The following is a 72,089-nucleotide window of genomic DNA, read 5'->3' as shown; positions in this document are numbered from 1 at the left end:
TAATGCAGAAGCAGACATAGAGAGTAGACCTGTGGACACAGTGAAGGAAGGAGAGGGTGGGATGAATTGAGAGAATAGCATGGAAACATATACATTACCATACGCAAAATAGATAGCAAGTGGGACTTGGCCATATGACACAGGGAGCTCACCCCAGTGCTCTGTGAACAACCTAGAGGGGTGGGATGGGGTGGGGGATGGGAGGGGTTCAGAAGGGAGGGGACATATGTATACCTGTAGCGGATTCACGCTGATGTATGGCAGAAACCAACACAATATTGTAAAGCAATTATTCTCCAATTTTAAAAAATGAAAAAAGAAGATAAACTTTGAAATATTTTAAAGTATTTTAGTAAAGAAAAATATCAATATTTGACAAATCTGGTGTAATAGTAAGAACTTAATTGTAATCCTCTCTCCAAATATAAAATTAAGTTGTATTGTTAGAGTCAGGTTACTGGTCACTGGGTGGGGTAACAAATGAATCTGGGGGGTTGCTGACTTTAGATAATGCTTTATGAAATTTAATTGAGCTATAGAGTAGTGATTTCTACTGATGACAAGTTATAATAATAATGGAGTAATCACACTTCAGGCATACAAAATGGAGTCGAGTGGTCAGTGAGGTTCTGGTCTCAGAAACAAATATCTCTGCTCTACTAAGAACTTGAACTTTCTTTGAACTGTACCAGACCCAAGTACACCATTAGCTTTATTCAGAGCAAATTCTGCCAGCTGCAACCTTATGGTCTCAAGGTCTTCTGTTGTAACTATGCAACCATTTCAGACCCCAGCCAATCCTTAGTTAACAAGCACCCTTACTTCCTGCCAGGTCCAATTATAATTCTTGATAAATAACTCATGTAACTAACTGTAACCTTGTGGTTTTTTGACTTAGAAGCCTCCCCCATTTTGTCATCCCATGGAATGCAATTCAAGTGTTTCTTGAATCTGTGTTTCCTGGGTTACAGTCTTAACAAATCCCAAATAAACACCTTTTTATTTGAATCAGGTCTCCATTTGTAAAGCTTTGGTTAGCCGTACAATATTTTCTATTTTTCAACAAAAGTTTCATGCAACATAAAATATAGGGTAGACAGTATCTTGTGTTCTTTTCAATACATGATTTTTTAGTTGTAGGAAGTACAAATATTATATCATCAAAGTTAACCCTATTTAAACATGATACATGTGACCTTTGACAAATAATTTAATTGTCCTAGTAAAATAATAATTGGAATAGTTCATCCTTAAATTTCTTTCCATTCTATATATCGATGATTGCAAACTCATTTGTAAAAACCTATTTACTAGATGTTTAGTAGCTTGTTAGTTCTCCAAATTTCATCAGCAAGGATTGTGAAACAAGACATGTTTTAGTTTCCTATTAAAAGGGATTTTCAACTGATTAAAACATGTTTTCTAAATTTTAATATTTTTTATTTAACATGGAATATTTGCTTATTTTTAATCCTGCAAATTTTCAGAGTAGGCATTTTAAAACCTCATTAACAAATACTTTAGGGACAATGTTTGTTTTTGTTTATTTTTATAAATGGCACACATGATTCTGGAGGGTTTTAGAAATATCCTGTTGTTGGCTCTAGATATTAGTGGTGGCTGACATGATAAAACTTCCTCATAGGTATCTCCTTTTTAAGGATAGGCTTGTGCATGAGGGGAAAGGGATATAGAGGAAGAAGCAAATGATAGAAAAATTGGAGGAATGCTTTATGAATTACTTCAAATCTAACAAGAGTGAGTCTACAAATATTTGAAAAGATTGCATCTTTCAATGTTTGAGAGTTCACGAGAACAAGCAAGATCATACTGCATGTTGCTGATGGCCTGGTGGAATTCTTCAGATCGTTGTTGTTGTAATCTTGTCTGACTCTTTGTGATCCTATGCACTACAGTCTGCCAGGCTCCTCTGTCCATGAGATTTACCAGGCAAGAATACTGGAGTAGGTTGCCATTTCCTTCTCCAGGGGATCTTTTCCACCCAGAGATTAAACCCATGTCTCCTTCATTGGCAGGTGGATACTTTATCAGTGAGCCACCTGGGAAGCCTACTCATATACTATGGAGACAATGAATAGAGTCAGTATGGTGTGAGAAGTAATTTGAGAGACAGAATGACTTAAGGTTTGAATCAGACTTTTACTTTGTACATCTGTGGAGTCAGATGCCTTATGAGAGGTAGAAATACTTTCTACTTAAAGGCAGAAATTCCTTAGATGCTATAAGAATTAAAGCACACAAGGTTTAGCATACAAGGTAAGCATTAGCATACAAGGTTAGCATTAGCATACAAGGTTCCTAGAGCACATCTGATTCACAGTAGATATTCAGTAAATACTATTTCATTTCTTCTGTTTCTTTGTGGAAATAAGCAGATTGGGGATTCTACATAAAATATTGGTTAATATTGATGCTTTTCTAATTTGATTTGAAAAATAAAACTAATATAAATCAATGAAAACAGATATGACCCATCAGGAATATTTTAAATTTTCAAGGAAAAACTGAGAACCTTTAGTCTAAAAGAGTTCTACTGTGAACAAAATCTCACATTAATAAAGGCTAAAGAAAGATCCTGTGTATGTGTGTTTTGGTCACTCTGTCATGTCTGACTATTTTTGACTGTACACTCTAGCCTGCTAGGCTCCTCTATCCATGGAATTCTCCAGGCAAGAATCCTGGAGTGGGTTGCCATTCTTTCTCCAGGGGATCTTCCAGACCCAGGGATTGAACCCAAGTCTCCTGCATTGTAGGCAAATTCTTTACCATCTGAGTCACCAGGGAAAGAAAGATCCTTCAGTTCAGTTCAGTCGTTCGGTTGTGTCTGACTCTTTGTGACCCCATGGACTGTTTGTAGTATGCCAGACTTCCCTGTCCATCACCAAATCCCAGGGCTTTCTCAAACCCATATCCATTGAGTCAGTGATGCCATCCAACCATCTCATCCTCTGTCATCCCTTTCTCCTCCTGCCTTCAATCTTTCCCAGGATCAGGGTCTCTTCCAATGAGGAAGGAAGACCCTCAGTTCAGATCAGTTCAGTCGATCAATCTTGTCTGACTTTTTGCGACCCCATGAACTGCAGCACGCCAGGCCTCCCTGTCCATCACCAATTCCCGGAGTTTACCCAAACTCGTGTCCATTGAGTCGGGGATGCTATCCAACCATCTCATCCTCTGTCGCCCCCTTCTCCTCCTGCCTTCACTCTTTCCCAACATCAGGGTCTTTCAAATGAGTCAGTTCTTCACATCAGGTGGCCAAAGTTTAGGAGTTTCAGCTTCAGCATCAGTCCTTCCAATGAATATTCAGGACTGATTTCCTTTAGGATGGACTGGTTGGTTCTCCTTGCAGTCCAAGGGACTCTCAAGAGTCTTCTCCAACACCACACTTCAAAAGCATCAATTCTTCGGCACTCAGCTGGCATTCGAGTCTAACTCTCACATCCACACCTGACTACTCGAAAAACCATAACCTTGGCTAGATGGACCTTTGTTGGCAAAATAATGTCTCTGCTTTTTAATATGTTGTCTATGTTGGTCATGACTTTTCTTCCAAGGAGTAAGTGTCTTTTAATTTCATGGCTGAAGTCACCATCTGCAGTGATTTTGGAGCCCCCCAAAATAAAGTCTGTCACTGTTTCCACTGTTTCCCTGTCTATTTGCCATGAAGTGATGGGACCAAATGCCATGATCTTAGTTTTCTGAATGTTGAATTTTAAGCCATCTTTTTCACTCTCCACTTTCACTTTCATCAAGAGGCTCTTTAGTTTTCCTCATAGTAAGATTCATTAGTTTTATAGCTCACATCTACTGAAGAGAACTAGACAAGCACTTTAAAAAGTATTTGCACCATAATCTCAAGTATGTAAAAGAAATTGTCAAATACAAGCTTATGTGCATGATGATCAGATTGTTATGCATAACTCTTGAGGAGGAATCAAGACTCTGCCCGCATTCCTGCACTATTGCTTCTTGACTGCCTTTCCTTTGTTTCTGCCTTCCTTGATGCTTCAAATTAGTAACAAAATCTGCCCTTCCAATCTCAGGGAAGGTCTAGGAAGCTGAAAACCTTGTTCTTACAAACAAGACATGGGGGACACAGAAAAGCTTTTGTACCTGGTAGTGACCCACAGGGTCTTACTCAGTTTCACATTTTCATACACACATGTATACCTACACACATACACAAGCTCATATGAAAAGTCTGAAAAGATATACAAGAAATATAAATTGTAGTTTTCTCTGGGAGGTGGACATTAGAGAACTTTTATTTTCTTTAATAATCAGCCTCATTTAATAAATATCATGCATTGGCTTCCCTGGTTGCTCAGACACTAAAGAATGTGTGCATTGCAGAAGACCCCGGTTCTATCCCTGGGTCAAGAAGATTCCTGGAGAAGGAAATAGCTACCCACTTCAGTATTGCTGCTTGGAACATTCCATGAACAGTAGAACCTGGCAGGCTACAATCAATGGGGTCATGAAAGGTCGGACACAACTGAGCAACTAACACATTCACACTTCCACTTTTCATGCACTTTTTTTTTTTTCTACACCAATCAGCATATGGGATCTTAGTTCCCTGACTAGGGATTGAACCTGTGCCCCCTGCATTGGGAGGCACACTGATACTGGAATGGAAGTAGAGCAGACACAGGAGCACATCAGGAAAAAATAATACAAAGATACAAGAGGTCAGTGTGGGAAATAGCTGGCTTAGTATTCAAACCACCACATCAGCAAAACTCATAAAGCCAGGGAAATTCTTAAGAGTAGAAAATGAGGACAGCCAGTGACTATTCAGCTTACTGACCCTGAGCCCTACATTTCCCAAGACTGAAGCGATGATTCACTAAGAGAAAGCTCATCTGTGAATACAAGTGAACAACGCAGTGCAAGGGAGGAAATAAAAGCTTAGGACTGGGCAAAGCAACCGAGAAATTTTTGAAAGCCAAGAAAAAATTCAACAGTAGAATTCACAGAAGTCATAAAAACAGCAATAGATTATAAAACACGTATTTGTGAATAAGGTATAGACTTGGTATTTATATTGTGCAATTACAAAGAAAAAAATTTACTCAATTCCACCACTCTGGAATACAGTAATTGATTTCTTCCCTTCATTCTTTGTGTGTGGGTATGTGTGGAAAATCTTATTTTTTGATTTAATTTGTCTCATTGTCAAGGCCTTTAAAACTCAGTGACTAATGTGAGTTTCTGGTTTGTTTTCCATTTCAGATTGCTTGCTCATTTCTGGGAGCTATGTTTCACCATCAGTGGAATCATTTTGTAGTTTCCTGTGTGTTCCCTGGAACCAGGAGGTAACTGCCCTCCCAGAGACTGTGCTCCAGGCTGGATTTTTAAAAGTGGCTTTGTGGATCTTGGTGGGATCACAGACGGGGATGCCTCTTTTATGGTATTGGTGTTTAATCACTAAATTGTGGTGTCCTACTCTTTGCACTTCTGTGGACTGTAGCCTGCCAGGCTCCTCTGTCCATGGGATTTCCCAAGCAAGAATACTGGAAAGTGAAATTTGCTCAGTTGTGTCTGACTCTTTGGGACCTTATGGAATTCTCAGTCCATGGAATTCTCCAGGCCAGAATATTGGATTGGATAGCCTTTCCCTTCTTCAAGGGATCTTCCTGACCCAGGAATTGAACCAAGGTCTCCTGTATTGCAGGTGGATTCTTAACCAACTGGGCTATCAGGGAAGCCCTAAGAATACTGGAGTAGGCTGCAATTTCCTTCTCCAGGGGATCTTTCCCACCCAAGGATTGAACCCGCATCTCCTGCATTGCATGGGGATTCTTTACTACCTGAGCCACCAGGGAAGCCAAATATGAAAGTCTCTTTTATATTTGTATTTAGATATTGAGCTTATCATAATTCCCAGCAGCCCAAAAAAACTGCCTTGTAGGCAAACACACAAGCCTGACATGGTGTTGGGGAAACTTGATCCTTCTACTGGTCAGACCAAGGACATCAGCCCAAACTGTACTGTTGCTAAGTGTAGAGTGAGGGGTCAATAAGCCTGCACTCTGGTCTGACCTCTTGGGAGTTTCTTTTTCCCATCTGTGAAGGAAGAGATTGGATTCGAGGAAATGAAAGCTCATGCCAACACAAGTGCTAAAATTTCCCTTGGATCCCTTGGTCTAGACAAGAGTAAGATCCATATATCTTGTCTGCTTCTTACTGTTACATCAAGAACCACTTTTAATATGCTGAATTGAAATCAAAATACTATCAGGAAATAGGGAAAGTGAAAGTGAAGTCGTGTCCAATTCTTTGCAACCCTATGGACTGTAGCCTACTGGGGTCATCTGTCCATGGGAGGCACCAATCTGTACTGACTCTAGGACAATGATGTCAACAGAAACAAAACAGAGTACTAACATGTTAGGGTTTTCTTTGTTTTTAGAGCTAGGCATTATGAGACAGACATGACACCATGACACACTTTAGCCGTGCTGCTACTGCTAAGTCACTTCAGTCGTGTCGACTCTGTGCAACCCCAGAGACAGCAGCCCACCAGGTTCCCCCATCCCTGGGATTCTCCAGGCAAGAACACTGAAGTGGGTTGTCATTTCCTTCTCCAGTGCATGAAAGAGAAAAGTGAAAGTGAATTTGCTCAGTCGTGTCTGACTCCTAGCAACACCATGGACTGCAGCCCACCAGGCTCCTCCATCCATGGGATTTTCCAGGCAAGAGTACTGGAGTGGGGTGCCATTGCCTTCTCTAACTTTAGCTGTATATTACTATAATAATGATAAACCACATAAGATAGTCTAATAAAATTAAACTATCTAAAAAACATTCTAATAAGAAAAATAGAGCATATATAATCCAGTAGAAATCTGTGGAGTATTATATGACTAATTTAGTCTGAAATAAAAACAGCTACAAGGTACTTATGTGTACACAGGAAATTAATGTGAACTTTATAAACTGTGTTGAATTTAAGATAAATCAGTAATTATTTTTTATTGAAGCATAAGTGACATATAACATCACATGAGTTTCAGGTGTACAACATAATGATTCCATATTTGTATATATTTTGAAAAAGTGAAAGAGAAGTCACTCAGTTGTGTCTAACTCATTGCAACCCCTAGGACTGTAACCTGCCAGGCTCTTCTGTCCATGGGATTTTCCAGGCAAGAATACAAGAGTGGGTTGCCAATTCCTTCTCCAGGGGATCTTCCCAACCTCAACCTAGGAATCAAACCCAGGTCTCCCTGCATTGCAGACAAACTCCTTACCATCTGAGCCACCAGGGAATCCCATATTTTGAAATGATCACCACAATGAGTGTAGTTTACATCCATCACCACATAGTTACAAAAACTCTTTTCTTCTTACATTGAGAAATTTTAAGATTTATTCTTAGCAGCTTTTGAGTTAAGCAATGTAATATTATTAATATAATCATCATGCTGTATATTATAATCCCCATGACTTACTCATTGTATAACTAAAAATTTATACCTTTTTACCCCCTTGCCTCATTTTGCCTATCCCCCTAGTCCCTGCTCCAGGCAACCATCAATCTGTTTTCTATATTCATGAGCTCATTTTTTTTTTCTGGGGGAGGGGGATTTTTAGTTTAAAATCCCATATATCATATAGTATTTATCTTTTTCTTTCTGACTTATTTCACTTACTGTAATATCTTCAAGCTCCATGCCTGCTGTCCAAACATTTCTTTTTTTATCACTAAATAATATTCTATTTCTCAGGCTGATTAATATACCACATTTTATTTTTCTATTCACCCATTGGTTGACATTAGGTTGTTTCCATGCCTTGGTTTTGGTAAATAATGCTGCACTGAACATGGACTTACACATATCTTTTAAATTAGTGTTTCATTTTCTTTGCATAAGTACCCAGAAGTAGAATTTCCAGATCACATGTTACTTCTATATTTAATTTTTTGAGGAACATCCATAATGTTTTCCATAGAGGATCCACTAGTTGACTTTCCCACCAACAATGTACAAGTGTTTCTTTTTTGCCACATCTTTGCCAACACTTGTAATTTCTAGTCTTTTGGATAATAGCTATTCTAACAGGTGTGAGGTAATATCTCATTGTGGTTTTGAAATATACTTGCCAAGTTAATATTGATGTTGAGCATCTTTACATGTATCTTTGAACATTTGAATTTTTTTAAAAATAATGTCTACTCAGGCCCTCTGGCCATTTTTAAACTAGATTACTTTTTGCTATTAAGTTGTATGGGTTCCTTATAGATTTTGGATATTAGCCCCTTATCAGATATATGATTTGCAAATATTTTCTCAGATTCAGAAGATTGCTGGTTTTGTTGCAGTTTTCTCTTGGTGTGCATTTACAATATAAAGACAATTACAGAGGGGAAAAAATCCAATTTCACCACTCTGAAATAACAGATTTATTTTTTTCCCACCCTTTTAATTTGCAGTTATAAAATAAATAAGACATGGGGATGTAATGTACAGCATGACTATAGTGACTGTAGTTAATAACGCTGTATTGTATAAAGTTGCTAAGAGTAGATCTTAAAAGTTTCCATCAGAAGAAAAAAAATTTATTACTATGTGTGGTGATGGATGCTAACTAGATCTATTGCGCTGATCATTTCTCAATGTATACAAATGTTAGTCACATTGTACCTTAAAACTAATATAATGTTATATGTCAGTTATATCTCAATTATAAAAACACAGAATATGTAATTTATATTTCAATGCAATGGAAATATATAGATATAAAATTACACACATAATAAATTTATGCATGTATATCATTTTTTTCAAACTTGAAATCATAATGCAGATTCCACTTTGTCTTATAATTTTCAGTTAGCATTTTATCATAAGTATTTCCCTAAGCCATTAAATTCTTCTTGAAGATATGTTTTGTATCAATTCACTATTAATTCTATTATAAATATATTAAAATTTAATTATTTTCTTTTAATAAAAATATGACCAACATTCTTGTACATAAATTTTGTGTCCTTTTTCATTTTCCCTGGAATTCATTGAGTTAAAGATGTTTACAGTCTCACCAAATGTTTGTCCAGAATGCTGTGACAATTTCCATATCCATCAAGGCATCATAATATTTAACATATCTTTTTCAATTATCAATTTTATGAGTCTAAAATAAAAATGTCTCACTGATTTTAATTTTAAATTATGAGGCTGGACATTTTTCATAATTATTTGTGATTTATTTTTATCCTGAGAATTGCTTGGCATAGTTTTAATTGATAATGTCTTTATGTTTTTGACAATTTATGTAAATGCTTTAACAATTTATTTTTAATTAAAGTAACTTGGAATGCACCAGATAATTAACGGAGTGTAGTAAGTACAGTTGGGAAGGTAGCAGTCCTAATGTGTGTGTGTGTATGATAAGTTACTTCAATCATGTCTGACCTGCTGCTGATTATTAAAAACATTCTTTTATATTCTCTAGAAGGATCAAGGAGTAGCAGTGTCTTAGATTTAATGATATGCAATGACATTGTAAGAATAACAAATGCAATTGAAAAAATAAAAATGATAAGAAAGACTTTAAAATATAAAATATCTCCCTGACTCCCAGTACCAATCACCAAAGATTTCATAAATTATATATAAACACATACAGCTATTTTCTTTGTCTTTATGCATATATATGTGTGATGTAGATATATACTAATATATATATTAATATCTGAGTGACAGAGATCTGAAACAATAAAAGTACATTCTGCTTCATATAATATAACAAAACTGGAGATACTTGTTACCTTTAAAAGGTAGCATTGTCAGCTACTACAATTCAAAATGGTTTGGGGAAAAATATAAATGATTGTCTTAAATGGCTTCTGAGAGAAACTGGGTTTTACTCAATCTTTGAAGATGGATTTGGGAAAGACAATTTGACATTCCTTAATGTATACTTCCACAGGTCTGTATAGGGAACAGAATATTGTTTTGCACACTTGTTATTAATTTTAGATCTTTGGTGTACTGAATGGTTAATTATACCATCCACCAAGATAACTAGTACATTTTAAGTGATTTTTATTTTGTCAAAAGAAGCAATATAATATGAAACCACAACACTGAAATTCACACTGTTGACATGGCTGACAAATGGAAAACAGGTTTAAAACTAATGTTTACTAACTTATCCTAAAACTAATGTTTACTGATTTATTCTAGTCCCTCACTTTTGTTTTTTCCAAAGCAAATATGACAATTCTGAGACTAAGGAATTCCACTTTCCATAACTGATGATTCATCAGAGATCACCTTTCCTCAAGTTCTTCCCTTTGATACAAATCCTTGCTACTTTAATGTGAGGCCTTCTTTTCATTTTTTTGAATCCATTTCGACTAACCAGTTAAAATCACTTAGCGTCAGCTCCCTGGTTCCTTTTTCCCTCAAGGATGGAATGATCAGGGTCGTCACAGTAATGTACAGGGATAACTTTAGGGTCAAAACACCATTTTCCCCTAAAATTTAAATCCAGCACCACTAATCAGACAGTAGGCAATCCCCACAGTCTGACCTCATAATGCCAAAGAAGTGAATTGAAAAAGGAAGAGCGATGGTCGCGCTCAGAGCCCCTCAGCGCAGGCAGCGGAGGTGGAGGCTGTGGTGGAGGGATGGTTGACACCGACAAGCCCGAGGTGATTATGGGCCCTGGCGATGACAGCCTGCGTGGGCACCTCTTGGAGCCACTGGGTGAGCCTTGGGCAAGAACCTCATCCGCCCAGGCAGGAGAAGCAGCCTCCGCAGCACAGCAGCAGCTTCAACGGCATTAAAATGAAGAATGATGAATCAGTTCATCAGTTAATTCAGAGAAATCTGAATTAAAAGAAAAATCTACAGGAAATAAGAAGGCTAGTAGGTTTCATCCTTACTCAAAAGATAAGAATTCAGGCAGTGGAGAAAAGAAGGGTCCAAATCCTAACAGAGTTTTTATTAGCAACATCCCATATTGTAAAAAAAAAAAAAAAAAAAAAAAAAAAAAAAAAAATTAGTGGAAAGAAATCATAAAGATCCAAGAAGAAATAAATGAAAAAGAAATGAAGAAACAATAGTAAAGGTAAATAAAACTAAAAGCTGTTTCCTTGAGAAGATAAACATAATTGACAAAACTTTAGCCAGACTCATCAAGAAAAAAAGAGAGAAGAATCAGATCAACAAAATTAGAAATGAAATAGGAGAGGTTACAACAGACAATGCAGAAATGCAAAGGATTATAAGAGACTATTATGAACACTACATGACAATAAAATGGATAACCTGGAAGAAATGGACAAATTCCTAGAAAAGTTCAATCTTCCAAGACTGAACCAGTAAGAAATAGAAATCATGAACAACCCAACTACAAGCACTGAAATTGAAGCTGTGAGCAAAAATGTCCCCAAAAACCAAAAACCCAGGACCAGATGGCTTCACAGGAGAATTCTATCAAATATTTAGAGAAGAGCTTATCCTTCTAAAACTCTTTCAAAAAATTGCAGAGGAAGGAATACTTCCAAACTCATTCTACAAGACCACCATCATTCTGATACCAAAACCAGATAAAGGCAACACACAAAGAAAACTACAGGCCAATATCATTGATGAACATAGATGCAAAAATCCTCCACAAAATTTTAGCAAACAGAATTCAACAACACATCAAAAAGCTCATACACCATGATCACGTTGGGTCTATTCAAGGGATACAAGGATTCTTCAATATACACAAATCAATGTGATATACCATGTTAACAAATTGAAAGATTAAAAAAATATGATAATCTCAATAGATACAGAAAAAGCCTTTGACAAAATTAAGCACTCATTTATGATTAAAACTCTTCAAAAAATGGATATAGAAGGAGCTTACCTCAACATAGTAAAGGCCGTATATGATAGTTCAGTTCAGTTCAGTTCAGTTCAGTCGCTCAGTTATGTCCGACTCTTTGTGACCCCATGAATTGCAGCACGCCAGGCCTCCCTGTTCATCACCAACTCCTAAGCCTACATTATTCTCAATGGTAAAAAACTGAAAGCATTTTCCCTAAGATCAGGAAAAGACAAGGGTGTCCACTTTCACCATTATTATTCAGCATAGTTCTGGAAGTCCTAGCTATAGCAATCAGAGAAGAAAAAGAAAAGGAATCCAGAATGGAAAAGAAGAATTAAAGCTCTCACTGTTTGTAGATGACATGACTGTACATAGAAAACCCTAAAGATAGTATCAGAAAATTACTAGAGCTAATCAGTGAATTTAGCAAAGTTGCAGGATACAAAATCAGTACACAGAAATCACTTGCATTTCTATATAGTAACAATGAAAAATCAGAAAGAGAAATAAAGGAATCAATCCCATTCACCATTGCAACAAAAAGAATTAAATATCCAGGAATAAACTTACCTAAGGAGACAAAAGACCTGTACTCAGAAAATTATAAGACACTAATGAAATAAATCGAAGATGACATAAAGAGATGGAGAGATAGTCCATGTTCTACTACCAAACGCAATCTACAGATTCAATGCGATCCCTATCAAATTACCAATGGCATTTTTCACAGAACTAGAACAAAATATTTCATAATTCATATGGAAACTCAAAAGATCCTGAATAGCCAAAGCAGTCTTGAGAAAGAAGAATGGAGCTGGAGGAATCAACCTTCTTGACTTCAGATTACACTACAATGCTACAATCATCAGGACAGTATAGTACTGGCACAAAAATAGAAATATAGACCAATGGAACAAGATAGAAAGCCCAGAAACAAACCCAAGCACCTATGGGTACCTTATTTTTAACAAAGGAGGCAAAAATATACAATGTGGCAAAGACAGCCTCTTCAATAAATGGGGCTGGGAAAACTGGACAGCTACATGTAAAAGAATGAAATTAGAACACTTCGTAACACCATACACAAAGAGAAACTCAAAGTGAATGAAAAACCTAAGTATAAAACCAGAAATTATAAAACTCTTAGAGGAAAACATAGGCAGAATACTCAATGACATAAATCAAAGCAAGATCCTCTATGACCCACCTCTTTAGAGTATTGGAAATAAAAGCAAAAGTAAACAAGTGGGACCTTATTAAACTTAACAAGCTTTTGTACAGCAAAGGAAACTATAAGCAAGGTGAAAAGACAACCCTCAGAATTGGAGAAAATAATAGCAAATGAAACAACTGACAAAGGATTAATTTCCAGAATATATAGGCAGGTCATACAACTCAATGCCAGAAAACAATCAACCCAATCAAAAAGTGGGAAAAAGACCTAAACAGACATTTCTCCAAAGAAGACATATAGATGGCTAACAAACATGAAAAGATGCTCAACACCACTCATTATTAGATAAATGCAAATCAAAACTACAATGAGATATTACCTCATACTGGGCAGAATGGGCACCATCAAAAAGTCTACAAACAATAAATGCTGGAGAAGAAAAGGGAATACTCTTGTGCTGTTGGTGGAAATGTAAATTGATACAGCCACTATGGAAGATGGTATGGAGATTCCTTAAAAACCTAGGAATAAAACCACCATATAATCCAGCAATCCCACTCTTAGGCATATACTCTGAGGAAACAAAAATTGAAAAATACACATGTATCCCATTTTTTTGCAGCACTATTTACAATAGCTAGAACATAGAAGCAACCTAGATGTCCATCAACAGATGAATGGATAAAGAAATTGTGGTACATATACACAGTGGAATATTACTCAGCCATAAAAAGGAACACATTTGAGTCAGTTCTAATGAGGTGGATGAAATGAGAACCTATTATACAGAGTGAAGTAAATCAGAAAGAGAAAGATAAATATCATATTCTAATACATATATACAGAATCTAGAAGAATGGTACTGAAGAACTAATTTACAGGCAGCAGTGGAAAAACAGACATAGAGAATAGACTTTTGGACATGGGGATAGGGGAGGAGAGGGTGATATGTATGGAAAGAGTAACATGGAAACTTACATTACCATATGTAATGTAAAATACATATGTAATGTAAAATAGAAAGCCAATGAGAATTTGCTGTATGGCTCAGGAACTCAAACAGGGGCTCTGTATCAACCTAGAGGGGTTGAATGGGAAGGGAGATGAGAGGGAGGTTCAAAAGGGAGGGGCTATATGTACACTTATGGCTGATTCACGTTGAGGTTTGACAGAAAACAACAAAATTCTGTAAAGCAATTATCCTTCAGTAAAAAATTAATTAAAATTTTAAAATGGAAAAAAAAAAAAAAAAGGAGGAGCTGGTGATTACCTGAGTAGAGACTAATTTCCAGGCTGGTTCTGTTTCACTCCTCTTATAGACTGTGTAAAAGAAATGAAAGTGTTAGTCATGTCCAACTCTTGAAACCCCATGGACTGTAGCCTGCCCGGTTCCTTTGTCCATGGAATTCTCCAGGCAAGAATATTGGAGTGGGTAGCCATTCCCTTCTCCAGGGGTTTTCTTATCCAGAAATTGTACCTGAGTTCTTCTGCATTGCAAGCAAATTCTTTACCATCTGAGCTATCAGGGAAGCCCTGAGCGTATGTAAAGAACTCACTCATTTCCCTCTGATTTAGTAGTCCAGAACTCAAATGTGGAACAGAATAACTTTTACATTCCAGAAAATTTGCTCATATGAGATGATGAAGAAAGAGCAGATGAGTGAAATTTATGATATTGATAGATATATTAAAAAATCTAAAGTCAATCATCTAAAACTTTCAACTTAAGAAACTAAAAGAAGAACAAACTAAATCAAAAGAAAGAATAAAAAAGAGAGAACAAAAAAGGAGAAATAATAAGAATTATATAGCAAAATCAATGAAATTGCAAACAAGAAATCAATGGAGAATGATCAATGAAATCAAAAGCTAATTGTTTAAAAAATCAACAAAATCAATAAGCCTCTAGCCAATCTAAGAAAAAAGAAAAAGTACCCAAATTACTGATATCAGAAATGAATGAAGACACACCACTACAGATCACAAAAACATTAAAGGTGGGGAAAAGGGAGTATCATGAACAGCTCTGTGCTTACAAATTTGATAACCTGGAAGAAATAGACCAATTCTTCGTAAGACACAATTTGCTAAAACTCACAAAAGGAGAAATGAACAATATGAAAAGGACTGTGTCAATTAAATAATTGAATCCATAATTAATAATCTTCCAAAATAGAAAACATCAAGTGCAGATGGATTCACTGGTGAATGCAACCAAATATGTAAGAAAAAAATTATACAAATTTTCCACAATTTTTTTCTAGAAGAAAAAAGCAGGAGGAATATTTCATAAACCATTCTGTGAAGCCAGCATTACTTTAATACCAAAGACATTACAAGAAATACAGAACAATACTTTTAATGAACATAGATGCCAAATTCCTTAATAAAATATTATCAAATAGAATCCAAAAATGAGTAAAAAGAATTATACAACAGAACCATGTAGGATTTATTCCAAGTATGCAAAATTATTTCAACATTTAAAAATCAATTATTGCAATCCATCACATCAACAGACAAAATAAATCACATGATTATATCAATATATGCAGAAAAAGCCTTTGACATAATCTAACACCTATTCAGACAACTCTCAGAAGCTAGGGATAGAGGGAGACTTCCTTAACTTGATAATTGACATCTACAGAAATCCCCACAGATAACATTGAATTTGATAAGGAGAAACTCAAAACTATCCCACCCAGAGGAGGAACAAGGCAAGAATGTCCTATCTTATCACTGCTATAAGTCAGCTAATACAACAAGACAAGAAAATTAACAACATACATAATGATAAGAAAAAAATGGAACTAATAAATAATCATAACAAGGCTCCAGAAGAAAAGTTTAATATAAAAAGGAAAATAGCTTTCTTATATAACAGCAATGAATAAGTAGAATTTGAAGTTAAACACATTGCTATTTATATTAGCATCAGAAAATGAAATTCCTATGTATAAATGTAACAAAATACATACAAAATATATGTAAAGAAAACTACAAAACTCTGATGAAAGTAATTAAAAAAATAATTAAATGGAAAGGTATTCCATGTTCATGGGTGGAAAGACTCAAGATTGTCATGTCAATTCTTTCCAACTTGATCTATAAACTCAATACAATCTTAATCAAAATCAAGTTATTTTGTAGATACATAGAGAGGCAAAAGGTCCTGCTGATATTTAGTCAAAGAAGTTAGGAACTGATATCCACACAAAACCCTTCGCATGTTTATTTATAGAGGTTTTATTCATAATTGTCAAAACTTGGAATCAAGCAAGATATCTTATGGATATTGTAAAAATGACCAGGGTCTGCTGAGGAATAAAGGTTATAAGAGATGGACAGACAGATCACTGAGAAATTTTAGGGCAGTGAACTACTTATAAGACTACAATGGTGAAAACATGTCATTATACATTAGTTAAAACCCACTGAATGGACAACAGGAAGAATATGTTCTCATGTAAACTACGGATTTGGGGTGGTAATGATGTGTCAGGGTAGGTGCATCAGTTATAACTACTTCTCTGGTGGGGAAATGTTGATAGTGGAGGAGGTTGTGCATGTGTTGGGGCAGCAGTTGTACAGAAATCTAATTTTTATTCAATTTTACTGTGAACCTAAAATTTCTCTTTTAAAAAGTCTATTTAAAAAAATGTAAAAAAAAACTAAAGAAAGGATAATGTGTTATTATCATTCCTATAGCACTATTTGGATAACATTTTAATTTTGCACCCAGATCTTTTCATTCCAGCTGTGGGATCTCAGTGCCAAATCACCAAAATAAACAAAGTAAAACAAAAATAATCTAAAAGTCAACACACACACACAACATATGCTACCATTATCACTATTAAAGTAACAAAATAACAAAATGATAGAATATTTAAGTGGAAAAGTTAAGAAGTTCAATTGTTTGAAACAACAAAAAATGTTCATGACAACGTTACTTTGTAAGAATCTTGAAATGACGGTTATTTTTACCAAAATTATATTTTCATATAAGTTTATTATTTTCATCTAAAATTTCTGGGGTCAGCTTCAATTGAGTTAATAGTTTTTAATTGGGATATGACAATTTATTTGGTAAAGGACCAATATTTAATATTCTTGGATTTGCAGGCAAGAAGATCTCTGTCACACTCTAGTTCTCACCACAATAATTTTGTCTGAATTATTGATAAGACCCTGTTTCATTGCAAGGTTGCTGAGAAGCAGATGAAATGTTTAGTGAGCACTACTACCTCTGACACAGTGCCTCACCAGTATCCTTCCCTTTACAGTATTGTAACAGTTTAATATGATGAACTGTGCACTCTGCTAAAGCATCCATTGAGCCTAAAATACATTACCTAATTTATGATACCAAGACTTCAATTCCAGTATGTGTTAGTTCCAAAGTGAGAACTCAAAACATATAGTGAGCATCTGACCAATCAACCAATATAGTACAGATGATGTACTCTTTGAAATTTTTTATATCTGACTTTAAGCATCACACATTTTAAACATTAAGAAAAATACCATGCTGCAATAATAATATTACTATGCATTAAAAATGTATCACTATAGTGTTTCAAGCATTGTAGGAATCTACTATCACATTTAATACTATTTTAGCAGTGACTCTTATAACATAGATATTATTATCATCCTTTGGCCAAAGAGGAAATTAAAGTTCCAAGAGGTTAAGTAATTCACTAGCTCAAAGTCATACAGCTAATAGCTTTCAGAGCTATTCTAACCAAATCTGGCTGATTCCAAAGCCCAATGCCTTCAACTACTACACTGAAAACTGAAATATTCACAGGGCATATCCTATGGTTTGGGGGCCAACTAGGGTGATTTTACATATATAAGTAACAATTTAATATCAATATTTATTCAATAATCTCAAAAATTCAAATTAAATGACTTCTCCAGGTTTCTCACCAAAAATTATTAGCCCAATGAAGTAAGATACCCCATTCTTTAATGCAATGTAAAATAAAACTCCCTCACTTACCAAACTCTAAATTAGCCAACAAGATAAATTTTGAGAAACAAGATAAGGATCTAACGTTATACTTGCCCCTTGTGCAGGATTAGTTCAACTTCCTCCATTAATTAAATTCTAAAGCTATGGTTTTATATAGCTTTTATTATGTTGAGGTATGTTCCTTCTATTCCTGCTTTCTGGAGAATTTTTATCATAAATGGATGTTGAATTTTGTCAAAGGCTTTCTCTGCATCTATTGAGATAATCATATGGCTTTTATTTTTCAATTTGTTAATGTGGTGAATTACCTTGATTGATTTGTGGATATTGAAGAATCCTTGCATCCTGGTATAAACCCCACTTGCTCATGGTGTATGATCTTTTTAATGTGTTATTGGATTCTGATTGCTAGAATTTTGTTAAGGATTTTTGCATCTATGTTCATCAGTGATATTGGCCTGTAGTTTTCTTTTTTTGTGTCATCATTGTCAGGTTTTGGTATTAGGGTGATGGTGGCCTCGTAGAATAAGTTTGGAAGTTTACCTTCCTCCGCAATTTTCTGGAAGAGTTTGAGTAGGATAGGTGTTAGCTCTTTTCTAAATTTTTGGTAGAATTCAGCTGTGAAGCCATCTGGACCTGGGCTTTTGTTTGCTGGAAGATTTCTGATTACAGTTTCAATTTCCATGCATGTGATGGGTCTGTTAAGATTTTCTATTTCTTCCTGGTTCAGTTTTGGAAAGTTGTACTTTTCTAAGAATTTGTCCATTTCTTCCAAGTTGTCCATTTTATTGGCATATAATTACTGATAGTAGTCTCTTATGATCCTTTGTATTTCTGTGTTGTCTGTTGTGATCTCTCCATTTTCATTTCTAATTTTATTGATTTGATTTTTCTCCTTTTGTCTTGATGAGTGTGGCTAATGGTTTGTCAATTTTATTTATCCTTTCAAAGAACCAGCTTTTTGCTTTGTTGATTTTTGCTTGGCCACTACATAATGATCAAAGGATCAATCCAAGAAGAAGATATAACAATTATAAATATATATGCACCCAACATAGGAGCACCGCAATATGTAAGACAAATGCTAACAAGTATGAAAGGGGAAATTAACAATAACACAATAATAATGGGAGATTTTAATACCCCACTCACACCTATGGACAGATCAACTAAACAGAAAATTAACAAAGAAACACAAACTTTAAATGATACAATAGACCAGTTAGACCTAAGTGATATCTATAGGATATTTCACCCTAAAACAATGAATTTCACCTTTTTCTCAAGTGCTCACGGAAACTTCTCCAGGATAGATCACATCCTGGGCCATAAATCTAGCCTTGATAAATTCAAAAAAATTGAAATCATTTCAAGCATCTTTTCTGACCATAATGCATTAAGATTAGATCTCAGTTACAGGAGAAGTACTATTAAAATTCCAACATATGGAGGCTGAAGAACACGCTTCTGAATAACCAACAAATCACAGAAGAAATCAAAAGAGAAATCAAAATATGCATAGAAATGAATGAAAATGAAAACACAACAACCCAAAACCTGTGGGACACTATAAAAGCAGTGCTAAGGGGAAAGCAAAAAGCTGGTTATTTGAAAGGATAAATAAAATTGACAAACCATTAGCCACACTCATCAAGAAACAAAGGGAGAAACATCAAATCAATAAAATTAGAAATGAGAATGGAGAGATCACAACAGACAACAAAGAAATACAAAGGATCATAACAGACTACTATCAGCAATTATATGCCAATAAAATGGACAACGTGGAAGAAATGGACAAATTCTTAGAAAAGTACAACTTTCCAAAACTGAACCAGGAAGAAATAGAAAATCTTAACAGACCATCACAAGCACGGAAATTGAAACTGTAAAGACTCCACCAGAAAATTACTAGAGCTCATCAATGAATATAGTCAAATTGTGGGATATAAAATCAACACACAGAAATCCCTTGCATTCCTATACATTTATAATGAGAAAGTAGAAAAAGAAATTAAGGAAACAATTCCATTCACCATTGCAAAGAAAAGAATAAAATACTTGGGAATATATCTACCTAAAGAAACTAAAGACCTATATATAGAAAACTATAAAACACTGATGAAAGAAATTGAAGAGGACACTAATAGATGGAGAAATATACCATGTCCATGGATTGGAAGAATCAATATAGTAAATATGAGTATACTACCCAAAGCAATCTACAGATTCAATGCAATCCCTATCAAGCTACCAGCGGTATTTTTCACAGAGCTAGAACAAATAATTTCACAATTTGTATAGAAATACAAAAAACCTCGAATAGCCAAAGCAATCTTGAGAAAGAAGAATGGAACTGGAGGAATCAACCTGCCTGACTTCAGGCTCTACTACAAAGCCACAGTCATCAAGACAGTATGGTACTGGCACAAAGACAGAAATATAGATCAATGGAACAAAATAGAAAGCCCAGAGATAAATCCACACACCTATGGACACCTTTTCTTCGACAAAGGAGGCAAGAATATACAATGGATTAAAGAGGATCTCTTTAAAAAGTGGTGCTTGGAAAACTGGTCAACCACTTGTAAAAGAATGAAACTAGAACACTTTCTAACACCATTCACAAAAATAAACTGAAAATGGATTAAAGATCTAAACGTAAGACCAGAAACTATAAAACTCCTAGAGGAGAACATAGGCAAAACACTCTCCGACATAAATCACAGCAGGATCCTCTATGATCCACCTCCCAGAATACTGGAAATAAAAGCAAAAATAAACAAATGGGATCTAATTAAAATCAAAAGCTTCTGCACAACAAAGGAAACTATAAACAAGGTAAAAAGACAGCCTTCGGAATGGGAGAAAATAATAGCAAATGAAGCAACTGACAAACAACTAATCTCAAAAATATACAAGCAACACCTGCAGCTCAATTCCAGAAAAATAAATGACCCAACCAAAAAATGGGCCAAAGAACTAAATAGACATTTCTCCAGAGAAGACATATGGATGGCTAACAAACACATGAAAAGATGCTCAACACCACTCATTATCAAAGAAATGCAAATCAAGACCACAATGAGGTACCATTTCACACCAGTCAGAATGGCTGCGATCCAAAAGTTTACAAGCAATATATGCTGGAGAGAGTGTGGAGAAAAGGGAACCCTCTTACACTGTTGGTGGGAATGGAAACTAGTACAGCCACTGTGGAGAACAGTGTGGAGATTCCTTAAAAAATTGCAAATAGAACTGCCTTATGACCCAGCAATCCCACTGCTGGGCATACACATGGAGGAAACCAGAATTGAAAGAGACACATGTACCACAGTGTTCATCGCCACACTGTTTATAATAGCCAGGACATGGAAGCAACCTAGATGTCCATCACCAGACGAATGGATAAGAAAGCTGTGGTACATATACACAATGGAGTATTACTCAGCCATTAAAAAGAATACATTTGAATCAGTTTTAATGAGGTGGATGAAACTGGAGCCGATTATACAGAGTGAAGTAAGCCAGAAAGAAAAACACCAATACTGTATACTAACACATATATATGGAATTTAGAAAGATGGTAATGATAACCCTGTATGCAAGACAGCAAAAGAGACACAGATGTAAAGAACAGACTTTTGGACTCTGTGGGAGAGGGAGAGGGTGGGATGATTTGGGAGAATGGTATTGAAACATGTATACTATCATGTAAAAAATGAATTGCTAGTCTAGGTTCAATACAGGATACAGGATGCTTGGGGCTGGTGCACTAGGATGACCCAGAGAGATGATATGGGGAGGGTGGTGGGAAGGGGGTTCAGGGTTGGGAACTCATGTACGCCTGTGGCAGATTCATGCCAATGTATGGCAAAACCAATATAGTATTGTAAAGTAAAAAAATTAAAAAATTAAAAAATCTCACATCAAAAAAAATGTGCTAAAATGAATAAAATTTACCATTTTAAAGTGTAAAAAATAAATAAATAAACAAAGCTATGGTTTTTCCAGTAGTCATGTAGGGATGTGAGATTTGGACTGTGAAGAAGGCTGAGCGCTGAAGAATTGATGCTTTTGAACTGTGGTGTTGGAGAAGACTCTTGAGAGTCCCTTGGACTGCAAGGAGATCCAACCAGTCCATTCTGAAGGAGATCAACCCTGGGATTTCTTTGGAAGAAATGATGCTAAAGCTGAAGCTCCAGTACTTTGGCCACCTCATTCGAAGAGTTAACTCATTGGAAAAGACTCTGATGCTGGGAGGGACTGGGGGCAGGAGGAGAAGGGAACGCCAGAGGATGAGATGGCTGGATGGCATCACTGACTCGATGGACGTGAGTCTGAGTGAACTCCGGGAGTTGGTGATGGACAGGGAGGCCTGGCGTGCTGCAATTCATGGGGTCGCAAAGAGTCAGACACGACTGAGCGACTGAACTGAACTGAACTGAACCTACTCTACAATTTCCTTCTACTATAAAAAATCCTCCATTCAAGGGCGCCTGCTCAATCTGCATTTTCTAATTCTGGCTGAAATATAACCAATTCCCTAGGGCACAACTTTCTGGAGTTAAGCAAGAAATATAATAGCACTCATCTAAATATGTTTCTACTCCCTTATGTGGTCTACAGCCCTCTTAGATGTCTTTCCTTACTACACCAGAGAATCCCTCCAGTGATTACACCCTAGTACCACTTCTTGTCCAGCCTTTTTCTCTCTTTCTGATATGTTTTTAGCAGAGATACTGCTATCAAGCCTCAGAGGCCTATTCAAAGTTAGGAATGATCTTGATTTGAGATACTGAAGGCTATTTTCCCCTAATAGCTCCACCTTGAAGATGTATAGGTGGTTTGCCCTCCAATGTGCCTTAATTATGGTCCAGCAATACCCAAAATTCCTTGTGGAACACCTCCTATTGTGAGCTCTGTTTTTTATTTTTCTTTGATTTATCTCCATCAATTTCCAACCATTGCTGCATAAATATTATTCTGTTCTGCCTAAATTTTTTATATGGATAGTGTGATATTGCTTTCTCTTTGGCCCTTGGAGGCTGTCCTGGAAGAATCCTTGTTTTAAGCTACTTCAACCCTCTGACAAGCTCTCACTCTTCTTCACGTACAATCTGATCCTAAAACAAACACAATTCAACTCATCATGCTGGATCCTGCTCTTCTAATCTTTGCTTGAGGAGAACAGGGGGCAGGGAGATGGTAGGGAGGGAATTACTTATAAAACTCCAGGTACATAAACCCAAAGCTGTGAATGTTGCTGCTAAGTCTCCAAGGCTGAGCCACAGTCAACTTCCTCCCCAAAGAGTAGCTTCAAATTGTTTGCTTATGGATTAAATCCAGGCCAAAAATATGTTGGTCGTGATGTTATTTTATTTCTGTTGTTGAACATATTTTTAAATGGTTGAACTTGAATGTTTTTGTATGAAAAAAATGCATTTTCTATGTGTTTGTCTCATTGTCATTTCAGATATTTGAGTTTGTAAATCTTGCTCTAAAGTTTGTTGGTACTCTGTTGCTGAACCCACTGGTGGCATCCTGTAATTTCCAAGGTCTTCTTCCTCTCCTCTATGTCGCTCAGTCGTGTCCAACTCTTTGCGACCCCATGGACTGTAGCCTACCAGGCTCCTCCGTCCATGGGATTTTCCAGGCAAGAGTGCTGGAGTGGATTGCCATTTCCTTCTCCAGGTGATCTTCCCAACCCAGGAATCGAACCCTGGTCTCCCGCATTGCAGGCAGACGCTTTACCGTCTGAGCCACCAGAAAGTCCAAGGTCTTAGGTCCATGCTAATTAAACTTAGCTTTCTTTTAGTACCTAGACTTGTAATGTAGCCTCTCTTGACCATAAGACCAGGGAAGCTAGGTTAAAGGATGACCTTGAAAATAGTACTCTTGTTGTTCCTGTTGTTGTTTAATTGCTCAGTCATGTCTGACTCTGCAACCCCGTGGGCTGCAACACGCCATTCTTCCCTATCCTTCACCATCTCCCGGAGCTTACTCAAACTCATGTCCATTGAGTCCATGATGCCATCCAACAATCTCGTCTTCTGTCATCCCCTTCTCTTCCTGCCTTCTATGTTTCCTAGCATCAGTTTTTTTTTCATGAGTCGGCTCTTTGCATCAGGTGGCCAAAGTATTGGAGCTTCAGCTTCAGCCTCAGTCCTTCCAATGTATATTCAGGGTTGATTTCCTTTAGGATTGACTTGTTTGCTTCTCTTGCAGTCTAAGGGACTCTCAAGAGTCTTCTCTTGACTTCTCAAAAGTCATTCTTGAATGTTAAATATAGTTAAATATAGTTCCTGTTAAATATAGTTCCTCAATTCCTCTTACCATTTCTTTATATTTATTCTCTTTTTTCTTTCACACCATTATTTAGGAGAGGTGTTTTTCTTGCTTTCGTTAGGTTTGCTGTAGCTGCTAAGTTGCTTCAGTCGTGTCCAACTGTGCGACCCCAGAGACGGCAGCCCACCAGGCTCCCCGATCCCTGGGATTCTCCAGGCAAGAACACTGGAGTGGGTTGCCAATTCCTTCTCCAATGCATGAAAGTGAAGAGTCAAAGTGAAGTCGCTCAGTCTGCCCAACTCTTAGCAACCCCATGGACTGCAGCCTACCAGGCTCCTCTGTCCATGGGATTTTCCAGGCAAGAGTACTGGAGTGGGCTGCCATTGCCCTGTTTTGTTTTTATTCCATCTTCATCTTTTTTGGAACTTGCTATTGCTTCAATTCTTCTATTGCCCATGGCTTCTTCTTTTCTGTTTACTGTAGGGGAGGGGAAAATTTCCCCCTCCCTTGTAGGTTCTTTTTGCTAGTCTAAGAATCAAACTGACATAAAATAGATTAACATTAGAAAAACAAATTAAATTTCACACTTAAAGAGGCCTCATGGATATAGGACCTATAAATGACCAAAGCAGGCTGTTTATATACCTTTCAAGAAAAAGAATCAATTGCGACGATTTGACAAAATAGGAAGATTTGGACTTTGAGTATCAAATTAATGAAGAAGTAACAAAGTTTGTTTATACAGCTTCCTCTGCCCCAAATTCCTCATCTCCAATGATAAGGATGGATGCCTTTCATCCACCCAGCACGGGGAGGGTGCATTCCCAGGGGAGTTTTATTTCCTGCTTTCAAGGGAACAAAGAGGGTGAGAATGTTCTTCTTGAACCAGATGTTTCTTGCTGCTGCTGCTAAGTCACATCAGTCATGTCCGACTCTGTGCGACCCCATAGACGGCAGCCCACCAGGCTCTCCTGTCCCTGGGATTCTCCAGGCAAGAACACTGGAGTGGGTTGCCATTTCCTTCTCCAATGCATGAAAGTGAAAAGTGAAAGTCAAGTTGCTCAGTCGTGTCCTACTCTTAGCGACCCCACGGACTGTAGCCTACCAGGTTCCTCCATCCATGGGATTCTCCAGGCAAGTGTACTGGAGTGGGGTGCCATTGCCTTCTCCTGTTTCTTAAGTAACTTTAATTCTGAATAATCAACATGCCACTTAGGTATATTTTGGGGGTAGTGTCCCTGAATCTCATCAGTTTCCCCCTCTGAGATTTTCCTGAGATGGAAGTTTCTTATAATACAATCTGAACTGGTATATTGCTTTACTATTTCATTGAATTAGTCTTTTAGCCTTAAAAATAGATCTGTTCAGAAAAAAAAAAAAAAAAGATCTGTTCAGTTAAACAATCATGTCTAATTTTAGGAGGTACTGATGTAACTGGACTCCCAAAGTTGGTCTATTCATGTGAGAAATCAAGTCTTTAATAAGGCATTTCTATGGAAACAAAAGAAATGTTAATAATCAGAGAAAATTATAAACCAGTTGCTGTGTTCTGAGTTTTGAAGATGGCCAATTGAGAAGATTTCAGGATGTTAGATACAAACCATTCCTTCAGTAGAATTAGGGCAGGCAGTGGCAATTTGACAGATTTTGCTGGTTTGTAGTTTGAATATCTCTAGTGATCTTTCTAAGTGGTTCACATAACAAAAGGTACAATAATTGTTTTATGTTGGATGGTAATTTTTCTGCAATTAATATTTAGTCATCCAACTTTAGCTTGCTAAGCTTTAGAAAAAGAGTAGGTATCTCTATAATGTCAGAAGTTTGGAAGCAAAGTTAGAAATGTTAGTTTGGAGACTTGTAACTAAATATTTGAGGGTCTAGTCTAGTATACAGATAGGAAGCAAAATCTCACAGATATTAAGAGCACTATGAAAGGTTTATTCCTGAAACATAATTTCTATCATAATTTACAGTCACCCCCATTTCTGTCAAAAGTAATCATAGTAAGACTAGTCTAGTTTTAATAATCTTGGCTTGATTATTTGCTTAAGTACAGCAAGAATGAGAACTGACCACATAGAATCTTTTAATCTGCTTTGTTGAAACTTTTCATAAGAAATCTCAGATTTTAAAATTCCTTGAGGACAGTGACAAAGATAGTGGTAGAAAGATGCCAAAATTACCTCTTTTCATGCACACACCAAAATCACAATTGTTTGCAAGACAACTATGGACAAAAAGAATTGAATCTACCAGAAAAAAAAAAATCTTCTATAATTACAGACATAAAGAACCACAATGAGACAGGTAGGAGGGATGGACTTGTAATATAATTAAATCCCACACCCCTAGGTGCAAACCATAAACTGGAGAATACATATATTGTAAATGGTCTCCCCCAGGAGTGAGAGTTCTGAACCCCATTTTGGATTCCCCAGCCTGGGCACCAGGAAGATGAGCCCCCAGAGCATTTGAGTTTGAAAGTCAGTGAGGCTTCATTTCAGGAGCCCCACAGTACTGGGGGGAAATAGAGACTTCACTCATAATGAGAGCACACAATATCTTATACACACTGGGACCTGGGGCCAGAGCAGTGATTAACAGAAGCCTGGGCCACAATAAACTGCTAGTCTTAGAGAGTTTCCTGGAGAGGCAGGAGGTGGCTGCAGCTCACCTTGGGCACACAGATAGTGGGTGCAGCCATACAGAATATTGTACTTCATGAATACAGCTGTTGGTGGCTGCCATCTTGGCTCATTAGTGCCAAGACCTGGTCCCACCCAATAGCTTGTAGGCACCAGTGCTGGGATGCCTCAGGCCAAACAACTAACTGGGCAGAACACAATTCCACCCATCAGCAGATGGGCTTCCTGAAGACTTTCTAAGCTCATAGCCTCCTCTAGACATGTCCTTAGACACAGTCCTGCCCACCAGACAGCCAAGACCCTGGTCTACCTTCCAGGGGGCAGGCCCCAGCCCTTCCCTCCAGGAAGCCTACACCACCCTCTAGACCAACCTCAACCAACAGGAGCCAGACACTAGAAGAAATAAAACTATGATCCCACATCCTACAGACCCAGCCTATCCAGAGTAGGACAGACCCTACCCTGGGACTAATTGGGCCCTGGCACTGTCCACTGGCAGGCCAATGCTAGCTTCAGGGCACCCTGGACTCTACCCTGAGATAGGAACAAACCCCCTCCCATCAATCTGAAACATGCTATGGGATCGTTGAGCTCTGCAGAGTCTCTCCAGAATCCAGAAACTGGCTCTGCCTGCCAGTAACCCAGCACTAATCCCAGGACCTGGCTTCATGCACCAGTGGGCCAGCATTAGCCCCAGGGCCCATAAGGTTCTGCATCCAGCTGCTTCATGATCAGACCCCAATAAATAGGAGCCAGCAGCATCCACACAAGGCAGAACTTGGCAACCAAACAAGCTAAGGCTTAACCAATCCTATCAGACTACCCACATAACAATAGAAGGGCCCATGAAGTCTTTTTAGGGGGAACCCCAAGAGCATATAGCTTGAGTGACAAGAGGGGAGTTCATTGCTGGTATACATAGGACATCTCCTACAGAAGGCCACCTCTCCAAGGTTGAGAAACATAACTAACTTACCATATACATACACATACAAATAGCAATATAGATAAAATGAATGGAGATAGGCAACCTACCCAAGAAAGAGTTGAGGTTAATCATCATAAAGACAATTTAAAAACTCAGGAAAAGAGTGAATGCACAAAGTGAGAACTTCCAACTTTTTGACAAAAAGTTAGAAAATATAAAGAACTATCAGAGATAAAGAATACAAGAACTGGAGTGATACAGTAGAAGGAACAATAGTAGACTAAATGATATAGAAGAATGTATCAGTGAACTGGAAGGTAGAGTAGTGGAAATCACTCCCACTGAATAGGAAAAAGAACAAAAGGATACAAAGAAATAAGGATGGTTTAAAAGAGCTTTGGTACAATGTCAAATGCACTGATCTTTGTACTATAGGGGTCTCAGAAGAAGAGAGAAAAAGCGTCTGAGAAAATATTTGAAGACATAAAAGCTGAAAACTTCACTGACCTGGGAAAGGAAACAGTCACCCATGTCCAGGAATCACAGAAAGTCCCATACAGGATGATCCCAAAAAGGAACACAAGACACATTGTAATCAAAATGACAACAATTAAAGATAAAGAGAGAATATTAAGTGCAGCAAAGGAAAAACAATAAATAACCCACAAGGAAACTCTGCTGATTTTTCAGCAGAGACTCTACAGACCAAAAGGGAGTGGCACTATATATTTAAAGTGATGAAAGGGGAAAACTTACAACCAAAACTACTGTATCCAGCAAGTCTCTTGTTCAGATTTATGGAGAAGTCAAAAGCTTTACAGACAAGCAAAAGCTGACAGAATTCAGCACCATGAAATCAGATTTATGACAAATGTTAAAGAAACTCCTCTAGGCAAATAGAAAAAGGCTATCTAGAAACAAGAAAATCACCAGATGAAAAAGCTCACCAGGAAAGGCAAACATATAGTAAAGGTAGGAAATCATGCATGCAAAAACCTAGGAGGGAACTAAAAGCAAATGAGTAAAGTCTTCGATATCTACAGTAAGCAGTTAAGGAATTCACAAAACAATAAGATGTAAAATATGATATAAAAAAAAAACACATGCTATTTCTACTGGGCATACAGAGAAATTTGGGAGAGTTGACATAGGCAAAAATATTTCTTTTCTGCTAGCATTAATCAGAAGTACCAGAATCTTTCAGTTGCAACAGCCCTCAGAGCAAGCAGTATCCAGCCTTTGAAATTTATCCTTCAGTGAAGCCAACTATGCCAAACTGTAGGAAAGGGAAAATATCCCCCTATCCTTCATTCTTTTAGCTGGTCTAATAACCAAACTGACATATGATAGATTAAAAGGAGAACAGCAAATTTAATATCATGTTAAAGTGACTAAATTGGACTCTAAGTGGTGGTTTAGTCGCTAAGTCATGTCCAACTCTTTTGACCCCATGGACTGTAGCCCGCCAGGCTCCTCTGGCCGTGGGATTCTCCATGCAAGAATACTGGAGTGGGTTGCCATTTACTTCTCCAGGGAATTTTTCCCACCCAGGACTCAAACCTAGGTCTCCTGCACTACAGGCAGACTCTTTACTGATGAACTATGAAAAGGAAAGGAAAGTGAAGTTGCTCAGTCGTGTCTGACTCTTTGCAACCCCATGGACATAGCCTACCAGCTTCCCTCATCCATGGGATTTTCCAGGCTAAGGTGCTGGAGTGGATTGCCATTTCCTTCTCCAGGGGATCTTCCTAACCCAGAGATGGAACCCAGGCCTCCGACATTGCAAGCAGACGCTTTACAGTCTGAGCCACCAGGGGAAATCCATAAATATATCAGTTCAGTTCAGTCGCTCAATCGTGTCCGACTCTTGGCAACCCCATGATTCGCAGCACGCCAGGCCTCCCTGTTCATTACCATCTCCCGGAGTCCACTCAGACTCATGTCCATCGAGTTGGTGATGCCATCCAGCCATCTTATCCTCGGTTGTCCCCTTCTCCTCCTGCCCCCAATCCCTCCCAGCATCAGAGTCTTTTCCAATGAGTCAACTCTTCGCATGAGGAGGCCAAAGTACTGGAGCTTCAGCTTTAGCATCATTCCTTCCAAAGAAATCCCAGGGTTGATCGCCTTCAGAATGGACTGGTTGAATCTCCTTGCAGTCCAAGGGACTCTCAAGAGTCTTCTCCAACACCACAGTTCAAAAGCATCAATTCTTCAGTGCTCAGCCTTCTTCACAGTCCAACTCTCACATCCATACATGACTACTGGAAAAACCATAGCCTTGACTAGATGGACCTTAGTCGGCAAAGTAATGTCTCTGCTTTTGAATATGCTATCTAGGTTGGTCATAACTTTTCTTCCAAGGAGTAAGCATCTTTTAATTTCATGGCTGCAATCACCATCTGCAGTGACTTTGGAGCCCAGAAAAATAAAGTCTGTTTCCACTGTTTCCCATCAATTTCCCATGAAGTGATGGGACCAGATGCCATGATCTTCATTTTCTGAATGTTGAGCTTTAAGCCAACTTTTTAGCTCTCCTCTTTCACTTTCATCAAGAGGCTTTTTAGCTCCTTTTCACTTTCTGCCATAAGGGTGGTGTCATCTGCATATCTGAGGTGATTGATATTTCTCCTGGAAATCTTGATTCCAGCTTGTGTTTCTTCCAGTCCAGCGTTTCTCATGATGTACTTTGCACATAAGTTAAATAAGCAGGGTGACAATATACAGCCTTGACGTACTCCTTTTCCTATTTGGAACCAGTCTGTTGTCCCATGTCCAGTTCTAACTGTTGCTTCCTGACCTGAATACAGATTTCTCAAGAGGCAGGTTAGGTGGTCTGGGATTCCCATCTCTTTCAGAATTTTCCACAGTTTTGTGATCCACACAGTCAAAGGCTTTGGCATAGTCAATGAAGCAGAAATAGATGTTTTTCTGGAACTCTCTTGCTTTGGACAGAATGTGGTCCACTGGAGAAGTGAATGGCAAGCCACTTCAGTATTCTTGCCTTGAGAACCCCATGAACAGTATGAAAGGGCAAAATGATAGGATACCAAAAGAGGGAAGGTCATTAGGTGCCCAATATGTTACTGGACATCAGTGGAGAAATAACTCCAGAAAGAATGAAGGGGTGAAGCCAAAGCAAAAACAATACCCAGCTGTGGATGTGACTGGTGATAGAAGCAAGGTCTGATGCTGTAAAGAGCAATATTGCATAGGCAAATTGGAAATGGTCAAACAAGAGATGGCAAGGGTGAACGTGGACATTCTAGGAATCAGTGAACTGAAATGGACTGGAATGGGTGAATTTAACTCAGATGACCATTACATCTATTACTGTGGGCAGGAATCCCTCAGAAGAAATGGAGTAGCCATCATGGTCAACAAAAGAGTCCAAAATGCAGTACTTGGATGCAATCTCAAAAAAGACAGAATGATCTTTGTTCATCTCCAAGGCAAACCATTCAATATCACAGTTATCCAAGTCTATGCCCCAACCAGTAGTGCTGAAGAAGCTGAAGTTGAACGGTTTTATGAAGACTTACAAGACCTTTTAGAACTAACATGCAAAAAAAGATCTCCTTTTCATTATAGGGGACTGGAATGCAAAAGTAGGAAGTCAAGAAAAATCTGGAGTAACAGGCAAACTTGGCCTTGGAATGCAGAATGAAGCAGGGCAAAGACTAATAGAGTTTTGCCAAGAAAATGCACTGGTCATAGCAAAAACCCTCTTCCAACAACACAAGAGAGGACTCTACACATGGACATCACCAGATGGTCAACACCGAAATCAGATTGATTATATTCTTTGCAGCCAAACATGGAGAAGCTCTATACAGTCAACAAAAACAAGACCGGAAGCTGACTGTGGCTCAGATCATGAACTCCTTATTAGCAAATTCAGACTTAAATTGAGGACAGTAGGGAAAACCGCTAGACCATTCAGGTATGACCTAAATCAAATCCCTTATGATTATACAGTGGAAGTGAGAAAGATTTAAGGCCCTAGATTTGATAGATAGAGTGCCTGATGAACTATGGACAGAGGTTCCTGACATTGTACAGGAGACAGGGATCAAGACCATCCCCATGGAAAAGAAATGCAAAAAAGCAAAATGGCTGTCTGGGGAGGCCTTACAAATAGCTGTGAAAAGAAGAGAGGCGAAAAGCAAAGGAGAAAAGGAAAGATATAAGCATCTGAATGCAGAGTTCCAAAGAATAGCAAGAAGAGATAAGAAAGCCGTCTTCAGCAATCAATGCAAAGAAATCGAGGAAAAGAACAGAATGGGAAAGACTAGAGATCTCTTCAAGAAAACTAGAGATACCAAGGGAACATTTCATGCAAAGATGGGCTCGATAAAGGACAGAAATCGTATGGACCTAACAGAAGCAGAAGATATTAAGAAGAGGTGGCAAGAATACATGCAAAAACTGTACAAAAAAGATCTTCATGACCCAGATAATCATGATGATGTGATCACTAATCTAGAGCCAGACATCTTGGAATGTGAAGTCAAGTGGGCCTTAGAAAGCATCACTACAAACAAAGCTAGTGGAGGTGATGGAATTCCAGTTGAGCTGTTTCAAATCCTGAAAGATGATGCTGTGAAAGTGCTGCACTCAATATGCCAGCAAATTTGGAAAACTCAGCAGTGGCCACAGGACTGGAAAAGGTCAATTTTCATTCCAACTCCAAAGAAAGGCAATGGCAAAGAATGCTCAAATTACTGCACAGTTGCACTCATCTCACATGCTAGTACAGTAATGCTCAAAATTCTCCAAGCCAGGCTTCAGCAATATGTGAACCATGAACTCCCTGATGTTCAAGCTGGTTTTAGAAAAGGCAGAGGAACCAGAGATCAAATTGCCAACATCCGCTGGATCATGGGAAAAGCAAAAGAGTTCTAGAAAAACATCTATTTCTGCTTTCTTGACTATGCCAAAGCCTTTGACTGTGTGGATCACAATCAACTGTGGAAAATTCTGAAAGAGATGGGAATACCATATATATATGTATATATATATATGTATATATATATATACACACATATCTTTTTTAGACAAAAAATATTTCCTTTGTAAGAATTTGACAAAACACAGGATTTGAGGCTTGGTGTAGCAAATTGATGAAGAAGTTACCAGGTTTGTTTATGCAGCTTCCTCTGCTGTGACTTCCCTATCTCCAGTGATAAGAATACCCTTCATCCTCCTTGTGTAGTGAGGATAGCTTCCTATGGCAGTTTGCTACTTGCTTTCAGAGGAACAAAGTAGGATTGGAGTGTTCTTCTTGCACCAGTTGTTTCTTACATGACTTTAACTAAAACTCATCAATATGCCACCTTTTCATATTTGGGAGCAGCCTTCCCTGGCTCCCATCACTACAATGAATTCTGTCTTCCCTATTCTTTAAAACCAGAATATTTTTTCTCAACTATATAAGTCTTTAAGCTAGAACTTCATTTCTTTATTTTCATATGAACAATTTGAAAGAGTAGTTTTTCACTAACTTAAATTCACCACTATTCTGTAGTCCTTTATCTATAAGCAGTTAACTTCACCCTAGCCTTTCTTCTGAAATTGATTTCTCTTTGATGATTAGCAAGGATTACAAAATCCAATGGGTTTTTCTCAGAAATGATTGCCTCTTTGCAACTTTGATTATTTTTTTGATACCTCTTTCTTCTTGAAAGTGTTCCTCCAGTTCTTTGACACTGTAATATATAAATTTATTTTCTATCCTAATCATTTTTGGCCCATTTCTCTGGCCTATCTTTGGACTCCCTCAACATAAGCATTCTCCAGAAAATTTTGTCCCCAAGTTGTTCCTCCCTCCCCCTTCAGTAATTTCATTCCATACAGTTTTTGAAATGCTTCTTATGAATTGTTGCCAGTACATGAAGGCAAGAATATAGAGTATATTAAATAAGGCCTGGAAATAAAGAGGCAGTGTTTTTGTTATTTAAAAATCACTTGATTGTATACATAGACAATCCAAACTAATAGAGACAATTAAACTAAGAGAGTACAGCAATATTGCTGGACCCAAAATCAATATGCAAGACTCAATAGGGTTTTATACACCTCCAGAAAAGTTAAAAATATAAAAAACACAATAATAATGGAACTATATATCACAATAACAACAAAAGAATATAATATTCACCAGGACATCTAACAAATATGTAAAAGATCTTTAAAGATTTTTTTAATAAAACAGAATAAATGTGGACATATATTAGTAAATGAGAACTGTATTACCAATATGTGGCAATTTCTCCAAAATTATTTTCTAAGAAATTTAATTTAAATCAAAATTCAGAATGGTTCATTACAGAACTTAAGCTGATTCTAAAATCACATGAAACTATTACAGGTGAAAACAGACAAGGCCACTTGGAGAAAAATGAAGAATGAAAGAAATATTTGCCCTAGAATTAATTGCAGTAATTTAAAGAGAACGATATTGTTACAGGAGTAGATAAGCTCACTAACAGGAGGAAGCAAAGAGTGGTGAAGCAGATGCCTAAATATATGGAAGCTTGGCAAGTGGCAGATACATATTTTATTGGGATAATTAAATGTCTATATTTAAAAATATAGCTATCCTGTTCATATATAAATATAAACAGATTGTACTTGTAAGTGTTTATTTCTTGGAGTTAAAAAATATCTGATACAAATGTGATAAAAAGTTAATAAATTTTTTAACCCAAGTAGTCGATACATATCTATTATATGCTATCTATAAGTGTGTGTTTTTTCTTCAATATGTGAATTCATTGAAGGAGTTTAAGGAATAACATAGTGAGTGATAAATGTGACTTTAAAGGATTTTTTTGACAGCCGTTGGAGGATGGATTATGTAAAAGGAAGACTAAGCTGAGAAGCTAATTAGAGTAATAACTGCAATAGCTTTGGTGCAAAAAAAAAAAAAAAAAAGCCCAGTGAGATCTTGAAGTTGAAACCATGGTAATAGGTAAGAGAAGTATTTGGGGACAAATTTAGGAAATAAAATGACAGCTCTTCAAATGCAGAGTATGAGGTGGAGTTTGTATAATGAGATGGTTAAGAGAGAGAGCAGGCTTAAATATCACCCCTAAGTTTCTGGATTTGCTGCTGCTGCTGCTAAGTCACTTCAGTCGCGTCCGACTCTGTGTGACCCCATAGACGGCAGCCCACCAGGCTCCACCATCCCTGGGATTCTCCAGGCAAGAACACTGGAGTGGGTTGACATGTCCTTCTCCAATGCATGAGAGTGAAAAGTGAAAGTGAAGTCCGTCAGTCATGTCCGACCCTCAGCGACCCCATGACTGTAGCCTTCCAGGCTCCTCTGCCCATGGGATTTTCCAGGCAAGAGTACTGGAGTGGGGTGCCATTGCCTTCTCCATCTGGATTTTCTAACCAAATGGAATTTTTGTGCCAATAATCATAAAAGGGAATATAAAAGGAGGGAGATGTCAGTAAGTGGTGAAGTTTGGGGAGGACTCACGATGAGTTTTGCATAGGATACAGTGAGTTAATGTACTGGTAAGGCATTGTCTTAGATTATTTTGAAGCACTATTTTCTAGCCCGTTCACATGGATCAAACAAACAGCTTTATTAATTCCCAGCCTGTTCGAGGATAGGGTGGACAAAGAAATAAACACAAGGAAGTAGACATACCAACTGCCTGTTATGTCTCTAATCTCCTAGGCATTGTCTCAAGATAATACATTTGCACGCCACACTTCTCTTTGGCATCAATATGGCTAAGACAGACTAGATTTGAGAAACCAACAGGGCTTAACTGTTGCTTTCCTTAAGGAAAGCAAGCAAACCTTGCTAAAGTTCCATACTTCTTCTTTTGTCTGAATGATTATGAAATCTGCTTAATCAGCCCATACCTACCTTATCAGTGCCTGAACTATTTACCAAAATATTATTAATTATAAGTATATTAGTATTTATGAAAATCTTTTTGGCATATGTGAAAAGGAGATCAGGTGTCAGTCTACACATAGATAATTTTCTGAAGTCAAAATAGGGAAAAGAAAATTTAAAGCCATATAAAAGATGTTTTGATTTATAACATACTACTCTGTCAGAATATGTGGATTGTGTACTGATCCACAAGTCTTATCCACAAAGAAAGCAATTAAATAATTAATTTAGTTGAATTGTATCCCATAAGCAAGGCAAAGAAATTGCACTGATAAATACTTTCACTTATTAGAGTAGGTCTTAGAAAAAAAAATGAAAAATACACCCATACTTCTGTGTTGATGTATGTAGAAGTAAAAGAAGTCAACACTTGAAAGTGCTACAGAAAGCAACAGCGTTCTCAGGAAAGAACTACATTTCAGTTAATGTCATCAGATAAAGGAAACATTCATGGAAAGAGTTAAGGACATTAGTTTTGCTGGAACCTGATTTCCAGGTAGCATTGTACAAGGACTCCAGACAACATATATTTTACATACATACTTAAGGAGCCTTTCTTTTAAATAATTTGGGAATTGTAGCCCAAGGAATGAGAACTGACCTGGGAGTCCCAAGAGTCTTATGGAGACAGACAAGAACAAGAATAAAGGGCTACAGTCCAGTGCAGTGAATCGGGTGGGGTTGGGGGTGGGGTGGGGATCCTCACCACTCACTTCTAGGATACAAAACGTACAGAAAAGGGAGATAGAGTGTTTCCAAAGATAAACTCTTCCTACTCCACACTCTTCCTGGAGGAGGAAATGGCAACTCACTCCAGTAATCTTGCATGAAAAATCTCGTGGACAGAGGAGCCTGGTGGGCTACAGTCCATGGGATTACAAAGAGTCAGACACAACTGAGCAATTAGGCATAGCATACAGCACAAAGGATCTCATGAGATCAACATCAGTTCAGTTCAGTTCAGTTCATTTCAGTTCAGTCGCTCAGTCGTGTCCGACTGTTTGTGACCCCATGAATCGCAGCACACCAGGCCTCCCTGTCCATCACCAACTCTCAGAGTTCACTCAGACTCACGTCCATCAAGTCGGTGATGCCATCCAGCCACCTCATCCTCTGTTGTCCCCTTCTCCTCTTGCCCCCAATCCCTCCCAGCACCAGAGTCTTTTCCGTGAGTCAACTCTTCACATGAGGTGGCCAAAGTACAGGAGTTTCAGCTTTAGCATCATTCCTTCCAAAGAACACCCAGGGCTGATCTCCTTTAGAATGGACCGGTTGGATCTCCTTGCAGTCCAAGGGACTCTCAAGAGTCTTCTCCAACACCACAGTTCAAAAGCATCAATTCTTTGGTGCTCAGTGTTCTTCATAGTCCAACTCTCACATCCATACATGACCACTGGAAAAACCATAAATGTTCCCAAATCAGATGAAGGACTGAGGCTGTGAATGTTTCAGAGGACGGTGGGGAGGTCTCCCAAGGTCACACACGTATATTTCTAAGGGTCTCTTTTTATTTATATTTATCATTATCATTCCCCTTGAGTCTGTGAACACAGTTTTTGGGTGTGCAGTTGAGTGATCTTACTCCAAATGCAGGGACTCCCTTTGATTTAGAGAAATGCTTGAGTATATAATCTAATATTTCCATATCATATTTATATATATATATATAAAATTTCATAATATCACTCACATTAGTTGACAGTCTATTGTCTGCTAATACAACCACAATTGTGTTCAACAATTCCTATCTTTGATATATTTTTCTACTTTTAAAAGTATGCCTCCCTAACTGAAGTTTTTTGTTTGACTATACAGAATTTGTTCTACTTTCCAATTTTAGTTTGTGTGCTGCTGAAGCAAGTCCAGTCCATTTTCAATTGTATCAGTTACTATTTTTACAGTCTAATTAAGAATAATCTGATGTACATGAATTTATCCAAGATTTCTGAGTTGATATAAAGTAAAAGGTAGCTGAGTTAACTCAGTAAAATTTATTTCAGATTACAGGGAACCATGCGACACCCAACAATGTGACTGAGAACCAGCAACAGTGGAGATCGAGAGCTATTCCAGGAATACAAAATTAAAGTTATTCCATTGCCACTGAAAATCATGTTGTTTATCACTGCTCCATACAACTGTCAATGATGAGTGAGTAATAGCATCCTACCATTTTTGCTCAGGGACCCTTTTTCTAAGCATTTCAACCAAGGAAAGCATTATTTTCATTACCTGTCAAAACAAATAATAGAAAAAGACAACTCTAAGAACAAAAACAGAATCAAACAGTGGTGTTTTAAATTTATTTGTCAGTGATAGGCCTAAAACATAGTCAAGAGTCTTGGTTTTGTTCATCTAACTAATATTTATTGGGTGCTTATTGTGTACTGCACACTATGCCAGACTTTGTTAGTGAACAATGAAAGCTCTCTTCCCAGAACTGATAACTTATGAAATTATCAGCATGAAAGTATCTCAAAACTCTCCTGCCACCTTGCCATTTAAGCTGTTTAGCTTAGTTCAGCCTCCAAGTTTCTGGCCACCTCTGTAGAGAAGTAGTGGTTAGTTCAGATCAGCCCACATGAGGAAGGGACATGAATATTAATAGAGCTTCAATCTGTAATTTCAGAGGGTTGCACTTTGGGATTTCTGAGCCTAGGGAATCTATACCTGAAAGGAGAAAGCTCAAGGTTAGAGGTACAACACATTAGGCTAGAAAATCCATCAATAAAAGATGAAGGAACTCTTGTATTTTGGAGGCAATCTAAACGCTGCTCAGAAAATCTTCCTCCAGACACTACTCTGTTTAAAACACTGTATTGACTTTCTCCTTGCCTTTGGTTTAATTTCAAATTCCTTTACGTAACGTTAAAGACTCTGCTTATCTCGTAGGTAGCCTTGATTTAGTCTCTGAGCCAGTTTTACAGTGCTCACTCTCCCTGAAATATCCTTCCTTGCCTCTTGTACACTTGGACAACTTCTCAACTTCAGATCTTAATGGAGTCATTTCCTCCATTTCATGATTCTCTCCCTACCAAAGAATGGGTTATACATACTTTTTCCTCTGTTGGTAGAGAATTTTACATACCACCCAGTATTACACTGTAATAACTATCTTCTGATTTGTCAATTATTGGGCAGTCCATATAATTTATTATTCAAACCAGAACACTTCTGGAATAAAAAAAGGGATTAAAAAACCTACAATTTTATGTATTTCAAAATTAAGTATATACTAGTTAACAAATGTATATAAATTATTATATACAGATATATGCATATATCTGTATGCTGCTGCTACTGCTGCTAAATCACTTCAGTCGTGTCCGACTCTGTGCAACACCATGGATTACAGTCTACCAGGCTCCTCCATCCATGGGATTTTCCAGGCAAGAATACTGGAGTGGGTTGCCATTGCCTTCTCCAATATATATATGTATACATATATATTTTTTTTCCAGGCATGCCTCATGTCATGTGAGATCTTAGTTCCCTGACCAGGGATCAAACACAAGCCCTCTACAGTAGAAGCATGGAATCCTAATCATTAGACTTCAGGGATGTCCTCTAAAAATATCTTTTAAATAAAGCTATCTATTTAAAAAATCAATATATTTGTACTCATTAAAACAAAAAAGTCCTTGTATTAATTATCTGAACATTTAAATATTAAATAACATAAGCAGAATGATTCTTAGTGCTATATGTTCATATATTTTAAAAAGCTTCTTAGTTGTATGTATAATACTGTGTGGCCATATTATTTCACTTATGGAGAATGTATTTTTTAAAAATTGTTGTGTTGTTTACCTTTTTTTCCATAAAGTTGCCTGAAATCTTCAAAATTTAAATTCTATGTTAATAACTTTGAAATTGTTGAAATTTATAATTGACCTGTCTGTATAAAACCTGGTATTTTTAGTTGAGAAAATACTCTCTCTACATGTACAAAAGTACCTGGTTACCTCAGGAAATGTTTGCTAAATACAGCATATTCTCAAATTAAATGTTTCCTTTGGTATTGAAGTGTGTATATATTTTAGCCCAAATGTTTCTGAAGGCTCTATCTTCTTGTTTCCATTCAGAGTGCTTTTCTTCAATAGGTCTTTATTAGATAAAAGTCATCACAGAGGTTGCAAATTTCCTTTCTCCATTTTGTGTACACATTAAGAGTTTATCCAATGAAAAGTAGATGTTTTATAAGATATTTCCTACAAGTTGAAATAATCTGGCATCCAATACTAGAATTTTGAAATTAATATTTTCCACTGTTTGATCTTTCATTGTTCAATTGATTCATTTCCTACTTCAGTAGTTTTAAATTGTCTTTTTGCAAGCTTTGATGTCAAGAATTGCTAACTGGGAAAACTTCATAAGCTAGATTTTGGCATCACAATTGTTAAATACTTTTAGGCTGAATTACATAGCAGTTCTTCTAATGCCCAAGCAGGTATAAATCTCGTTGACAATGGCCAGTGTTGAGATCAATGCTTAAAATGTATTTGTTTTGAAAACCAGCCTCATTAAAAACAAAAAGCATGGTTTAATTACTCTGACAATAACAGTTTCTATTTTAATTGGTGGGATATTAATTATGAATAACGTGTGGCACTATGAATTCCAAATACATTTCTGCTTAAAAGTTTCTCAACTTAGTAAGACCATTCTCTTCGTCTTGCAGGTTTTATCTCACCAAGTTTTGTATATATATAGCCACTAAAATGTTTTTCAATGTTGATTTTTTTAATAAATTTTTAATTTTTAAAATAAATTTATTCATTTTAATTGGAGGCTAATGACTTTACAACTTTGTAGTGGTTTTGCCATACATTGCCATGAATCAGCCACGGGTGTACATACATGTGTTTCTCATCCTAAACCCCCCTCCCACATCCCTCCCCGTCCCATCCCTCTGAATCATCCCAATGCACCAGCCCTGAGCACCCTGTCCCATGCATCTACCTGGACTGGCAATCCGTTTCACATATGATAATATACATGTTTCAATGTCATTCTCCCAAAACATCCCACCCTTGCTCTCTCCCACAGAGTTCAAAAGACTGTTCCTTCTATTCCTGCTTTCTGGAGAGGTTTTTTTTTTTTTTAATTTTTTTTTTTTTATTAATTAATTTATTTATTTTTAATTTTTACTTTACAATTCTGTATTGGTTTTGGCATAGATCGACATGAATCCACCACAGGTGCACATGCGCTCCCAAACTTTACTTTACAATTCTGTGTTGGTTTTGCCATACATTGACATGAATCCACCAAGGGTGTACATGCTGGAGAGTTTTTATCATAAATGGATGTTGAATTTTGTCAAAGGCTTTCTCTGCATCTATTGAGATAATCATATGGTTTTTATCTTTCAATTTGTTAATGTGGCCTACTATGTTAATTGATTTGCAGATATTGAAGAATCCTTGTATCCCTGGGATAAAGCCCACTTGGTCATGATGTATGATCTTTTTAATATGTTGTTGGATTCTGTTTGCTAGAATTTTGTTAAGGATTTTTGCATCTATGTTCATCAGTGATATTGGCCTGTAGTTTTCTTTTTCTGTGGCATCTTTGTCAGATTTAGGTATTAGAGTGATGGTGGCCTCATAGAATGAGTTTGGAAGTCTACCTTCCTCTGCAATTTTCTGGAACAGTTTGAGTAGGATAGGTGTTAGCTCTTCTCTAAATTTTTGGTAGAATTCAGCTGTGAAGCCATCTGGACCTGGGCTTTTGTTTGCTGGAAGATTTCTGTTACAGTTTCAATTTCCGTGCATGTGATGGGTCTGTTAAGATTTTCTATTTCTTCCTGGTTCAGTTTTGGAAAGTTGTACTTCTCTAAGAATTTGTCCATTTCTTCCAAGTTGTCCATTTTATTGGCATATAATTGCTGATGGTAGTCTCTTATGATCCTTTGTATTTCTGTGTTGTCTGTTGTGATCTCTCCATTTTCATTTCTAATTTTATTGATTTGATGTTTCTCCCTTTGTTTCTTGATGAGTGTGGCTAATGGTTTGTCAATTTTATTTATCCTTGCAAAGAACCAGCTTTTGGCTTTGTTGATTTTTGCTATGGTCTCTTTTGTTTCTTTTGCATTTATTTCTGCCCTAATTTTTAAGATTTCTTTCCTTCTACTAACTCTGGGGTTCTCTGTTTCTTCCTTTTCTAGTTGCTTTAGGTGTAGAGTTAGGTTATTTATTTGACTTTTTTCTTGTTTCTTGAGGTATGCCTGTATTGCTATGAACCTTCCCCTTAGCACTGCTTTTACAGTGTCCCACAGGTTTGGGGTTGTTGTGTTTTCATTTTCATTCATTTCTATACATATTTTGATATCTTTTTTGATTTATTCTGTGATTTGTTGGTTATTCAGCAGCGTGTAGTCCAGCCTCCATATGTTGGGATTTTTAATAGTCTTTCTCATGTAATTGACATTTAATCTTACTGCATTGTGGTCAGAAAGATGCTTGGAATGATGTCAGTTTTTTTGAATTTACCAAGACTAGATTTATGGCCCAGGATGTGATCTATCATGGAGAAGGTTCCGTGTGTGCTTGAGAAAAAGTTGAAATTCATTGTTTTCGCGTGAATGTCCTATAGATATCAATTAGGTCTAACTGGTCTATTGTATCGATTAAGTTTGTGTTTCCTTGTTAATTTCCTGCTTAGTTGATCTATCCATAGGTGTGAGTGGGGTATTAAAGTCTCCCACTATTATTGTGGTATTGTTAATTTCCCCTTTCATACTTGTTAGCATTTGTCTTACATATTGTGCTCCTATGTTGGGTGCATATATATTTATGATTGTTATATCTTCTTCTTGGATTGATCCTTTGATCATTATGTAGTGTCCTTCTTTGTCTCTTTTCACAGCCTTTGTTGTAAAGTCTATTTTATCTGATGTGAGTATGGCTACTCCTGCTTTCTTTTGGTCTCTATTTGCGTAGAATATTTTTCCAGCCCTTCACTTTCAGTCTGTATGTGTCCCTTGTTTTGAGGTGAGTCTCTTGTATGCAATATATTAAGGGGTCTTGTTTTTATATCCATTCAGCCAGTCTTTGTCTTTTGGTTGGGGCATTCAACCCATTTACGTTAAAGGTAATACTAAGTATGAGCCTGTTGCCATTTACTTTATTGTTTTGGGTTCGGGTTTATATACCCTTTTTGTGTTTCCTGTCTAGAGAAGATCCTTTAGCATTTGTTGGAGAGCTCCTTTGGTGGTGCTGAATTCTCTTAGCTTTCGTTTGTCTTTAAAGCTTTTGATTTCTCCTTCATATTTGAATGAGATCCTTGCTGGGTACAATAATCTGGGCTGTAGGGTATTTTCTTTCATCACTTTAAGTATGTCCTGCCATTCCCTCCTGGCCTGAAGAGTTTCTCTTGAAAGATCAGCTGTTATCCTTATGGGAATCCCCTTGTGTGTTATTTGTTGTTTTTCCCTTGCTGCTTTTAATATTTGTTTTTTGTGTTTGATCTTTGTTGATTTGATGAATATGTGTCTTGGGGTGTTTTGCCTTGGGTTTATCCTGTTTGGGACTCTATGGGTTTCTTGGACTTCGGTGATAATTTCCTTTCCCATTTTAGGGAAGTTTTCAACTAATATCTCCTCAAGTATATTCTCATGGTCTTTCTTTTTGTCTTCTTCTTCTGAGACTGCCATGATTCAAATGTTGTGGCATTTAACGTTGTCCCAGAGGTCTCTGAGATTGTCCTCATTTCTTTTAATTCATTTTTCTTTTTTCCTCTCTGATTCATTTATTTCTACCATTCTATCTTCTACCTCACTAATGCTATCTTCTGCCTCTGTTATTCTACTGTTGGTTCCCTTCAGAGTGTCAAGGCTATGGTTTTTCCAGTAGTCATGTATGGATGTGAGAGTTGGACTGTGAAGAAAGCTGAACACCAAAGAATTGATGCTTTTGAACTGTGGTGTTGGAGAAGACTCTTGAGAGACCCTTGGACTGCAAGGAGATACAACCAGTCCATTGTAAAGGAGATCAGCCCTGGGTGTTCTTTGGAAGGAATGATGCTAAAGCTGAAACTACAGTACTTTGGCCACCTCATGTGAAGAGTTGACTCATTGAAAAAGACTCTGATGCTGGGAGGGATTGGGGGCAGGAGGAGAAGGGGATGACAGAAGATGAGATGACTGGGTGGCATCACTGACTCAATGGATGTAAGTTTGAGTGAAGTCCGGGAGTTGGTGATGGACAGGGAGGCCTGGCGTGCTGCAATTCATGGGGTTGCAAAGAGTCAGACATGACTGAATGACTGAACAAACTGAACTGAACTGATTGCATTATTCATTATACATTTACTCTTTTTTATTTCTTCTAGGTCCTTGTTAAACGTTTCTTGCATCTTCTCAATCCTTGTCTCCAGGCTATTTATCTGTAACTCCATTTTGTTTTCAAGATTTTGGATCATTTTCACTATCATTATTCAGAATTCCTTATCAGGTAGATTCCCTATCTCTTCCTCTTTTGTTTGGTTTGGTGGGCATTGCCGTGAAGAGATACCCCAAGCCCAAGGTAAGAGAAACCCAAGTAAGATGGTAGGTGTTGCAACAGGGCATCAGAGGGCAGACACACTGAAACCATACTCACAGAAAACTACTCAATCTAATCACATGAGGACCACAGCCTTGTCTATATCAATGAAACCAAGCCATGCCCGCTGGGAAACCCAAGATGGGCGGGTCATGGTGGAGAGGTCTGACAGAATGTGGTCCACTGGAGAAGGGAATGGCAAGCCACTTCAGTATTCTTGCCTTGAGAACTCCTTGAACAGTATGAAAAGGCAAAATGATAGGATACTGAAAGAGGAACTCCCCAGGTCAGGAGGTGCCCAATATGCTACTGGAGATCAGAGGAGAAATAACTCCAAAAAGAATGAAGGGATGAAGGCAAAGCAATAACAATACCCAGCTGTGGCTGTGACTGGTGATAGAAGCAAGGTCCCATGCTGTAAAGAGCAATATTGCATAGGAACCTGGAATGTCAGGTCCATGAATCAAGGCAAATTGGGGTGGTCAAACAAGAGATGGCAAGAGTGAACATCGACATTCTAGGAATCAGAGAATTAAGATGGACTGGAATGGGTGAATTTAACTCAGATGACCATTATGTCTACTACTGCAGGCAAGAATCCCTCAGAAGAAATGGAGTAGCCATCATGGTCAACAAAAGAGTCTGAAATGCAGTACTTGGATGCAATCTCAAAAACAACAAAATGATCTCTGTTCGTCTCCAAGGCAAACCATTCAATATCACAGTTATCCAAGTCTATGCCCCAACCAGTAATGCTGAAGAAGCTGAAGTTGAACGGTTCTATGAAGACCTACAAGACCTTTTAGAACTAACACCACAAAAAGATGTCCTTTTCATTATAGGAGACTGGAATGCAAAAGTAGGAAGTCAAGAAACACCTGGAGTAACAGGCAAATTCGGCCTTGGAATACAGAATGAAGCAGAGCAAATACTAATAGAGTTTTGCCAAGAAAATGCACTGGTCATAGCAAAAACCCTCTTCCAATAACACAAGAGAAGACTTTACACATGGACATCACCAGATGGTCAACACTGAAATCAGATTGATTATATTCTTTGCAGCCAAACATGGAGAAGCTCTATACAGTCAACAAAATCAAGACCAGGAGCTGACTGTGGCTCAGATCATGAACTCCTTATTACCTAGTTCAGACTTAAATTGAAGAAAGTAGGGAAAACCGCTATACCATTCAGGTATGACCTAAATCAAATCCCTTACGATTATACAGTGGAAGTGAGAAATAGATTTAAGGGCCTAGATCTGATAGAGTGCCTGATGAACTATGGACAGAGGTTCCTGACATTGTACAGGAGACAGGGATCAAGACCATCCCCATGGAAAAGAAATGCAAAAAAGCAAAATGGCTGTCTGGGGAGGCCTTACAAATAGCTGTGAAAAGAAGAGAGGCAAAAAGCAAACGAGAAAAGAAAAGATATAAGCATCTGAATGCAGAGTTCCAAAGAACAGCAAGAAGAGATAAGAAAGCCTTCTTCAACAATTAATGCAAAGAAATCGAGGAAAAGAACAGAATGGGAAAGACTAGAGATCTCTTCAAGAAAATTCGAGATACCAAGGGAACATTTCATGCAAAGATGGGCTCGATAAAGGACAGAAATGGTATGGACCTAACAGAAGCAGAAGATATTAAGAAGAAGTGGCAAGAATACACGGAAGAACTGTACAAAAAAGATCTTCATGATCAAGATAGTCATGATGGTGTGATCACTCACCTAAAGCCAGACATCCTGGAATGTGAAGTCAAGTGGGCTTTGGAAAACATCACTACAAACAAAGCTAGTGGAGGTGATGGAATTCCAGTTGAGCTATTTCAAATCCTGAAAGATGATGCTGTGAAAGTGCTGCACTCAATATGCCAACAAATTTGGAAAACTCAGCAGTGGCCACAGGACAGGAAAAGGTCAGTTTTCATTCCAATTCCAAAGAAAGGCAATGCCAAACAATGCTCAAACTACTGCACAATTGCAGTCATCTCACATGCTAGTAAAATAATGCTCAAAATTCTCCAAGCCAGGCTTCAGCAATACGTGAACCATGAACTTCCTGATGTTCAAGTCGGTTTTAGAAAAGGCAGAGGAACCAGAGATCAAACTGCCAACATCCGCTGGATCATGGAAAAAGCAAGAGAGTTCCAAAAAAGCATCTATTTCTGCTTTATTGACTATGCCAAAGCCTTTGACTGTATGGATCACAGCAAACTGTGGAAAATTCTGAAAGAGATGGAAATACCAGACCACTTGACCTGCCTCTTGAGAAATCTGTATGCAGGCCAGGAAGCAACAGTTAGAGCTGGACATGGAACAACAGACTGTTTCCAAATAGGAAAAGGAGTACCTCAAGGCTGTACATTGTCACCCTGCTTATTTAACTTTTATGTAGAGTACATCATGAGAAACGCTGGACTGGAAGAAACACAAGCTGGAATCAAGATTGCCAGGAGAAATATCAATAACCTCAGATATGCAGATGACACCACCCTTATGGCAGAAAGTGAAGAGGAACTAAAAAGCCTCTTGATGAAAGTGAAAGTGGAGAGTGAAAAAGTTGGCCTAAAGCTCAACATTCAGAAAACGAAGATCATGGCATCTGGTCCCATCACTTCATGGGAAATAGATGGGGAAAAAGTGGAAACAGTGTCAGACTTTATTTTGGGGGGCTCCAAAGTCACTGCAGATGGTGATTGCAGCCATGAAATTAAAAGATGCTTACTCCTTGGAAGAAAAGTTATGAACAACCTAGATAGCATATTCAAAAGCAGAGACATTACTTTACCGACTAAGTTCCGTCTAGTTAAGGCTATGGTTTTTCCTGTGGCCATGTATGGATGTGAGAGTTGGATTGTGAAGAAGGCTGAGCTCTCAAGAATTGATGCTTTTGAACTATGGTGTTGGAGAAGACTTCTGAGAGTTCCTTGGACTGCAAGGAGATCCAACCAGTCCATTTTGAAGGAGATCAACCCTGGGATTTCTTTGGAAGGAATGATGCTAAAGCTGAAACTGCAGTACTTCGGCCACCTCATGCGAAGAATCGACTCATTGGAAAAGACTCTCCTGCTGGGAGGGACTGGGGGCAGGAGGAGAAGGGGACGACCAAGGATGAGATGGCTGGATGGCATCACTGATTCGATGGACGTGAGTCTGAGTGAACTCCAGGAGTTGGTGATGGACAAGGAGGCCTGGCGTGCTGCGATTCATGGGGTCGCAAAGAGTCGGACACGACTGAGTGACTGAACTTAACTATCCTGTTCCTTTATCTGCTGAGTATTTCTCTGCCTTTCATCTTGTTTAGATTGCTGTGTTTGGGGAGACCTTTCTGTATTCTGGCAGTTTGTGGTTTCTCTTTATTGTGGAGGTTCCTCACTTTGGTCGGGTTGGATGCATGGCTTGTCAAGGTTTCCTGGTTAGGGAAGCTTGTGGTAGTGTTCTGGTGGGTGGAGCTGGATTTCTTCTCTCTGGTGTGCAATGAAGTGTCCAGTGGTGAGTTTTGAGATGTCAGTGGGTTCCGACTTTGGGCAGCCTGTATATTGAAGCTTAGGGTTATGTTCCTGTGTTGCTGGAGAATTTGTGTGGTATGTCTTGCTCTGGAACTTGTTGGCTCTTGGTTGGTGCTTGGTTTCAATGTAGGTATGGAGGCTTCTGGATGAGCTCTTATCGATAATGTTCCCTGGAGTCAGGAGTTCTCTGGTGTTCTCAGGTTTTGAGCTTAAACCTCTGGCCCCTGGATTTCAGTCTTATTCTTTCAGTAGCCTCAAGACTTCTCCATCTATACAGCACTCCTTTCAAAAACAATGGGCTGCCTTTCTGGGTGCCTGATGTCCTCTGCCAGCATTCAGAAGTTGTTTTGTGGAATTTGCTCTGCGTTCAAATGTTCTTTCAATGAATTTGTGGGGGAGAAAGTGGTCTCCTCGTCCTATTCCTCTGCCATCTTAAGACCTCCATCCTGCTCTTTTAAACTAATTTACATTATCATTCACAAAAATCATAAGTGTTCAACAAAATAAATTTTGAAAAAGAAAAAAACTAAAAGTAGAATTACAATATGACTCAGCAATTACATTCCTGGGTAATTAATTTAAAAAATTAATTCATGGTAGAATTAATTACAGTTGTCAAGATATGAGAACCACCTAAGTGTCCATCAACAGATGATAGATAAAGATGATGTGGTATATATTACAATGGAATACTACACAGCATAAAAAAGAATGAAAAATTTGCCACTTGTAGCAACATGGTTGGACTTAGAGGACATTATGCTAAGTGAGAATGTCAGACAGTGACAAACAAATATGTGTGATATAACTTACATGTGAAATCTAAAATAAACAACAAGGTAGTGACTATTAAAAAATGAAGCAGACTCACAGATATAGAGAACAAACCAGTGGAGAGGAAGAGAGGAACATTATAAGGGTGGGAGATACAAAGTATTAGGTGTATGAGAGGCTTAGCAATATATTGTGCAACATAGGGAATACAGCCAATATGCTATAATAGCTGTAAATAGAAAGTAGCCCTTAAAAATTGTATAAATATTTAAATAAAAATTTAAATATTGCAATTAATGTTATCTGACAAATAATGCAATTAATCTGAGAAAGAGATGATCCATTTGATTTATATGTGGCAAGTATAATTTCTGTGTTTCATTAAAAATAAAATATATTTGAATATAAAAATGCATTCCAACATTAAAGCTGATATGCTTAAAAATGTTATAAAAAATGTTTTACTCTGATTCCATGACTTAGATTAAAACTCAACCTATTATAGGAATTAACTGATTTGCTTTTTTGACATATCCAATGATAGCGGCATTGTTTGACTGCTAGTTCATCTGCTAATGGAACTTACATATAAATAGCTATTGTTTCCTGTGTTAACACATGCACAAGAATTTTTGAAATCAGTAAAGACTGAAATTACTTTAGAAGAGCAATAATTTGGGCTAATGAAAAATCAGACTTCAAAAAGAAGTAAAAAGAAAGAAATTGGATTTTGTGCAGTGTAATGAATGATATAGCTCCTCCTATAGGGAAATCTAAGCTGACACAGCACATCAGAATTGTCCCAAGTTGCTGAAGGAAGCCAGAATCAGTCTTTGCCTGTGAGCTCTCCCAGGAAGGGACAAGACATTGAGCAAAGTAACTCTCACCAGTTGACACATTTTCTATAGCCAATAGCTATGCACTGTCTGCTAGAAGCACTTCAGCAGCTGGAGAAATAAGCCCTTCACTCCTACAAAGAGATTTGTGCAATATATCACATTCACTACAGTCACTATCTATGTTCTTATTAATTCTTTATAAAATTCAAAAATCTTTTAAAAAATATTTAACAATGACTATGTCAGTCACTGTTCTAAGCGCTTTGCATATATACAATCTATTTAGTCTTTACAACCCTAGAAAGTGGGTACGTTATTACCTTCTCTTTATAGATAATTTCTCAATTCAGTTCAGTCGCTCAGTCATATGCGACTCTTTGCAACACCATCAACCGCAGCATGCCCAGCCTCCCTGTCCATCACCAACTCCCAGAGTCCACCCAAACCCATGTCCATTGAGTCAGTGATGCCAACCAACCAGCTCATCCTCTGTCATCCCCTTCTCCTCCTGCCTTCAATCTTTCCCAGCATCGGGGTCTTTTCAAATGAGTCAGCTCTTCACATCAGGTGGCCAAAGAACTGGAGTTTCAGCTTCAGCATCATTCCTTCCAATGAACACTCAGGACTTATGTCCTTTAGGATGGACTGGTTGGATCTCCATGCAGTCCAAGGGACTCTCAAGAGTCTTCTCCAACACCACAGTTCAAAAGCATCAATTCTTCAGCTCTAAGCTTTCTTTATAGTCCAACTCTCACATCCATACATGATTGCTGGAAAAACCATAGCCTGAACTAGATGGACCTTTGTTGGCAAAGTAATGTCTCTGTTTGTTAATATGCTGTCTAGGTTGGTCATAACTCTCCTTCCAAGGAGTAAGCATCTTTTAATTTCATGGCTGCAGTCACCATCTGCAGTGATTTTGGAGCCCAAAATAATAAAGTCAGCCACGGTTTCCACTGTTTCCCCATCTATTTCCCATGAAGTGGTGGGACCGGATGCCATGATCTTTGTTTTCTGAATGTTGAGCTTTAAGCCAACTTTTTAACTCTCTTCTTTCACTTTGATTAAGAGCCTCTTTAGTTCTTCTTACTTTTAATGAAAAGAGAGCCAAGCTTGTAACTAACACCCTGGCTTCAAGTCCTACCCAAGCCATGGATGATTTGGGAATCATTTGTTAATGATTTGTTCATCATTTTGATCACTTTTTCCCTTATATAAGCACTTCCCTAGTGGTTCATCTGGTAAAGAATCTGCCTACAATGTGGGAGACCAGGGTTGGATCCCTGGGTTGGGAAGGGAAAAACTACCCAATCCAGTATTCTGGCCTGGAGAATTCCATGGACTGTATAATCCATAGGGTTGCAAAGAGTCAGAAATGACTGAGTGACTTTCACTTTCACTTTTCCTTACATAAAGTAAAGGAGACTGTATTTGTTAATCTCTAAGAAATTTTGAAATTCTAAAAACTATAAATAAATATACAATTATACATATATGATCAGAGAAGGCAATGGCACCCCACTCCAGTACTCTTGCATGGAGGATCCCATGGATGGAGGAGCCTGGTAGGCTGCAGTCCATGGGGTCGCTAAGAGTCAGACACGACTGAGCAACTTCCCTTTCAGTTTTCACTTTCATGTATTGGAGAAGGAAATGGCAACCAACTCCAGTGTTCTTGCCTGGAGAATCCCAGGGACGATGGATCCTGGTGGGCTGCTGTCTATGGGGTCACACAGAGTCAGACACAACTGAAGCGACTTAGCAGCAGCAGCATACATATATGATAATCAGCCTTATTAAGTTTAAGTTCAAAAGTCATATCAACTCACATCAGGTTGCTGAATGGTGGTCTTATCACATTGTTCATCAAGTTAGAGCAGTTTGTCAGTGACACTGTAATAGTTTTTGGTTGTTACCTAAAAATGTACTGCAAATTTAGAGTTACAAAACAACCCCCATTCATCACCTTACAGTTCCATAATCAGCATTCCAAGCATGACTCAACTGGGTTCTCTGGACAAAGTCTTGCATGGCTGAAAAGTGTCAGCCAGGCTGGGGCCTCATGTGAAACTTGAAGCTTTCTTTTCTTTTTTTTTTTTTTTCAAAATGATATTGTCACTTTTATTAGATAATATTTTTTTTATTGTGGTAAAGATCACATAACATAAAACACACTCTTTTAACCATATTTACCATCACAGTTCAGTGGCAGTAAGTACATTCACATTGCTGTGCAACTTTGAGGTTTTCTTTTAAGCACATTCTAGTTGTTGTCAGAATACAGTTCCTTGCAGTCATAGACTGAGGTCCTAAAAGTCACTCTTCTCTATAGCAGTTCAAAAAATGGTTAGTTTGTTCTCCTCCTCAAAACTGTCAAGAGGGCATCTCCCCAACTCTTCATATTTTAAATTCTAGACCACTTCTTAAGAGCTTACCTGAGTAGATCAGGTTCACTCGTTCTAAATCCCTTTAGTTGTGTCCGACTATTTGCAACACCATGGACTGTAGCCCTCCAGGCTCCTCTGTCCATGGGACTCTCCAGGCAAGAATACTGGGGTGGGTTGCCCTCCTCTAGGGGATCTTCTCAACCCAGATATCGAACCCATGTCTCCTTCATTGGCAGGTTCTTTACCTGGGGGTTTACCAGTGGGTTCTTTACCACTAGTGCCACCTGGGAAGCTTCAACTTAGCTTATCTCCCTTCTGATTAATTCAATCGTGTGTTTTAATTATATTTACAAAAATCCCTCTTGCTGATAATAAAGCATAAAATGAGAGTGATATCACATCTTACCTATGTGCTTTACCCACAACCAAGAGGAGAGGATTATACAGAAAGTATACAATATACAGGGAGTCATGAAAAAGCTGGTTTAAAAATCAGCATTCAGAAAATGAAGGTCATGGCATCAGGTCCCACCACTTCATGGCAAATAGATGGAGGAAAAAATGGAAACAGTGACAGACTTTATTTTCTTGGGCTCCAAAATCACTGGAGCTGGTGACTGCTGCTATGAAATTGAAAGACACTTGCTCCTTGGAAGAAAATATATGACAAATTTAGCGTATTAAAAAGCAGAGACATCACTTTGCTGACAAAGGTCCATAGTCATGTACAGATAGAAGTCTGGACCATAAAGAAAGCTGAGTGCCAATAAATTGATGCTTTCATACTGTGGTACTGGATAAGACTGTTAAGAGTCCCTTGAACTGCAAGGAGATCAAATCAGTTAATCCTAAGGCAATCAACCCAGAATATTTATTGGAAGGACTGATGAAGAAGCTAAAGCTCCAATAGTTTGGCCACCTGATGCAAACAACTGATTACTGGAAAAGACCCTAATGCTGGGAATGATTGAAGGCAGGAGGAAAAAGGGATGAAGAGGATGAGATGGTTGGAGGGCATCACCAGCTCGATGGACATGAGTTTGAGCAAGCTCCAGGAGTTGGTGATGGGCAGGAAAGCCTGGCGTGCTGCAGTCCATGGGGTTGCAAAGAGTCAGACATGACTGAGTGATTGAACTAAACTAAACTGAAGTATTTATGAAAGCCCAAGTAGACAGAGATGGGTGGGAATCTTGGGGGCCAGTTTAGAATCCTGCCTGTTGCAGGCACATAAAAGAACTTGAATGTCTGTGCATCTTTTGAGGTTTTGGAGGTAAAAAGGTCAGTCTACTGTGTACTCTCATATACTGACTCAGATACAGGAAGAATCTAGTAACTAAATGTGTTCTATAAGAGACTGACATATAAATCAGTGATGAACAGTTAAATTTGACAATAACAAGCTGTGGTAATTCCCTGTGCTGAGTATGTTCATAAAGTTGTAAGATGGCAGACAAGGGAGATTTATGGAAATTTGGAGATTAAAGTTCTCAGCCTTGTCATGTTTTCCACAATCTTTTCATCCTGTTTCTTGCAATCCCATTGCTTCCCTGTAGTGACTTTCTCATCCCCTGAGACCTAACGAATTGAGCATCTCACTGGTACTACAATTGCAACTTTTAAAAATCCAGTCTCAGACTCCCTGGTGGTCGTCCAGTGGCTGAGACTCCACACTCCCAATGCAGGGAGCTTAACTGCTTTGGCACTTTAGGAGATGAGAGATTTGTTCTAAGCTACCATCAAAGCTTTAACATTTTCCACTTAAATTCTGAATGAGAATTTTACAACCTTCATTTCCTTTTTTTTTTTTTTTTTGAGTAAGCTTTGCAGAGCATTTATAAGACACCAAATATATACACAATTAATAATCAATGTTTAATTAAAAACTAAATTAATCAATTATTTGGTCTGTCAGTCAATGGTTTGTCTTCTGTACTCATCACCTGCACCTGCTATGGGTAATTTGAATATTTGTGATGGTAGCACTTGACAGAGATACCATTCTCCCCTGGTGCAGCCAGAAGATGGTCCACACACACCTCAAATGTGAGCAACCAACCCGGAATCTTACTTCGAGGGTGTACTTCATAGAGCTATGCCGCTGCTGCTGCTGTTGCTGCTGCTGCTTAGTTACTCAGGCGTGTCCGATTCTTTTCGACCTCATGGACTGTAGCCCACCAGGCTCCTCTGCACACGGGATTCTCCAGCCAAGAATACTGCAGTGGATTGCCATTCCCTTCTCCAAGGGATCTTCCCAACCCAGGGATCAAACCCAGGTTTCCCACATTGCAGGCAGATTCTTTACCTTCTGAGCCACCAGGGAAGCCCTGATAGAAACTATACCTGCTACCAATTACTTTATTACAGAGATCTCCGAACACATGGTTCCTTTGGTTTTGAGCATCATGTCAAAAATTATCTTCTGAAAAGAATTGTGGGCAGGATTTACTGAATTGTGTAGAAACCCAGGGCCAATGGAAATTGAGATTAGTTACTAATAGTAAACTCAGTGTCCAAGGGGAAGGGACAGTTATTAGAATCCAAAGAGAGAACTGTATAAAATAAATTTCCTGATGTGAATTATGAGCAAAGCCAGAATAAAAAATAACCCAATATCACTTTCCTTCTACTTTTCTCACTCCCACCAGAATTGCTCATTGGTGAAAACAACCTAAAATCAATAAAGTGAAGATGGTCTAAAAGTTTATTGATACAGTGTACTTGGGGCAACCTTCCAAAGCACACAATAGAATGATCAAAGATTCAAGTTGTTTCTTGAGGGTACCTTGGAAAAAATCTAATTTATCATTCAATAATTCATAGCACTTTCTTGTAAAAGTATAGAGATAGGTAAAGTTAAGGATATTTCATACCTTCTAAAGAGGAAGAAATTGTCATTTTAACCAAATCTCCAGAAAATTCTTACTATTTCATTTTAGTATATACTATTGCTGTTCAGTCACTAAGTCACGTCTGATTCTTTGCAAGCCTATGGACTGCAAGCACACCAGGCTTCCCTGTCCTTTACTATCTTCCTGATTTTGCTCAGACTCATGTCCATTGAGTTGGTGATGCCATCTAACCTATAATATATGCTATAGGCAAAGTGTAAAGAAAAATTCCAAATAACCTAAATATGTGTCAAAATTCAATAATTTAATACAAAAATTTAAACATGTAATGGAATTCTCCAGGCAAGAATACTGAAATGTGTTACCATTTCCCTTCTCCAGGGGATCTTCCTGACCCAGGGATTGAACCTGGGTTTCCTACATTGCAGGTAAATTCTTAACTGTCTGAGCCACCAGACAAGCCCAAATAATGTGAATGACATAATAATTGAAAGGTAAAAAATACAGTTTCTGCATTATAAAGTTAGTATTAAATATATTAAATAAAATAAAATTTAACAAAAAATTGAAACTAGGACAAAAGGAAAAATATATATACTCTAATGCAAATGTAATTAAATTTTAGTGTATATATATATATATATGTTCTTATATCTTTTTCCATTTCTTCTATGCACAAATTTATTTTTTAGTGTTACCAGCACTATATGCTTCTGTAACTTGTGAAGATTGTGTGGAGAAATTGAGTGGACCCTGAAAGTTAATTTCAAAGGAGATACTGCCTAGAGGGCTAATTGTACACAAAATTCACATGACCACTCTTGTCTATGATTTTATGTGTTTCAGAAATGTTGGTCTGGCTGCTGGCTGCTCAGAAGCCAATAAAGGGGCCAGGTTGCTGGGAAGGAAATTTTGCTTTATTTTAGAGGCTGGCTTGGGGAAGTGAGAGTGGTGGGTTGAGGGGGATAGGGAGGAACATCTGTCCAAAGTCCAGAAGATGACTCCCCCAGCTGACAAGCAGGGGCTAAAAGCTTTTATAGACAGGTGAGGGTGGGGGTTACGTGCATCATCTTGATTGTTAGGTACAGTTAATCTTTAATTGCAGAGTCAGTTTGTTTCCGTTTGTTTGAGACTGTTTCTTGAAATTGTGGCAGCTTATGTCACAGGTACAGTCTGGTCATTATGTAGTTAACTTCTTCCACCGGTGGAAGTTTCAGCATCTATAAGACAACTCACAGGATATAGTACAGAACATTACCTATAGCCCTTTGAGGAGGAACTAAAAGTACTTGACTATACTTAATGACTGGGCTTCCCAGGTGGCGCTAGTGGTAAAGAACCTGCCCACCAACACAGGAGCCGTAAGAGATGTAGGTTTGGACCCTGGACTGGGAAGATCCCACTGGAGGAGGGCATGGCAACCCACTCCAGGATTCTGTTTTGTGCTTTTCTAGTACAGTATGACTGTCACAGAAAATTACAATGGTCTGTGTGCTTATACATCTTCATCCCTAGACTGTTGAGGGTGGAAAATTCCTCAATCAATAACATCTAGCAAATGTCTAATCCATGGACATGTCTGGCACATGAATGACATTCAAACCATTTCTTGACTTTGGCAATCTTAATGACTAAATTATTATTATTTGGTCTCCTTTTACTGTTTTCCTTTGTTTCTGTTTTCCTGCTGTTTCCTTTGTTTCTAACTTCTCTGATTAAACTTATTCTTTGGCTGAAGTTTTTCCACAGACAAAAGGCAGGCAGGGGACATGGAGGGTGGGATGGCAAGGGCCATAGAGTCCCACTCTGTTTTAATGTTATGTTGCACTTTTGAGAATTATCACAGTTAAAGTACTAAGTATTACCTGTAACAAGATAGTGCTTTTGGCAGAAGAGCATAGCTTCAGATTATTTTTTAAAGGATACACTGGTGCCAAACCCCGAGGCTCTGAAACTGCAGCTGCTCCAGTAAACATTTCCCGGGTCTGCAGGAGCTCCACTGACCTAGGTTTCTCCTCCCTCTTTCATGTTATGGCAGAACCAACCACTACCTAAAATCACACCTGTCCCTTGCGTTGGACTCCACTCACCAGCCCAGATACACCCTTCTTTTTGCTGCATGTGAGTTTCTCTTTGCAGTCTTTGACTCCTTTCTTTCAAGGGACCTGATCCAGGCCACCTCAATTGGTCAGAAGTACTTTTCTAGAAGGAAAGGTGAGGTTTGTATTTCTTTCCTCCCTAGAGGTCCCTGTGTAAATTGGTTCACTTCTTCCCACAGGAACCGCTCCTTGTACTGAGTGGAACTGCTACCTTTTCAGACCACAAAAGATCCTGTTTCAACCTGCTCTGGAGCAATGGGTGCCAGGAGGGCTTACAATTTCATAAACAAAGAAAATTGTTCAAGTGATTAAATAAAAATCATCAGAAATCAACCCTCAGGTTATTCACAGCTCTCTTTCCACACACAGAAAATGCTGGCAGAATGTCTTAAATTCTACTTCTTAATGTGCCTGCCTCATACACAGATATGATTATATTTAATCTACTTTGTATCTTATTCTGTTTCTTTTAAATTATATTCTAAACATTTTCAAAGCTTTTTCAAATTAAAATAATACATTATGGAAAAAGTAACATGGGAACTTACATTACCATATGTAAAATAGATAGCCAACAGGAATTTGCTGTATGGCTCAGGAAACTCAAAAAGGGGCTCTGTACATATATAGCCCATTTTTTCAATAAAGTTGATATTTTCTAATGTAACATGTAATGGAGTTTTTAAGGTGTTGATTTGAGTAGGCTATAGCTCCCACTTATTTAATCAAATACTAATAGATGTTTCCATAAAGGTATTTTGTACATGTAAGTAAAGTCCCTGAGTTTGATCCCTGGGTTGGGAAAATCCTGTGGAGAGGGGAAAGGCTACCCACTCCAGTATTCTGGCCTAGAGAATTCCATGGACTGTATAGTCCAAGGGGTTGCAAAGAGTCAGACACAACTGAGCGACTTTCACTTTCTTTGCAAGTAAAGTCCATAATAATTTGACTTTATTTAAGTAAAGGAGATTATTAATTAATCACTTGACTAAGCCTGATTCAACCAATCAAAAGGCCTTTAGAGAAAGGTTGAGGCTTCTCTGAAGCAGAAGAAAATTTAACCTGTGACCAGCAACTGCCACTCATACTCAAGAATTCCAGTCTGCCCTTCCTAATGGCTAGTTTTAGTGATTTTAGGCTAGCCTAACTAGACCCCATGACCATGTATATCAATTCCTTGCCAAAAATCTCATACGTATCTCCTACTGATTCTGTTCCTTTGATCAATCTGATAATCCAGATTGAAACATTTTGGCACCAGAAGTTGTTCTAGAGGAACACAATCATGGAGATAACTTTTTTGAATTGTTTCTGTGGTTTATGGAATTGGTTCTATCATCTGATTAGATTTAAAGACACTACTGACTCTGGGATTCCCAGGTGGTGCTAGTGGTAAAGAGCCTGCCTGCCAAAGCAGATATGAGACACAGGTTCAGTCCTGGGGTCAGGAAGATCCCCTGGAGAAGGAAAAAGCAACCCACTCCAGTATCCAAAGTCTTAGGGAAGCTATAATAACAGAATGACTTCATCATGTAAGACCTGATCACCCAATTAGAAGGGCCCAGAGGAAACCTTTTGCAACCACTATGAGAAAATATACTTTCCTATAGCTCAGCTGGTAAAGGAGCTGCCTGTGATGCAGGAGACCCAGGTTCAGTTCCTGGGTCAGGAAGATCCCCTGGAGAAGGAAATGGCAACCCACTCCAGTATACTTGCCTGGAGAATTCCTTGGCAGAGGAGCCTGGCAGGCTCATGGGGTCACAAAGAATTGTACAAGACTAAGTTACTAACACACATGAGAAATAAGCTTGAGGGGAGCTGCAACATCCTTAAGAGATCTATTTGCTCTTCTTTGTAAGTAAGAATTACAATGGAAACTGCTACCATTGAACTCGATTCCCTACATGAAATGGGGATAATAATAGGTGTGGTGACTGTAATATATAGCATATTCTAAGGAGTAAGCAGAATAATCTAACTTATAGGAGATATATGGCATTAGTTAGTAGGTCATGGTCTCCATACCAAAAAAAAAAAAAGACTGTTCAGGTTTAGTGAATAGCCTATCTGTTTAGAAGTCTAACTTGAATCATCAAGTCTTGTGACTAAGGCATGGCACCTGAATCAGTTTCCTAACTGAGATAGTTTATGTCCCAGAACCCTTTAATGAAGGTGAGGATAGGTTCCCTTGAAGAAGAACCCCATTAACTGCCAAAGCAATACGGTATTGTTCATATTTCTCCTAGCTTTCTCCAAAGGGACCTAGGGCCATTTATCAAGGTGACTGTACTGGAGAAAGAGAAACCATAACACTTTAGGGGGATTTCTGAACCCTGGCTCTTAACTGACATTAATTTCTGGATACCCCCAAAATGTCACTCTGTTCCACCAATCATAATAGAGACTAGCAGAGGTCAGATTTTAGCTTAAGTCCATCTCACAGTGGACTCAGTGTGTAATAACCCACCTGTAATTATTTCTCCTGGTTCCCAGTGGCTCAGTAGTAAACAATCTGACTGCATTGCAGGAGACATGGGTTCAATCCCTGGGTTGGGAGAAGGAAATTACAACCCACTCCAGTATCCTTGCCTGGGAAATCCCATGGACAGAGGAGTCTGGAGGGCTACAGTCCATGAGAGCGTAAAAGAGCTGGACACGACTGAGTGACTAAACAACAACAACAACTATTTCTCCATTCCAGAATTAATCATTGAAATAGGCATATTTAGAAATTGGCAGAATCTCCATTGATTCTCTGACTTGTGAGTAAAAGATATTATGGAAGGAAAGACCAAGTGGAAGTCACTACAACTCCCTATAGCTAAGACGACAAAAAGCCAAAAGCAGTACCGTGATCCTGGAAGACATGAAAGATGCAGGCATGGTGACTTCCCGCCACATCTCCATTCAACTCAGCTATTTGGCCTGTGCACAAAACAGATGCTCCTTGGAGAATGACAGTATATTATTATAAATTTAATCAGATAGGGACTCCAATTGCAGCTGCAATTCCAGGTGTTGTTTCATTGCTTGAGTAAATGAACACATCCACTGGTAGTTGATATGCAGCTATTCACCTGGAAAATCAATTTCTCTCTATGTATGTTAGTAGAGATCAGTGGTAGTAGTTTTCTTTCTGTGGGAAAGGCCAGCAATAAATCTTCACAGCCTTACCTTGGAGTATATCAATTTTCCAACCCCATGTCATAATCTACTACACAGGGATTTTAATCACTTTTTCTTTCCATGAAATGACACATTAGTCCTTTATATTAATGCTATTATGCTGATTGGATCTAGTGAGCAGAAAGTAGCAACTACTCTAGCTATTTGTGTTACAGAAGGTAGGAAATATTTCACAGAAATTCAGAAGTCTTCCATCTCAGTTATTTCTAGGAATGCAATAATAAGAGGCAGGTCAATATATTCCTTCTGAGATGAAGAATATGTTATTATCTGGCCCTCCTATAACCAAAAGAGTAGCATAATGCCAAGTGGACCTATTTAGATTTGAGAAACAGTGCATTCCTTTTTTGGGTGTGCTACTGTGGCCCATTTTGGGGGCTTCCCAGATGGCTCAGTGATAAAGACTCTGCCTGCCAGTGCAGAAGACACAGGAAACAGGAGCTCAATCCCTGGGTCAGGAAGATCCCTTAGAGGAGGAAATGGTAACCCACTCCAGTATTCTTGCCTGGAGAATCCCACAGACAGAGGAGACTGGTGGGCTACAGTCTTTGGGGTCAGAAAAGAATCAGATATGACAGCTACTAAACAACAACCATTAAGTAAGAGAAAGTAGTTATAAATACGAGCTACAATTACAATCATCAAACCGGTTGCAGAAACAAGGACTATAATAATTATAAGTATAGTTTCTTTGCTTTATTTTGAATGTTTGCATATATATTAATCAAATATATTTGTTCTCTTGTCTCTTTTATTACCTTATCATCCAACATAAGATGTATTCATGTTAGTCAATTTTATATCACAATAAATTATCGAATATTGGAAAAAAGTAAATATCCAGAGACTTTTTACTCTCTGGAAAAAATCTACTACTGCAGGCAGGAATCCCTCAGAAGAAATGGAGTAGCCATCATGGTCAACAAAAGAGTCCGAAATGCAGTACTTGGATGCAATCTCAAAAACAACAGAATGATCTCTGTTCGTCTCCAAGGCAAACCATTCAATATCACAGTTATCCAAGTCTATGCCCCAACCAGTAATGCTGAAGAAGCTGAAGTTGAACGGTTTTATGAAGACCTACAAGACCTTTTAGAACTAACATCCAAAAAAGATCTCCTTTTCATTATAGGGGACTGGAATGCAAAAGTAGGAAGTCAAGAAACACCTGGAGTAACAGGCAAACTTGGCCTTGGAATGCGGAATGAAGCAGGGCAAAGACTAATAGAGTTTTCCCAAGAAAATGCACTGGTCATAGCAAACACCCTCTTCCAACGACACAAGAGAAGACTCTACACATGGACATCACCAGATGGTCAACACCGAAATCAGATTGATTATATTCTTTGCAGCCAAACATGGAGAAGCTCTATACAGTCAACAAAAACAAGACCAGGAGCTGACTGTGGCTCAGATCATGAACTCCTTATTACCAAATTCAGACTTAAATTGAAGAAAGTAGGGGAAACCACTAGACCATTCAGGTATGATCTAAATCAAATCCCTTATGATTATACAGTGGAAGTGAGAAATAGATTTAAGGGCCTAGATCTGATAGATAGAGTGCCTGATGAACTATGGACAGAGGTTCATGACATTGTACAGGAGACAGGGATCAAGACCATCCCCATGGAAAAGAAATGGAAAAAGGCAAAATGGCTGTCTGGGGAGGCCTTACAAATAGCTGTGAAAAGGAGAGAGGCAAAAAGGAAAGGAGAAAAGGAAAGCTATAAGCATCTGAATGCAGAGTTCCAAAGAATAGCAAGAAGAGATAAGAAAGCCTTCTTCAGCAATCAATGCAAAGAAATCGAGGAAAAGAACAGAATGGGAAAGATTAGAGATCTCTTCAAGAAAATTCGAGATACCAAGGGAACATTTCATGCAAAGATGGCCTCGATAAAGAACAGAAATGGTCTGGACCTAACAGAAGCAGAAGATATTAAGAAGAGGTGGCAAGAATACATGGAAGAACTTTACAAAAAAGATCTTCACTACCCGGATAATCATGATGATGTGATCAGTAATCTAGAGCCAGACATCTTGGAAAGTGAAGTCAAGTGGGCCTTAGAAAGTATCACTATGAACAAAGCTAGTGGAGGTAATGGAATTCCAGTTGAGCTGTTTCAAATCCTAAAAGATGATGCTGTGAAAGTGCTGCACTCAATATGCCAGCAAAAGTGGAAAACTCAGCAGTGGCCACAGGACTGGAAAAGGTCAGTTTTCATTCCAATTCCAAAGAAAGGCAATGCCAAAGAATGCTCAAACTACCACACAATTATCTCACATGCTAGTAAAGTAATGCTCAAAATTCTCCAAGCCAGGCTTCAGCAATATGTGAACCGTGAACTTCCTGATGTTCAAGCTGGTTTTAGAAAAGGCAGAGGAACCAGAGGTCAAATTGCCACCATCCGCTGGATCATGGAAAAAGCAAGAGAGTTCCAGAAACACATCTATTTCTGCTTTATTGACTATGCCAGAGTACATCATGAGAAACACTGGTCTGGAAGAAACACAAGCTGGAATCAAGATTGCCAGGAGAAATATCAATCACCTCAGATATGCAGATGACACCACCCTTATGGCAGAAAGTGAAGAGGAGCTAAAAAGCCTCTTGAAGAAAGTGAAAGAGGAGAGTGAAAAAGTTGGCTTAAAACTCAACATTCAGAAAACGAAGATCATGGCATCCAGTCCCATCACTTCATGGGAAATAGATGGGGAAACAGTGGAAACAGTATCAGACTTTATTTTTGGGGGCTCCAAAATCACTGCAGATGATGATTGCAGCCATGAAATTAAAAGATGCTTACTCCTTGGAAGAAAAGTTATGAACAACCTAGATAGTATATTAAAAAGCAGAGACATTACTTTAACGACTAAGGTCTATCTAGTCAAGGCTATGGTTTTTCCAGTGGTCATGTATGGATATGAGAGTTGGACTGTGAAGAAGGCTGAGCAACAAAGAATCGATGCTTTTGAACTGTGGTGTTGGAGAAGGCTCTTGAGAGTCCCTTGGACTGCAAGGAGATCCAACCAGTCCATTCTGAAGGAGATCAACCCTGGGATTTCTTTGGAAGGAATGATGCTAAAGCTGAAGCTCCAGTACTTTGGCCACCTCATGAGAAGAGCTGACTCATTGGAAAAGACTCTGCTGCTGGGAGGGATTGGGGGCAGGAGGAAAAGGGGACGACCGAGGATGAGATGGCTGGATGGCATCACAGACTCAATGGATGTGAGTCTGAGTGAACTCCGGGAGATGGTGATGAACAGGGAGGCCTGGCGTGCTGCGATTCACAAAGAGTTGGACACGACTGAGCGACTGAACTGAACTGAATTGTCATTTTTAAATGGAATAGTTGCATCCTGTTAGGTAGAAATATGACTTTATTTTTGGATTTTAAGTATGGGCTAAGGAGATGTATCTAGATGTCAAACTGTAGTGCTATTTTTGATGTGAAACTTACCCAGGATTCAGGCCCCAATTATTGAAATACTAATCTAGGTGTATTGTAAAGATATTTTGTAGATGTAATTAAAGCCTGGAATCAATTGGAAGGAAGATTATCCTGAATAATCTGGCTGGACCTGATTCAATCAAGGCTGAGATTTTCCTGAGAGAAGAAATTCTGTTTGTCCAACAATAGATTTTTTGTGTGCTAAACAGTTCTAGTCTGCTCTCTTGATAGTTCACCTTATGGATTTTGAAATTGCCTAGAAATCCCCTATAAGACAATTCATTGAATAAATCTCTCTGCATGTAGCTCCTAATGATTCTGCTTTTTTGATTGAGCCCTAACTTATGTAGGTTGGAAGCAGCTGTCTGTTGTTATTACAGTTGAGTAGACTATATATCTATAAGCCCAAGAAAATTGTAGGACTAGGCTGAATTTGAAACAGTGACAATAGAAAAAACTCAAAATTGAAAATGTTTATTATCAATATGGTCTTCCCTCGTGGCTCAATGGTAAAGAATCCACCTGTCAATGCAGGAAACCTGGCTTGGATCCATGGGTCAAGAAGATGCCCTGGGGAAGGAAATGGCAATCCACACGAGTACTGTTGCCTGGGGAACCCATGGACAGAGGAGTCTAGAGGGCTACAGACTATGGGGTCAGAGAGTCAGACACAACTTAGCGACTAAACAAATTAACAATATATTCTTCAGCAAGTGTGACTAAATATCTCTTTTATTCTAAGAACGCGCCTCTAAAAACTTCAGTTATAGGAAACTAAGCAAATCTCTGCCAAAGATGTGTAATATTGCCTTATAAATTTTTGAATACATCAATTATTGAATTTGTTTTCTATTAAATCATTTCTAAGATAACTAAGCTTGTCTAGCATAAAGCTGAGCTTAGCTTCATTTCTTATGTGGCAAATTTCAGGAAGCATTTCATTTGGTCAATCTAGTGAAAGATGGAGAACAACTAAGTCCACTGCTTGGCTTTATCAGAATCTCATTAAATCCCTTTGTTGCTCTTGAGATTATCATGTTTATAAATGAACACTTCAGGTATTTCTGGAATAGTTTCCATTATTTTTTGAGATCTTAAAAATGATTTTTTGGTTAAATAAATGTAATTTATCTGTTGACATTATGATGACCATAATACCTGTTTTTGTATTGCCTTTAAAATAATAATAATTATGCTGTGGGTTGAGGGCTTGCAACATGCAAGGCATTCTACTAAACTTATGTCAGTGATTATCTCATTTCATCCTCAGAATAGTTTTTAGAAGTAGGTTACTATCAGTGTTCCCCAGTTTATAGATTTTAAAAAAATATGGGCATAGGGAAGGGAAATAACTGGCCATAGGTAATAGATAGCCAATAGATAATCACATAGATAACAGATTATCACATAGGTAATAGGTAATAGATTATCACATAGGTAATAAATTATCACATAGGTAATAGATTCAGCTCTATAAAAATAGAACTCATACTCTTAGCCACTGTGCATCACTGTGATTAGTTTTAAACAAAAGGAAATTGCCTTTATTTTATTTATCATGGTGGCTACTGTTTGGTTTGCCCAAATGAACCTGTAGCCCACTGCTTAGCTTTTTGGGAACCAAAGCAGGCCCTGGAGGCCTCAGAGGGTCACATCCTGGGTGGTTCACCAAGGTTGTTACAGAGCCCGGGCTTCTCTACTTGCTGCATGACAAGCCAATCAGTTGAGTGACAAGGTGCTGAAGCAAAGAAAGCCACTTTGTTTGAGAAAGCTGACTATCTGAGAAGATGCTAGACTAGTGTCCTTAAAATCCATCTTAATGTTTTGGCACAGGCACAGGGCTTTTTAATTACTTTTTTATTGGAATATGGTTACTTTACACTGCTGTGCTAGTTTCTGCTGTATGGCAAAGTGAATCAGCTATCTGTTTACGTATATATACCCCCTCCCTCTTGAACCTCTCTCCAACACCTCCCATTCCACCACTCTAGGACATTGTTTGTAGTCACGTGGATGGACCTAGAGTCTGTCCTACAGAACAAAGTAACTCAGAAAGAGAAAAACACATATCGTATGTTAGTGCATGTGTATGGAATCTGGAAAAATGGTACAGATGAGCCTATTTGCAGGGCAGGAATAGATGCAGAGAACAGACACGGATACGGGGTGGGGAAGGGAAGGGTAAGGCAAACTGCGAGATTAGGAAAGGGCTTTCAAAGAGAAAAGCAGAACAAGGACGCAACCAGACCCCGCCTAATGCCACCTACTTGATGCTGTAGAGGTAGCGGCAAACTTGAGTTCTTGCATGCATCAATCATTCTGGCATCTTTTCTTTCTCTAAAATCTGTAATAAGATTGAGTTCAGTTCAGTCGCTCAGTCGTATCTGACTCTTTGCGACCCCATGAGTCGCAGCATGCCAGGCCTCCCTGTCCATCATCAACTCCAGGAGTTCACTCAGACTCACGTCCATCAAGTCAGTGATGCCATCCAGCCATCTCATCCTCGGTCATCCCCTTCTCCTCCTGCCCCCAATCCCTCCCAGCATCAGAGTCTTTTCCAATGAGTCAACTCTTTGCATGAGGTGGCGAAAGTACTTTCAGCTTTCAAAGAGTTTCAGCTTTAGCATCATTCCCTCCAAAGAAATCCCAGGGCTGATCTCCTTCAGAATGGACTGGTTGGATCTCCTTGCAGTCCAAGGGACTCTCAAGAGTTTTCTCTAACATCACAGTTCAAAAGCATCAATTCTTTGGCACTCAGCTTTCTTCACAGTCCAACTCTCACATCCATACATGGCTACTGAAAAAACCATAGCCTTGACTAGACAGATCTTTGTTGGCAAAGTAATGTCTCTGCTTTTCAATATGCTATCTAGGTTTGTCATAACTTTTCTTCCAAGGAATAAGCGTCTTTTAATTTCATGGCTGCAATCACCATCTGCAATGATTTTGGAGCCCCCCAAAATAAAGTCTGACACTGTTTCCACTGTTTCCCCATCTATTTCCCATGAAGTGATGGGACCAGATGCCATAATCTTCATTTTCTGAATGTTGAGCTTTAAGCCAACTTTTTCACTCTCCACTTTCACTGTCATCAAGAGGCATTTTAGTTCCTCTTCACTTTCTGCCATAAGGGTGGTGTCATCTGCATATCTGAGGTGATTGATATTTCTCCTGGCAATCTTGATTCCAGCTTGTGTTTCTTCCAGCCCAGCATTTCTCATGATGTACTCTGCACAGAAGTTAAATAAGCAGGGTGACAATATACAGCCTTCACATATTCCTTTTCTTATTTAGAACCAGTCTGTTGTTCCATGTCCAGTTCTAACTGTTGCTTCTTGACCTGCATACAGGTTTCTCAAGAGGCAGGTCAGGTGGTCTTGGATTCCCATCTCTTTCAGAATTTTCCACAGTTTATTGTGATCCACACAGTCAAAGGCTTTGGCATAGTCAATAAAGCAGAAATAGATGTTTTTCTGGAACTCTCTTGCTTTTTCCATGATCCAGCAGATATTGGCAATTCGATCTCTGGTTCCTCTGCCTTTTCTAAAACCATCTTGTAATAAGATTAGGTCATTTAATTTCAAAGACAGCAGCTGTGCATGAAGGTGAGGGTTTTGGGGAGAATTTGGAAAAGGATCCTGCCCCTCCCACCCATAGACTTTAGTTGCAGATTTTATCTTTGTCCCTTCAAGACTGAGCAGTTTGGGGCAAAATTTATAAGTTTAAATCAGGTCATACTGACTCTACAAAGGCTCAAGTGGAAAGGAAAAGAAAAATATATAGAAATCAAGAAAGACTATATCTGGGAGGATCCCCTAGGGTCCTGCTCCACTTCAATACCACCTGGGAGGCTGGGTGTCTTCACGCCTCTGCCTTCTTTGTCCCAGTGGGCAGTGCCTAGAGCCCACGGCCCCAAGAGAGCTCTCGGCAGACAAAGCCAGTGGCTGAGCCTTACTTGTCCCTCCTGGCCTGCCGGCCTGGAGTTGTGTACCTGGCCCGCCAGTATTTATTGCCTCCATATGTGCCGTCCTCTAGGCCCGCTGGCCTGCCCCTCTGCCCCCGGGCTCGGTGCCACCATCCCCAGCAGGCCCTCCCTGGACCCAGCCAGGACAACCGTGGGACCAAGTTTGCACCGCTGAAGCCGTCCCCTCTGCCCCCACCCCACCTAACCCCACCCTCCCTGGTCAGGCCCAGGCCTAGAATGCACAGGAGCCTGTCCCTGCTTCTCCTTTTCTGACCGGGAAATAAACTTCCCCCTATGGAGCCATCAACCCACACAGAAGATATTTGGACCCAGGTGCTGATGGACACATGGTGTGATTTTGAGTAGAATAATCTCATCTACTTCTCTATTCTTCCTTCTTACATGGCACATAGTGGATGAATCGAAAATTGAGCCTCAATCAGCCTGGGATTCAAGCCAACTTAGAGTCCATGAGAAAATAGAACTTGTCCTCCAATCATGTGGGAAGTTAGTTTAAGTGCAGCCTCTCCAACCAGGAGCAACTTTCCTGCTCACTTTCACTCCAACCAGGAGGAGGGATCTTCCCTGGTCCCTACCTACTCATGGGTAGCATATTGTCCAGACAACTCAGAGTGAGACGTAAAAGTGGCTTCCAGATGCAACTACTCATTATATCACATTCATTCTATTTCATAATTCATTCTTTTTCTTCCTAATATTAGATACAAAACTCTTTTAATTTCAAACTATTAGTCATAAAAGATGGCCTCAATATAAGAGGAACCTGACCAAATATATTTTCTTTAAATGGATTTCACAAGTGAAAAATATTGGCTGTTACCATTGCTGTTTAGTTGCTAAGTCGTGTCTGCCTCATATTGTGACCCCATCGGTTGTAGCCTTCCAGGCTCCTCTGTCTATGGGATTTCCCAAGCAAAAATATTGAAGCTTATTTAAAAATCAGCAAAGTCACACAGCCTCATGACAGAACAAGGAGTGAAATATAGATTTGAGCTGCAATGTCAGGCCTTCCACTGCAATGCCAGACATCCTAAGCTGACTACTGCAAGAAAGATAATACATTTTTTGTGAGTTTCCAGAAATTGTCATCTTCTTTCTTTTCAATTATTACAGCAAACCAGACAGCTCTATATATTTATTTTTAAAATGCTTCATTTTAACCATAATAGTTAACTTGATTGGTCTCTGCTATTGCGCCCTAATTAAATTCTTGCTAAACTTTACATCATTTAACTTTGACGAAACAAACAGCTAAATTAGAATCTTGCTCTATGTAAACAAAATAATTAACAGACAAAAAGAACTTTCACTTGTCAACTGATTGTCATGAGGCATGTGCTGACAGTCAAAGAAATAGATAAAGGAAATTATTAAACCATGAGGCTGTCAGCCCTGATTTCAGTATAAATCAGGACTGATTAGAATCAACATTCAGCACTTACTCATTCATCATGTACCATATTTTATTAGAAGGGCTTAAGATGGCTCTTTACACGTGATTGTTGATCACTTGGTAGTGTACATGGACTGAACTGAATACAAACACAAAAGAGTGCGTAATAGAGTCACACAAAAGAAAATAATAGAAGAATATTCTATTAAACATTATATTTCTTTGTTTCCAGCTTAGCAACCTATAGAAAAATTGGCAGTGAGCGTGCTACATTTAGAAACAGAAATGCAGCTCTGCAGAGAAATGCCCTGATCCAATTACTTGGGCTTCTTTCAGAATAAAATTAAGTTGTCAAGCAGCAGAAAAAGATATAATTTCTCAGGAATAAGAGTCTAGGTGGAGTGATTTGTGTGATGGGTGGGTAGACAGAATACACAAAGCATCTTGATTTTAAATCATTAGTTGCAATAGATTGACTTGTGCTGATGAGTATAATAATGGGAAGGTGTTAATGAAAATTATTTTTAAAAATCTTGATTCTCCCAAGGCAAACAGTTCCTTTTTTCTCCCGAAAAAGACAGCAATGCAGAGATGAGAAAACCAAACTGTGATAACTGCAGAGGTTAGAGGCCAGATTGTGACATTCCTCTGTGCATGCCACAGCATATCATTACATGGAGAGAACTGAGAAAAGCATATTTCTTCACGGTATTGCTGAGCAGAAAATATATAATGTGGCTAGAACTATAAACAGTTGCAGCATTTACAGCAGCAGCTATTCACTCACAGAACAGAAAAGCCAAGGGCCAGCAAATGGAGGTGTCAGCCCCACTGTGGAAAGGCAGCAAGGTGGGGATGAGCAAAAGTAATGAATTGTTTTTATTCTGTGTGTGAAAAATCAAAATGCTTGCTTCTAGTGGTCAGTAATGGCTAAAGTATACTGTTTTCTAAATCTCCAGTAAAATACTCACCAAGGGTCCAATGTTTGTACCTCACTCATTCCAAAACACACACACACACACACACACACACCCCTCCATTTTTGGTGCATGACGGTCACCTGTTGTAATCTCTGACAATATCTTTGCCAGACTGAGGTGTTCTAATTGGATACAAAAGCAATCAGTGTAATGGGATATAGTTAACCTCCCAGAGGCCTATCAGTCTAGTCAGCTGTGATAGCTAGCAGGAAATTTAAGTAGTTTCAATAAATCATTCAAAGGCAGAAACTGCTAGCAGAAAGAGAATTTCAGGAAAAAAAATATCAGGTGATAAACATTCTAGGACTTTGTATATCAATCTATGATTTTTTAAACTTTACCTTATTTTCTGTCCCTCTTTAGTATCCTCCATACAGACACGTTTTTCTAAAAGAACAATCCTGAACTGGATTTTCCTAAAGGGCTTTCATAATGTTTTCTTGGCTCGATATTAAACTTCTGGTAATTTTTATTAATAAGGTCCAATGCTTAGTTAGCATCACATTCTCCCATGGACCATATTAGGCATCTTTGTGCACATACATGCTGTGCACACACACACTGAAAATTCAAAATGAGATGAGCATTATGGCATGGATGGCTGGCATTCACAGATCTGGCACCCCAGGTTTTCGTTTCTCACAAAATAAAACTTCATAAGACCATAAGATCTTGTGATTTTTTGTTTGTCGTCATTTAGTCACAAAGTCACGTCTGACTCTTTTGCAATCTTTTGGCCTATAGCCCGCCAGGTTCCTCTGTCCACGGGATTCTCCAGGCAAGAATACCAGAGTGGGTTGCCATGCCCTCCTCCAGGGGATCTTCCTGACGCAGGGACTGAACCCATTTCTCTTACATAGTCTTCTGCATTGACAGGCAGATTCTTTACCACTAGCGCCACCTAGGAAGCCCAACAATTCTTAGTGCATTTCAAGTCATCTGTTTTCCAGATAGAATCCACATCTCAAAACATTTCTTTAACTGGCTTTTTTTTTCTCTGTCTGTTCTCTTCCTAGAATCCCACAGTGACACACTGGCAGAATTCTTCAGGGCCTCATAGAGATGTTTCTAACTCCTTGATGCCCATGATCTTTGTGTACCACCAACACACAGAAAGCAGTGAACTGGAGAGACTACAAGCCAGCAGGTAGAAGCCAGCTAACCTGGTCTGGCAATTGGAAGGCATGAGTGCAGCAAGGACACCTTAAGAGGCTCAAGTAGACAACTTCTAGTGATCAGAAGAGCTGTACGGCTTATATCCCTTGCAGTCAGTCACAAGAAAAGAAACAGCCCCGATTTTTGGACCTATAAAATAGCAACAGCTGACATGAAGGTGAAAGACATCTATGGATAAACAACAACAAGAAATAGAATTTATTTAAGGCCGAAAAACAATGCTTACTTGAGAAAAAAAATCAATTTGGAAAAACAAAAATTGGTAGCTTCCATTGAAATAGAACCCACAGAAGAGATGAACAAAATCTTTAGGCAAAAAGTGTTAATAATAAGTAAGCTCAAGGAGATAGAATTAGAGCTCCTAAAAGACTTTCTAGAACGATTGAATATGAAAAAGTTAAATTTAAAAAATGAAAAATAAAAGAATGATATATGTCAGTTGACTATTTAGGGTTCTTGAGTATTAAGGGAAAGTAATATGTCATAACAAAAAGCTAAGCTCCACAGAACTAGAATTTATGAGGGAGACAACGTGAGACAGATTCAGGGGACTTCATGAGCATATTATGAGATACTCCAAAGAACAGAAAAGACCAGATGGAAAGTGGATTATTAGACAAAGGTTTTTTGTTTTTTTCAATAAGCGGTCCTGAATTGTACAGTCTTCAGATCAGAAGAATTCACTATGCTATAGGTAGTACTGATGAATACAATACACACACACACACACACACACACACAGACACACACACACCCCTAGACATGTGATAGCTTCTGAAATGCAAGGAGAATAATTTTCAACTTTCAGAGAGAAAATTATAAAAGAGAGATGGAAGATACCCTTTCCAAATCATTCACCAGATTTAAGTCTACATTGACTATGGCAAAACAATTGGGATTTTGTAAAACAGAATTTCTGAAATAAAAAGACATAATTTAAGAGAGAGTCTTGTAATAGCATGATGCTAAAAACAAACAAACAAAAAAAAAAACAAAAAAACCTAAATTGTTTTAACTGAGGATTTGAAGCAGGGGTGTAAGGAAGTAGGAAACTAAATATTTTCTAACAATTTCATTTCTACATGAAGTGAAGAGAGAGCACGCAAAACATCTTGGGA

This window comes from Oryx dammah, unplaced genomic scaffold, assembly GCF_014754425.2.
Source record: "Oryx dammah isolate SB20612 unplaced genomic scaffold, SCBI_Odam_1.1 HiC_scaffold_19, whole genome shotgun sequence".
Lineage (NCBI taxonomy): Eukaryota > Metazoa > Chordata > Mammalia > Artiodactyla > Bovidae > Oryx > Oryx dammah.
Note: the sequence above shows the minus strand (reverse complement) of the source record.